Raw genomic sequence first — 67,666 nt, forward strand, 5'->3', positions numbered from 1 at the left:
TTGAGCCGAAGGCAGATGCCCAATGACTGAGCCACCCAGGCGCCCCCCATCATAAAGTTTTAAGTGAAAAGAGGTATGAATGATCAAACTTGTAGAGTACAGAGGAAGAACTAGAGAGGAAAGAGGAAAAGTAGAGAGGGTAGAAGGCTGTTAAAATAGTCCAGGAAAGAAGCACCTGGGGGGCTCAGTTTTTAAGCATCTGCCTTTGGCTCAGGTCATGATCCCAGGATCCTGGGATCGAGCCCTACATCGGGCTCGCTGCTCAGTGGGAAGCCTGCTTCTCCCTCTCCCTCTGCTTATGTTCCCTTTCTTGCTGTGTCTCTATCAAATGAATAAATAAAATCTTTTTAAAAAACAGTCCAGGAAAAATTATGAGGGAATAAATCAGAATACTGGGGTACAGATTTTTACTAAAAGAGATTCAGGAACTAATACTGTTAGAACTTGATGACTATGTGAAGGTAGGAGAAAAAGAAGGCACCAAAAATGGTGCTTAGCTGAGTACAGTGTGGTATCCTGGCCTATATTCCAGAACAGAAAAAGGATATTAGTGGGCAAACTGGTAAAATTTGAATAAAACCTGGAGTTTAGTTAATACTAACGTACCAACCAATTATGGTTTCTTAGTTTTGACAAATGCACAGTGACTATGTAATATGTTAACTTAGGGAAAACCATGTGAGAGGTATAGGGAAACTCTGTATTATCTTTGCAACTTTTCTGTAAAACCAAGTTTATTTTATTTTATACTCCATTTATTCATGAGAGAGAGAGAGAGAAGTAGTCTCCCCGTGGAGCAGGGAGCCCAATGCAGGACATGATCCCAGGACTCCTGGGATCATGACCAGAGCCAAAGGCAGATGCTTAACCAACTGAGCCATCCAGGCACCAATTAGATTACATTTATTAAAAATAAATGATGCCAGGGTATCTGTCTGGCTCAGTTAATACAGCATCTGATGCTTGATCTCAGGGTTATGAGTTCAAGCCCCACATTGTATACAGAGATTACTTAAAAAAAAAAAAAAAGATGCCTAGGTTTCTGGTTTGGGTACTTGGGAGCTAGGTGACCATAATTATCTAAGATGGAATGCTGCAGAGGTCTTCTGGATGGAGTAGATGGTAAAGCCCAGCTTTAGACATGATAGTTCCTATGGCAGGAGGGTAAGCTACTTAGGAATAAGTGGATCTGGAACAGGAAAGAGATCTGGATTGGAGAAAAGAGACTGGGAATCAGGGTGGGCTGGTGGGCTTACCTAGATTGTCCTGGGGACACTTAACATTCAGAGGCAGAGAACCATTTCATTCCTAGTGAGGCATGGATACAAAATTCCAAGTTTACCAACAATTATATCCTTACTGAGCACATACCACATGCCAGGCCCTGTTCAAAATGCCTTACATTAATTACCTCATGGAATCCTCCTAACTATCCCCCATGGAATAGATACAATTTTGACCATTTCACGGTTGGGAAAAAAACAGGAAGCAGGACCGCCTATATTTTAGTAGTGGTCCTCTACTGGGGCAAGTACCAGAATCAACTCTGGAGCTTTAAAAATAGATGCCCTAGGGACGCCTGGGTGACTCAGTTGGTTAAGCGGCTGCCTTCAGCTCAGGTCATGATCCCAGCGTCCTGGGATAGAGTCCCACATCAGGCTCCTTGCTCAGCGGGGAGCCTATTTCTCCCTCTGCCTCTGCTGCCACTCTGCCTGCCTGTGCTCGCTCTTTCTCTCTCTCTCTGGCAAATAAATAAATAAACAAAATCTTAAAAAAAAAAAAAAAAAGATGCCCTAGAAAAAGACTCAGAAATCCAGTCAAAAGCCCAAACCCATGCATATTCATAGTTGCACTAGCAGCTGAGCCAGCTGTGGCGATATGAACCATCTCTTTCCCCCACTTATCCAATGATTAACTTCCTTCTTAAGGTATAAAGCATTTACCAGTGGCTTATCAAAGTGTATGATATTCTAAGCTGATGTTAACACAATACTGTTAGTACAAATGCTCTGATCTGTAGAGAGATGGTATTTTATTTCAGATAAACAAAAAACCTATCTGTATTTGATATTAAGAGTAGCACAGAACGAGATAAAGTAGGTCTTATCTTAGTCTGAGATCAAATGGGGTTTGAAGTTTGGTTGCTGGACCAGCAGCGGCAGCTTCAACTGGAAATGTTAGAAATGCAAGATCTCAGGCCACACCCCAAACATGTAGAAGCTAGAGGGGTAGGACCTAGCAAGCTGTGTGTCAGTAAGCCCTCCAGGCTCAAGTTTGAGGGCCACTCTCTAAAGAAACTTCCACCCAGTGGTTCTCTATCATGGTTGAAAATAAAAATAAGTTGGGAAGCTTTAAAAAATATTCCTATGTCTAAGACCCAAACCTACTTAGAATCTGGGAGTGAGGGGTGCCTGGATGGCTCAGTCGGTTAAGCATCTACTTTCGGCTTAGGTCATGATCCTGGGGTCCTGCGATCGAGCCCCACGGCAAGTTCCCTACTCAGGGGGAGTCTGTTTCTCCCTCTCCCTCCCCACGCGCTCCCACCACTTATTTGTGTTCTCTCTCAAATAAAGGAATAAAATATTTTTTTAAAAAAAGAAGAAGAAGAATCTGAGCAGACAGCCTAATCATGTACCCCAGAAAAAGAAAACTCCCAGGCGATTCTGATACAAACATCCAGTTAGGAACCACTGTTTCAATGGCACTAGTCAAAAAACACCTACATTATTCATGTAATCACCCAAAAAGCTAGATTAGGAAGTAAAACAGGATCTGGTTAGCTACCTATAGTACATCAATTGAATAGAATATTACAAAACTGTCAACAAGAATATGTGTACACACACACACACACACACACGGAGAGATATAGAACAATCTCCAGTATAATGTTAAATGAAAAAAACAATATGCAGAACATCTAAAAATATTTTTCAGAGGGGATATGTGTGTGCATGCATGCATAAATGTGCATGCTTTTTATAGGAACAACTTAGATCTTAAAGGATAGATAAGAAATTAGTAGCTGAAGTTTCCTCTGGGAAGGGAAGCAGGTGATCAAATTATAGGAAAGGAGAAATATTTTTTATTATGTAATTACTTTGTAATTTCTTCTTTATAATTTCCTTACTATGTAACATTTTACTTTGTATCCTTTGCATTTTTTAATTAAGTGTATGCATCACCTATTCAAATTAATTAATTTTTAAAATGTTAAGCTTAGGGGCAAAAAGAACCACTGCTTTAGGGGAATGAGACATTGGCGAGCAAAATATATGGAGAGCCTGATGGGCAGTGAAACAGAACGTGAGGCTGTCTGCTACTAAAGGGCAATTAGAGCATTAATGAAGGGAAAGGGGCAGAGGGAGAAACAGTCCTGGCAAAAAGTCCAATACAGATAATCCTCTCTCCGTTTCTGTCTTGAGGTGATAACTAGGTAAACTGAGACTCAATCCAGAGAGCTCAATTTATCCAGATTTAGCTTTATTCTGAATTAACCATCTGTCAAGGATGCACGTCAAAAGAGTAGAAAAGATGAAAGAGCCCATCAAAAAAAAGTCCCTTGGCAAGTGGGAGGGACAGCATAAGGTTAGGAGCCTTGTTTAGGGAAGGAAATGTTGTCCAGGTCATGGATGCCATTTTTGTCAATGATTCGAACACTGAAGGTTGGCAGATTCAGGATGAAGCGTTTCTGGAGCTGCAGAGAGACATGAAGAAAATCAGTCAATGATCTTAGCACTACCTATAGGCCAGGTTCTCTTTGAGGCACTGGGCATACTGGCAGATAGAAATTCCTGCTTTTGTGGAGCTTATTTTCTACCGGGGGCAGTCAGTACTCAGACAGTGAAGAAAGCCCAAACTGCAGCTGGAGGCTGGGGGGCAGTGAGCAAGAACTGGGAGAGGCAGCTGGGCGCTCGTCTCTGGTCACTCAGCTGATACAAGAATAAGACAAGTCAAGGCTCTATTCCCCACAGTCAGCTACCAATCAGTCTGGCAAATGCAGATTTCTTTTTTAAAATTCTCAAGGTAGTAAGCCAACAAAGGAGTGACTGCCCTAGGAATAAGCTTTCGACCAAAGCAATGTACTCCTATGTCCCAAGAATTTGCTCCAGTCAACTCCCCCACCCCAACATTAGATAAGGCCCAGGTGTGTGCAGCTAGAGGAATGGGGGGGAGGAGGTTGGCAGAACTGCTCTTGGAACAACCCCTGCTTGACTCCTGCAATCCAAGCTGACCTGTGATTAAAGTAACATCTCTGCACTTTCTTAAGATTCTCTGCTTAAGAGACTGTTCCAAAGGAGCTGTAGTCTAGGTGCATGGAAGCACACAGCCCCCACTAACCTGGCTAGAGACACAGCTGAGGAACACAGCTGGTTCTGCAGCCACCCTTCCCAGATACCTCACTTAGTCTTCAGAGAGAAGGCAGAAAGCTCTCTACTTGCTCCCTTAGGAGCATATCCCAGAGATGCCCACCTCCCCAGGCCTAAACCCACCCTCCCATATTTCCCATCTCCTCTTACAACTGAGGACTAGGCATCGACAACAACCCATTCCATTTCCTGAGACCCCTCTAGCTGATGGCTCCTATGTCCAGAAACAAACTGCAAAATCAAGAAAAGGTGACAACAAGGAAATGTGGGTTTCTAAATGATCAACCTGAGAATCCATGGTGAATAAAGTCTCAAAGCACTCGATATGCCAGTGACTTCTCCCTATCGGCCCCTTCTAACACTTAGGACAGCTGGACTAATAACAGCCTCTTAGCTGAATGACTGAAGAAAGCACATGAGTTTATTCTCAGCTTCTGCTTTGGAAAGGGGATTCACAAACAAGAGGAAGAAGGGGGCACCGTGGACTGAAAATGACAGGGCCGTATAAGAGGCAAATCGACATCATGCCCAATGCTCCCACCTGGCTCTCACCCTCCTATTCTCTCACCAGACCACAAATTCAAGTTCATCCTTAGGCCACAGAAACAGAGAAAGAATTCAAATGCCTATGGGAGCTGCTTTCTCTTCCTCCTTATCCTCCATATGTACCCCAAAGACTCTTAGGAGTAGTACTGGAATGGGTGGTGTCCATGTGTCTGGCCTCATAAACTAAAGGCTTCCCTTCTCTTCTGCTTTAAGCGTCCTAGTTGCTTTCTGTGGCCTCCCGAATTCTCAGGGAAGGCTTTCTCTCAGGACCACTGCACTATGAGAGAGCAGACAGTATGGCAACTCCAGGTGGCACAAGAATAGAGCAGGTATAAAGTCTAGGGCAGTAGTAGTTCTTACAGTATGTTCCAGTTACCACCTGCAACAAAATCACTTGGCACTGCCAATTACTCAGGCTCCACACCAGGACAAATGAATCAGAATGGGGCGCCTGGGTGGCTCAGTAGGTTAAAAGCCTCTGCCTTCGACTCAGGTCATGATCCCAGGGTCTTGGAATCGAGCCCCACATCGGGCTCTATGTTCAGCGGGGAGCCTCTCTCTCTCTGCCTGCCTCTCTAACTACTTGTGATCTCTGTCTATCAAATAAATAAATAAAATTTTTAAAAGAAAAAAAAAGCGGGTGGAGGTGGAGGTCATGAATCTGCTTAAAAACAAAACGAAAAACAAACAAACAAACAAACAAAAAAACCCCACAGGTCCCTAGATTATACACACCCAAATCTAAGAGCCACTAGGCTGGATGAACCTGTCCATCCCCACTTAACAAGTATCTAAACTGTAAAACTGACATTGATGAGAGGAAACCCAGGAGAGGAAAAACTAAGCTTGTTACCCACCAAACTCTATACCTGGTAGGAACTTCACATCTGGTTAGTGGGTATGTATTACACCTTCTGGCAAAGATCAGAAAAAAATGCAACCAAGGAACGGAACAATATTGGCAAACAGAGATAAACATTCCTTTCAGGATCCTGTGGGAGCTACTCACCTCCTCTAGACATTTCCTAAGAAGCTCCACTGCCCTCTCACGAGAGATAGCTGAAAGAGAACACAAGAGACCATGCACTCAAGGTGATGCCATTAAGTCTATCTGCCACAACTTTTACCTTTCAAACTTCTTCAGGTCAGTATCCCAGACAAATGGAAATGGCAAAAAAAAAAAAAAAAAAAAAAAAAAAAGCCTAGCCTTCTAGTTTCCAATAAACTTATTCCATATGCAGTGGAAGGTGCCCCAGACCCAGTGCTCTGGCAGCCACAAGCCATTGCAAATTGATTTGCTACAGAGAAGGGTAAGCATGACGGAATTCTGCCTCCCATGGCCAGGGCCTGCCTCTAGAGAAGTCCAGCGGCTTGCCTCTTTTTTACAGCCCATCCCCCTCACCCCTACACGCACCCCAACCCCCCCTTTTAGACCAGGGCTTAAATCAGTTCCATCTGCCCTAGCCAGCTGCAAGTCAGGGAAAGGGAGGACAGGGCCCGAGTTTTAGCCTCACTTTCCCAGCTGGGTCTCCCTTTAACAATGGAAAGAGAATTCATGGGATAGGGCTGAGACTCTCATAAAATCAGAGCCAAAGGAACTGTCCAGAAGCATGGCAAACTGGGATGACATATTATGCAGTTTGGCTTCAGGGGTGGTTAGTGGTGATTTTGGTGGGCAAGTCAGCTGTATTACTGACAGATGCCAAATCAAGAAACAGTCACTAGGAGGCCAGGCTAATTCTTTTCAGGATGTGGCCTAGAGCTCTGGCATGGCTAAGGTTGAATGAGAGGGCAGCACCAAAAAAAGAGTGGAGGAGCCAGATTTTTCCTGTACTGACAGGGAAGAATGGAATTTAAGGAGAGAAGTGGCTATCTGTGCTGCATCTACAGCCTGTAAAAAGGGAAAAATCCCAAGTGCCTGTTGCTCATGGTGGTGAAAATCAAGGTTGGGATTGGAGTCAGAAGATAGAACTTAGCACAAAAGCATTCCTGTGCTGAAAGCTTGGCCAAGCTAACAGTTTATCGACAAGGAGAGAGCCAGCTCTTTCTTATAGGAGGGTCAGCCATCAGGTGATAAGAACCAAGGGAAGGGCCTAGACTTGTGGCCTTCAAAAGCTTTAACATTTAAGCAAAAATATCCTCAGTTGTCATGCTAGGGACCTGTTCAACCTCACAAGTTCAAAACAAACACACAAACCACTTGGTTTATTTGCTCATTCTTTATAGCTGAGATGCTAATAAGCATCCAGGCAGAGCAAAGTGAATTAAAAAACTGAAAAATTAGTCTTATTCACTACTCCCACACCCCTCAAAACAAAACAAAACCCAGCTCTGGACATAGGCAGTATCTCCTTTTGTCTGGCAGAAAGGGACTACTTTTATTAGCTCTTCAACAGCCTTGACCTGCAGGGAGAGCAGCTTCCACAAGGTACCTGGATGTGCTTCCCAGGCTCCATCCATCCTCTACTCAAGCCCTGACCACACAAGCCCAAGGGGTGGTGTACAAAATGGGGAAGCAGCTCAGGATGGGGCTCTGCTACTACTCCCTACCTAGTGCACTAGAACTTACTTGGTGTATAGTATCGGTCCAGGATACTGAGAGTCAGGAAGGCACCATAGCCATGGGCTGCAAAAGGGGCCTTGGCCAAGGCTGCCAGGTAGTCCATGTAGTAGAGCGCTGGACCCTCATGCTCATCATAGCCAGCCAGGAGGAGGTTGACATGATACGGGGTCTGCAAAAGAAAGACATGGTCAAAGCAGGAACACCAACATCTCTTCCCATGACAAATGGGAACACACCAAATTCAAAATTTTTTTAAAGATTTTATTTTTATTTATTTGACAGAGATCACAAGTAGGCAGAGAGGCAGTCAGAGGGGGGCGGGGGGAAGCAGGCTCCCCACTAAGCACAGAGCCCGAAGTGGGGCTCGATTCCAGGACCCTCAGATCACAACCTGAGCTGAAGGCAGAGGCTTAACCCACTGAGCCACCCAGGTGCCCTGAAACATTCCAATTCTTGATGAATAAGAAAATAGCACCAGCTAAGGAAATCATGATGAAAGTAAAAACTGAGAAAAATTTAAAGGTCCAAGAGTGTGGTAAGAGGTAAAGGGAGGTTGGCTTCTTTTCTCTGAACAGAAGAGCATTGGGACTCTTTAAGGTATTAAAACAAACAAACAAACAAACAAAACCTGCTTTCTTCTTAAAGACTATGGACAAGAACTTGTTACAAAAGCATTTCAAAGGCAGAGAAAGCATCAGTGCTCTTCTGTCTTTCCTAATCGCTGAAACCAACAAACACAGTTCTAAGAGTGTCATGCCACAGAATAAAGCAAGCAGCAGCCCCAACCACTTCCTCCAAAATAAATAGTTTCAGTTTGGGCACCGGGACCAAACTCTCAAGCGGTAGATCGTATGCCCCAGTATTAAAGAAACAACTCGTGGGCTACAGAAGGATAGCAGTCTCAAAAATTTAAGTCAAATCACTAAACTTTTTTTTTAATTCTTAATTTTAAGTAGGCTCCATGCCCAATGTGGGGCTCAAACTCACAACTCCTAGATCAAGAGTTGCATGTTCTCCTCAACTGAGCCAGCCAGGCACCCCTCAAAGCACTAAACTTTTAGTGCAGACAGTAATAATGGAAGTCCAAAAATATGCTAGAACTGTGGAAACATAGTAAATACTAGAAGAACTGTAGATTTAAGTGAAATGTTAATAATATTTTCCTTATATAACAAGGCTCTCCTAAGATAACTGAAAAATAATTTATATCAATGAGACAAATGTGAAGTAATTAACAGGTGTCTTTTCTTTGCATTACCAGCAAATCTAGACATGCAAGTTTCTTTTTTTAAAGATTTTATTTATATATTTGACAGAGAGTGCAAGAGAACAGGCACACAGCTGGGGAAGAGAGAGAGGGAAAGCAGGCTTCCTGCCAAGCAGGGAGCCTGATATGGGGCTCGATCCCAGGACCCTGGGATCATGACCCAAGCCGAAGATAGACCCTTAATGACTGAGCGACCCAGGTGCCCCTAAATATGCAAGTTTCTACAAAGAACCTTGACTAAGTCTGCCTTGCTCTTCGTCTCCAAAGGGATGCTTTTTTCTTTTACACCAGCTGGGCCATTTACCATGTCACATTCAGCCTGTCTATGCCCCTAGGCATCAGTGGTGAGACTCCCATTTTACATAGCTTCGTTTTTCACTGCAAAATGTGTTTTTCATCTTACATTTGCCTCTGTGGGTAGTGAGCAAGCTTTGCTCAAGATTATGTGCCCATCCTTAAAGTTACATATTCAATTAAATGCACGTTAAATGAAACTGAATATATTTACACACCCTTCTATAGAGCATCAAGTAGTAACAGCTAGTGGTCTTAAAACTGACATCTCACATTCTTGGAACAATGGTTAACATGGGCTCTTGGAAACTTGAAGAAACTCATGTTAGAAGAACACATGAAAATATTATATACTTAACTGGAACTCCAAGTCAGCTGTCCTAGTAACATTTTTCAAATACTACAGAGTAGCTCTAAACTGCAAACAAGGTTCTGCCTTAGGGATAAGATGGTGGATGGTCTGAGAGGAGTAGGAACTGACCAGCAGTAGTCAAGTCTTCTGAGAAAATAATTACCTGCCTGTCACATTTCCTGGTGGGCAGTATGCTATACTCTGCCAGGCTCCAGAACTCTCTGCCACATTCTGCAATTAAGTTCTTAGTAAGTCTGACTTTAGGCAAGACACTTAAGCCCTAGGAGCTTCTGTTTCCGTATAAACTGGGTTAGTTAATCCTTCCCCTTTCTATCTTCCAGGAAGTACAGTGAGAAAAAATAACAGAGGTGAGCATCCCAAACTCTGGAAGATGCTACTGAAATTTCTTAGTATATTAGCCATACCCCAGTCTCCTTTCAGTAGTTTACCACTTTAAACAACAAAGACAAAACTGTTTAAATTGGCTAGAGATAAAAATATATATCTAATAGAATTTTTTTCCAAGTGTGAAAACAGTACTGTAAAATCAGGCAGACACAGAATACCTTCAGGTTGTTATGGTTAAAAGTGAAATAGCAAAGAGGAAACAGAGAAGAACAAGGGGCAAAGGGAGAGAGACAGAGATGGCAGAGATGGGGATTCTAGGAGGTTTTCCTCCCCAAGAGATTTCATAATAAATTCTCTCGCCTATCACAAAAAAAGTTCATCTTTTCGCTAAGAGGTTAACTCTACTATTCTTTGTTCACAGGCCAAAACGCCCACCATCTGGTCAACTAGAACAATTTTATCAAGTTGTAATGGTAAGTTAAGGATCCACTCTGCTACCCCAAGAAGTCTAAGCAGCAGAACCCGGATTATGTTCTATCTCCAGGGATGATCTTGTCTACACTATGAGAGATTACGCTGTGTTTAAAACACGTGATTTTAAAAGCCACCACCAAAAGATTTTTACATGAAACTGTATCAACGAACTTCAAAAGCAAACTGTATTGCTTAACTGGTCTATATAACATCATTTATTTATGCTGAAGCATCTGATACATGTACTCGTCAAAGTCGGTATTCAGAAGCCACAATACGTGGTAGAGAAGATAACTCACAAATTATTGTGTGACTTTGAATTACCAACTTTTGCAAGTGTGAGATGCTTAAGCATAAATAAATGGTGTTATCTAGACTAATTAAATCAATACATCTGTGTAACAACTTGGCAGTTTCTGAAATTCTTCTGACAATGCTCCATCGAAGATCTCTGGCTCACACTAGTTTTTTAAAATTTCAAATAAAGTCTTGTATACTGTCACTCCTGCTCCTCTGAGAATCATGGTGTTCAAAGTGACAAAGCCATTGTTATGGGTTTCTTGACTGTTACAGCCCCTCATATTCTCGAATCCTTACCACTGTCCCGGAATGAGACAAATTCCAAGCCCTTCAATTTTGTGCTATTCTGACCACATACACATGTGTGACTGCTAGTGGTGTGTTTAAGGAAATACTTATGTGTAAGCTACAAATACAATATAATTTATATTGGATACAAATATTCAAATATTTATGCCAATTAAAAGCTCCATGAAGGCAGGATTATGTATGGTTTGTTCAATGATATATAAGCACATAGTATACACTCAATATAATATTTGCTGACTGAGTAATAATCATACCAGAAAGCATTACACGTTTTAACTTACATGTGGCTAATGCCTAGTATCCCAAGATGAGGAAAATCACTAAACAAATGTCAGAAAGTGATAGGTCCTACTTCCAAGAATTCACTCAAGTCTAAACAGACTGCCAGCATCTCTCTGAATGTCCACACACTGTTGCTTTTTGCTAGATTCCTAGGTCCTTCTCTTTCTACCTCCCTTCAGACATGGGTTGCTAAGTAAAGAAAAACTAAGGCTACAGGTCAGGCGTTTAGATGAACAAAAGGAAAATAATAGCCTAAGTTAAGTAACTTACAAAAAAATTGCTGGGTTACACTATATAGTTAGACTTGAGTTCAAAATCTGGCTCTCTTACCAATGTGTGGCCTTAGAAAGGCTTGTCACTTTAACTTCTCTGAACTTTAGTTTTCTCATTAAAAACATGGGCTAATACCTACACAAAAGAGCTACAGTGAAGATTCAAAGAGATAATGCATATAAACAGTAAACACAGTGCCTAAGACACAGTAAAGACTTGATAAATGCTAAAATTATCACTAGAGAAACACAATCATCTATGCAGTCACAGTGCCCATGAAATACACAGAACAAGAACTCAGGAGAAGTCCACCCACTCCTAGCATATGTGTCTTCATAAAGAGACATGGAGATATATTATGTGCCTAGCACACTGCCTGACACATGGGAGAAATGCAGTAAATGACAGTTTCCTCCTTTCCCCTTACCAGACTCTTTTCAGGGGCCTCATGGTCATTGTATTCACTGCCAAAGACATTCACAAGTATCTTAACTTAGAGCATACCCACTTCACAGTGAACCTACCCTAACCTATCTTGAGATTGATCACAGACCTGGAGATTTTCTGGAAGTCTGAAAAAATACAAATAAAAACAAACCTTACACGTAGACTTGGAGAATAAATAAAAGTACTTTATTTATTAAGTACTTTCATGCTGTTTCCGCTGCTATAGATATGTGCACCTGAGTGCCAGGCCTCACTTTCTAGCTACCTTTTTTTTTTTTTTTGGTAAGATGATACACACACACACACACACACACACACACACACATGTGTAAATATATATATATGGTACATATATATTCATTTATTTGAGAGATTGAGAGAGAGCACAAGTAGGCAGAGTGGCAGGCAGAGGGAGGGGAAGAAGCAGGCTCTCTGCTAAGCAGGAAGCCTGACATAGAGCTTGATCCTAGGACCGTGGAATCATGACCTGAGCTGAAGGCAGCTGCTTAACCGACTGAGCCACCCAGGTGCCCCTCCAGCTTTTTCATCAGTTCCATTCTACCTCATGATCAGCATTCCCTGTGAGAATCTGCAAATTATTCTAGCAAAATGGAATCCTTTACAAAGTAATCCTTGTTCTGTCATGATATAATCTAGTCTTTGGCTGTTACCATTATTCTAATTATTTAGATAGCAAGTCTAGGTAATGAAACAAAGTTACGAAGTCCCCAAGGCAAGAACTGTATCTTGTATGTCAAGGCACCCTTCACAATATAGGCTGGGACTGAATATTAAACACAATTTTGAACTTATCTAAACATCCAAATGACCAATAAGTGAATCCAAACATTTAGATGAGACACTCTCTGCCCAACAGCCTAGCAAACACCACAAACACCATATCTAATTGATAGACAAAGAAAAAATTTAAATGCACCATTCTGGTAACACGAAATGAATTTTAGCTTCTAAAATAAGGTACCACCAAAATTTTGCTTCTTTGGGGACTGGGCAATGCTAGACAAATGACAAATGTGCTATCTTTTCCTCCCTTTAAAAAAATACACAATGGAGTGCCTGGGTGGCTCGGTCAGCTAAGCATCTGACTTTTGATTTCAGCTCAGGTAATGATCCCAGGGTCTTGGTATCGAGCGCAGTGAGCCCAGTGTCGGGCTCCCTGCTCAGCGGGAAGTCTACTTGTTCTTCTCTCTCCGCCCCTCCCCCTGCATGTGCTCTCTCTCTTTCTCAAATAAATAAATAAAATATTTTTTAAAAATCTATGAGAGGAGCCTGGGTGGCTCAGATGGTTAAGTGTCTGACTCTTGATCTCAGCTCAGGTCATGATCTCAGGAGCCTACTTAAGATTCACTCTCCCTCTTCTGCTCCCCTTCCCCCTAATACATGACATAAGGTTATTTTAAAGTGGAAAGCTTTAAGTCATTTTGAGATTTCTTCATCTATACAACAGGGATAATAACAGTAAATGTAAAGTGTCCAATGTAAATGCCTGCTAGACAGTAAAAATACAGATTAGTTATTATAACCATAATCACCACTACGACTGGTACTTTTAGGATCTGACTGTATTATTAACAGTCAGACTAGATAAATAATATTGAGATGTCCCACTAAGAACCAATAAAATCACCCCCGTTTTTGGTTGCAAAAAGGGATAAAATTTAAGTCAGGGAAATTAGCCAATAAGCACATCTCCAGTGCACTTCTTCCTGGGATTGAAATGGACTTCCTAATACCTGTGCCCTGTAGAACTGAACTTGGTTCCGCTTTGTGTATTTGGGCATGAGATGGTACACACATACAAACTTTCCTCAAGTTAGGTAGAGCATTTCGCCCCTTCCAACTCTTATACACACTACTCCTTGTATATTCCCTCTCTCATGAAAAAGAAACACTGTAGTGATTAAGAGGAGTGTGAAATTCCATAAATTTTACAGCTAAAGAGAACAGTTGTGATAAATACACTGAAACAACAAAATCAGCGACGAGAGTCTGGGCGGTGACAAGCAGCGGTGTGACATCTGGCGGAAGCCAAAGTCACAGCAAGGGGGAGAGAGGTGGGCGTGAGGAAGCATCCTGCCGAGCGTGGACACAGAAAAAAAGAGGAATTGACAGTCTTCCTTTGGAGCCAGGCCAGCCTTTGCCACCTCTAATTGAATAGGACGATGTTGCTAGGAGTGAGGTGCTCTGGAGGTGCAGCTGCTTTTGCCTGTGCTGTACCTTGGAACATTAAGCAGTGCATGAAGCATACTCCCATTCCCGGGGTAATGGAAGGAGATGCAGAACCACTAATAGGACAAAGGAGTTTATCTAGCGATACAGTGTTTTAATAAACAGACTTCTAAATGCACTAAGCAGAGACGGGGCTTGGAAGGGCAGTGTGTGCTATTTCTTTCACCCCAGCTGACTGTCAAAGCTTCCTAAAATCTCACCTTTGGCACCAAGAGTATTTCACAAAAATGCAGTTTACAGAATTAGAAGAAAGCTCAACTAGTTTGTCCAACATCCCTTTTACAAATGTGGGGACTCAATCAAAGAAGGGACAATGATGTGCCCTAAGCCATGCAGCTAATTAGTGTCAGGACCAGAATTTAGGTTTCTGATTCTGAGTCTTGTGTGCTTTTCTAGGAAACCACGCTGCCTCCACAAAATGGAAATCAGTGTGAAAATATGATCCCGTATGTAAATGTCAGTTTCACACTCAAATATTTCAGGATATACTATTTTGCATACCAGTATCTATTGTTCTCTATTTCATGTATCACATCTTACATGACCAATAATATTTTAAGTTTTAAAAAGGCAGATTTAATGTCCGACCACATGACTCCCCCAAAGTGTCTAAAACTATATAAAACATGTAGTAAGTACTTAATAAATACCTGTGATGATGAGCAGATACCAATACCGTAACTGCTTTGCCAATGCCCAATTTTATAAATTCATTAATAAACAAAATGGATTAGTTATCATTTCCTTATACTGATACTCTGAACTCTGAATCAGGAGCTTGTTTCCAATAATCAATAGAATTCACTAGATACTAGATACCTGCTTTGCATGGGTTTGATGGCAAAACTTTAAAATTTCAATGTCAGGGCACTTGGGTGGCTCAGTTGGTTGAGTGTCTGACTTGATTTCAGCTCCAGTAATGATCTCAGAGTCCCTACGTCAGACTCTGTGCTCAATGGGGAGTCTGCTTGAGATTTCTTCTCTCTCCTTCTGTCCCCTATTCCCCACAGCACGCTTGTGCTCTCGCTCTCTAACAAATAAATAAATTTAAAATTTCAATGTCAATTTTGCCATTTTAATGAAAGGACTTTGTATCTATATTAGAATTGCAAGGTTCACTATATCAAACACTTAAAAAAATCTCAAGAGACTTCAGCAATTTCCAACTAAGCCACTGACTAAGCCAGCCAGGCGCCCCTTTATTTTAAATTCAACAGATGTTACTTAGCATTTACAGTGGGTGCTGGTGAATATGGGAACATGTATAGCTAGTGAATTAGGTGATTTTGTCAGGAAGCAGAGGAACTGGGATGATACTGTCATTGACTTCCTAAAGAAAATGAACTTCACTATGTAAACCGAAGAGGAGCCAGTGAAAACCACTCCTATTCCCCTGCTGAGCCAAGCCTTTTCCACGTCATAGGATACTACAGAAGCAGTAGGGATGGAAGGGGAGAAATGGAATATGAGATCTATTTGGAACGTAGAATTGACAGGAATTAATAACTAGTAGAATAGAAGATGAGAAAGAAAGAGGAATTAAGGCTCTCAATAAGGGAAAAGATGGTAGAGCAAATGTAAAAAACTCAATTTGGATCCCATGAGCTGTCGAGAGGCAGCTGGAAAGAGAAAAGAGTTTACAACCCAAATTAGGAGTCTGAATGAAGAGCCAGCCAGTTAGGAGGTTTCATTTCTACAAATACTCATTCCTGTACATGTGGAAGATAGTGAAAAGTTCACATGTGTAAGAAAGATAGTGAACAATTACAAAAGGACACTGGCAGAGCTATCCCTAGGTTGCCATGAGACCACAAAGAAACCGAGGGTGACATGTGTGTGTGTTTGGGGGGGTGGGTGAAGTAATATAGAGAAAATTTCCCCGGAAAATGCTGAACTGAGTCTTAAATGGCAATTAAAAGTCAGCCAGTTGGGAGACGTCAAAGTACATTCAGGCATGAATGACTAGTAAAGTGGCCTGGTCAGCAAAAACAGAGAGACGAGAAAGAACACACAGCAGGCTGGGGAGTGCGAGTGACTGGGCAAGAAGTGGAGAAAGCCAGGGTGACAAGGGTGAGGCAGGTCAGCAGTGGAAGGTGAAAGATGAAAAACAGGATGATCGTGAAGACTGCACGGACTTCTAAGTTTAAGAGAGGCGTTCTGGGGAGCTGAGAAGAAACTGGACTTTCTTTATGATCACAAGCTAGGACCAGCTCTGTTACCCACTGTTTCCAATTACAGGGTAAAAAAAAGGAAGTATGAAGTTGGAAGTTGGAATGAGTTTCCTCCTAATCCTCTAACTGAAAAAAAATAAGAGTTAAACCAATCTGAGCTTCACAACAAAGAAGTTAGATTAAATGACTGCCTGATTTGCCTTTTCTCCTGTTTGGGATACATTCGTCTTTGTAGTGCTAAAAAAACAAACTGGCCCATATTTATAGATTCTCACACTAACTTGAGAAATAGAGAAACAAACAAACCTTTGATTTTTTAGAGGCCCAAGACAAAATAAAAGCATTACCCTGAAAATGAGAGTGTCTAGCCAAGTTTTTTCTTTCTCTTTTCTCCCCCATAGGTCCTTCTCTGAAAGTCTATTTGGTGTACCTGTTTGATGCTGGCAGATGTGAAATCATCATCATGTAAGAACTGTCCTCACTTTCCTTTATAATGATTAGCTCATGTCAAATGTTTTAACACACTGGTAACATTCTTACAATGGCTGAGTTCTCTAAGTTCAGCAATCTCTAAATTACTGCAATTACCACCATTTTAAAAATTAAAAGCAAACAACTTTTAAATTATTATTTGAATAAACTATGATTTTAAATGCTGTAAGTCAGAAGATAGGGATGTATTTTTGTGAAAAAAAGCAATGATGACCCAAGATCAACGGCAGCTTTGTCATTTGTTACTTGAGAGAGTCATTTGGCCCTGGAAGGGCAAGTGCCCCGTCTAAATATGGGGATGGTATTGCCTGTCTGCCAGCTGTGAGGAATAGAGTGCTGTTCTGTGTTAAAGTTTCTGAAAGAAGGCCTAGTAAGTAGTAGGTGCCCAATAAATGTCAACTGAATCTGAATTTTAGGAGCAAAAAACCTGAATATTGTGCATATTTCAATTTTTAGCAAAATTAAGTTTTAAAGTTCTCCTTCAATAATTCCAAAATTTCTGTAAATTTCACTTCTCTAAAGCCATCACTAACTTCAAGTTTGAAGAGTTCTCCCATTAAAGTTGTAATCTTATCGTAATTAGAAGTTTAGAAATTTAATGAGTTGAAATGCAGCATGGCACAGATGCCTTATTATACCAACTAGTTAACACGGTATTTGTTTTCTACATTAATTTTACTTGCTAATCAAAAATACTGCTTTCTCCCAAATAACATCAAAATAAAATTGCTGATCGTGCAATGGTAAAACCAACACCACCATTGTCTGCAACAAGGCCACTTGAATTTTTTTCATGAGCTAGCAGTTTCCAGGGAAATTCAAGATTCTATATACCTTTAAGTTAGTGCTCAAAAAGTTAAGTGCAGAAGCCATGCTTTGTACACTACAAGGCAAATATTAGGTTGTACATACTAAGCATGCCCATGAATATCAACGGATATTGAACATCAGAGCTGATTCACCTTCCCGAGTTATTAAATAAGTCTGCTGGGAAAGACTATTTAGGACCATATATGATTGTGTATGTTTCTGGACGGCCACAGCAACCACAAATGTTCAGGAGCCCTTCTATTAGAACATAGTGCTCCCCATTAACAGCCTAGGTTCAACACAATTTACTCTTACTTCTTCAACTGACATGGAAGCTTCTCATTGTTCTCCCTGCTTCTCTTTTCTTTCCCCAAACACTTCACCAAAAAAGGAGCCAATGGTCTAGCCAAATCTCATCTGATCATGCTATCCCCCTCCTAGTCAACAAGCTTCCAGAGAGCTCCACTGCTTTAGCATAAAGCTTTTTCATCAAAGTCTTCATAACATGGACTACCTCTCTAGTTTCAATCTCTTCCATTCCCCTAAAAATCTCAGCCATATTTAACAAACTATTTAGATTGTGGATTTTACATATGTAGGATACATAGTAAAAACTACATAGAGGTATGTATTTATATTTGTTTTTTCAATCAGTAGAGCCCTGGTTAACCCAACTGGTTAAAACAGCTAAAAAATTAGGAGTAGGAGGCTCAGAGAACTATCTGCCCCCACTCCAAACTCATTAGAAAACCCCTATGCCTGACTTAACACACTCTTACACACCTCTTTGGTCTGTGCTTCTGGTTTTCCTTTTGGCCTCACCTTTGCTTTAATGACAGTGGGTCCTTTAAGGCTCAGGTTAGGTTCTGTTCCCAGAGCACCCATCTATCTCTGTATGGCCAATGTGCCACTTGTCACTCTGCAGTGCAATTTCTCCATCTAAAGGCACTCACTGAGCTCTACACTTGTTTCTCCAGCCCCAAGGACAATGCAAGCTGTAGATTTACTGAATGAATGCTATCAGCACCTGCAGAACTTCTCACCTATAAAAAACTGCACACATTAGGAGGCATCAGAAAGGCAATGCAGAGTTTGGCAGGTTACTTCAATTTGCAAAGACTCAGAGATCATTATTTCCTCTCCCTGCCTTTTTTCTTTCCAAACTAATTAATGCTATTTGCTCTATGGTTTACACTCAAAAGCAATGGTAAATCTGACCTCATTTTCTTCAACTTATCAAAAAACATGTTATGCTTTCTTGCCCTTTTACCCTTTTTATTTGCTTAAACTTTTTTTGTGAAGTAACATACACATATAAAGCTGCATAAAATATACACACACAGGTTAATGAATAAAATGAGTATACACGTTAACTACTTTCTAGGTTAAAAAATACTACAGTGAACTCCTTCCCTCTTCAAAAGCTTCCCACTGTCCTGGGTGCCTGGGTAGCTCGGTCAGTTAAGTGTCTGCCTTTAAGATCCAGGTCATGATCTCAGGGTCCTAGGATTGAGACCCATGTGGGGCTCCCTGCTCAGCACTCTACCTCTATCCCTGCTCCTGCTCTCTCAAACAGATAAACAAAATCTTAAAGAACAAAGAAACAAAAACTTCCCATTGTCCTTTGCTTTAGGTAACTAGAGTACAGGAAAACCCCATGGAATTTTTGGGACCAGCCACTGAATTCATAGGCCTGCATGATCCTGGGTTAGGCCAAAAAAAAAAAAAAAAGAGAGAGACATCAAGTTGAATCACATATTGTATACCTGAAACGAATTTAATACTGTATGCTAACTATACTGGAATTAAAATTTAAGAAATAAAAATAAAGGCATTAGCAACTGCAGGTGGCTAGGGGGCATGGGAAGAGGCAGAGTATTTGCATATTTTTATCTGTGTGTATGTCTGAGAGTGCCCACACAGGCCAGGGTTAAAGCAATCCTAAAAGGCAGGGTAAACCTGTACTTCTGATGGTACACATTTTCAAAATAAAAGCATGTTTTTACTAAGCAGACACAGTACTCTGCTGCTCCAAGCTTTTTTAGTAGGAAACAGCATAATTTTCAGGACAGAAGTTTCAAAACAGTATGAATTTAGACCAATTACCTTCAACCCCATTGTGGGTAGGAAAGATTCTTTAAGTGAAAAGTTGGCATTATGGGGTTGCACAATCCCAGCTACCCAATAAGCTCATTCCATTCAACCAGAACAGGGGTTCTTTCTGCTCACAGCAGGCATCCAACAGGGTAGCACATATATGCTCTCTGAGTGAGAAAGCAACACCTTCTCACATACAACCCCCTGGAGAGAGATGGGGAAGGGGAGGGAGGAGGACTTTACACCTGCAAACTCCTAACTCTATCAGCACTAAGGCTGGGAAAAACAGCACATATTTTTAAAAAACCACAAAAAAAAAAAAAAAAAAAAGATTCCTGATAAAGCCAGTAACTTTCAAAGAAGGATCTTCTTAAGCCATTTTTTCCTTAGAAGATGAGTAAGTATAATGATTCAACATTCAAGTCTTTGTCTTCTTAATGGACTTAGTCAAGCCCTAATGACTATGTAAGGAAACTGTGTTAAAGGGCCACTGTCAGAATTCTTATTCTTCTTGGTGCTTACACTGTAAGCACCAAGTGTTATCGTGTTACCATATTCATTAAGGCATCTCAACTTGAAGGCATATCTGTGGCTGGGCCCTTGGATAATCAAAATGACCACTAAAAATAGAACAGCACTATCTCCAATGGGGCAGACATGAGCCACCCCAATCTTAAGAGACTCCTGTGAGATGCGACCTGAGATGCACATGTGTTTTGCAGTACCACCAAATATCCATCTAAATGTAATCATATGTTTTCAGTTTTTACTGTATGTCCTACTCAGGCTAGGAAACCAGATAATAAATGAATATACAACTCTTGGCCCATCTAGTTAGCTGACTAGTTGACTGAGGTCTGGTGGGAAAGAACTGTTCTCCAGGTCTAGAAGAGCTGCTGCTTGCACTGAAATTCCATGAGTTTCATGATGAACATCTTGATTTTTTTTTTCCAATTTCCTCATCACCAAAAGTAAGCCAGCTCTGTCTGTCGAGATGCCCAGGCTGTGTGGCAGTGGTGTCAAAGGCTGCCATTTGCTCGAAGGCGCTGCCATCTGTGGCAGCAAAACATTTTGTCTCCGGAAAATAAACACATCTGCCTTTGCCAGTGTCCTCCCACTGTGCCGCCCATCTGGAGCAGGTAAGCTGGAAGGCAAGCCTGGGCATGGGTGAGACGGGAGTGCGCAGGGGAGACAAGGCCTCAAGGGAGGTGGCACATGGAGGAAGAAGGTAGTGCTGTGTCATGTCACATCCTGCTAACCACATTCGCCAAAAAGCATGTGAAATTACCCTTGTTAGTGGTATTTTAATCATATGTAACAAACGGCTGGTCGTGTTTAGAGGACAAGACCTGCAAAGTCAAGGTTTCACCAGGGCCATCTGCTCACCATGTCACATGACCTCACTGATAACAACAAACAGATGATATCTTTGTGCCAGCCAAGAGGACAGTAACTCTATTGGTCAGATTAAAGGCTCAAAGCAACCAAGATTCTTCTAGGACAAGACCACATATCCACGCCTACTATAAGCCAGACGAAATACACTCAAAGTCAGGCCAGGGTGTTGGAATAAGTCATGGTCACTTCCAAAAATGACTAATACCTGAAATTCTTTCCAACACATTCTTTACCTTTCCCTGAAAAAAATAAATTCAAGTCTGGTCATGGTCTTGACATCAGATCTTTAACTTATACTATTTGAGGGCTAGAAGAAATCATAAAAAATATTCAAACAAATTCTCTCTTTCTCCCAGGGTTTTTTCAACTACCTCACAAGAAAGATGGGAAAACTTCCTAAAGCAGGGCCCTTTCAATTACACTACTGGTTTCCAAACTCTGGCAGAAAGGGGACCGTGAAGCTGCTTTTTTCAAATAAAATCCTACAGGGAACCCCAATAGATAAAATAGAATAGAAGCAGAGCTAAAGTTTCACCACAGTGGTCTTCCTTGGTGACTTTCCTGAGGCAGCTTCATGGAACAGAGTTTGAAAACCACCACACCAGTCTGGCTGATAATTTTTCCAACTCGTTATTTCCAATTTTTAGGTGCTAAGCAATAGCAAGTATAGTGCTATAAAAAGATAAATTACCAAAAGCTCACCAAGTGCTTGGCAGAAAAGGTTCTATGAGAACACTTTGGCCAGTGAGTGGCAGCAGTAAAGCCCTAAAGATTACATAACCATGGAGGGCAGCATTCTACTCTAAGCCTTGCCATGCCACAGTTCCTAAGGATATCAGATTTGGCTGGCTCATACCTTGGCCTCTGCATATGTGAAATGAAGATCTGGGTGGATAATAACAGATAATTTTAGGGCATCCAAATATGCCACCTAATTCATTTTAAGCAAGAAACAGCCCCATTACTTATCACTCTCTCTTCTATAGCCTATTAATCAAATCATAAGGAGACTTGAAATAAGCATCGTGCCAACTATGCCTATAAGCCATTACGAAATTTTCCAAAATAATCCTATTAAAAATCCAAATAGCATGTTCTTAATAATAAAGTCATTATTAAATACTTGCTGTTTTCAGGGATGTATCATTCACTCATCCAAATATATTTTATTAAGCCAATGGCTAATTCTTAGTTCTTGTAATTCGCCATTTTTGATCACTCCTTCCTTCATAACAGATGAAGAAAGTGAGGCTTAGCAAACATAAGTGATTTAGTGAAGATCACAGAAACTAGAACATATGAGAGAACAGATTAGAACTCTGATATATGTGACTCCAAAACCCATGCTCAAAGAAGCCTCATAAATAATCAAAAATGGGGAGACAAACCCATAGCAAAAAGCCTAATAAGCCTTTTCCTGCTCCCTAGGGTATAATAAGGGGGAGCTCAACTTAAATATACACATGCATTTAAGTAAAAACTAGAACGAAGCCTTTGATTTTTTTCTCCCATTCTGTGGTTTTTTTTCCATCTCTTCCTGCTGATTTCATCTTTAATTTCATAGTACATGGCAAAGCAACATCAATTAATTAAAAATATTTTAATAAGGGGTGCCTGGGTGGCTCAGTCAGTTAAGCACCTGACTTTGGCTCAGGTCATGATTCCCAGGGTCCTGGGACTGAGCCCTGCCATACTCCCAGCTCAGTGGGAAGTCTGCATCTCCCTTTCCTTCTGCCCTTCCCCCAGACTTGTGCTCTCTCACTCTAATAAATAAATAAAATCTTTTAAAAAATATTTTAATAAAATTCCCTTCCAATAAATGGGTGACATTTATTCAGCAAATACATATATATTTTTAAGATTGTACTGACTTATTTGAGAGAACAGTGAGAGGGAGAGCACAAGCAGTGGGAGCTGCAGAGAAAGAGGGGGAAGCAGGCTCCCCACTGAGCAGGGAGCCCGATGCGATGAGGGGCTTGATTCCAGGATCCTGAGATTAGGACCTGAGCGAAAGGCAGACGCTTACCTGACTGAGCCACGCAGGCGCCTCGATTCAGCAAATATTTACTGAACGCCTACAATGGGCACATATTTACATCTTATCTATATAATCCTACATGGAGATCTTTTAAAAGATTTTATTACTTGAGAGAGAGAGAACACATGTGCATGCATGCACTGGAGCTGGGGGAGGGGCAAAGGGAGAGATGAGAGAGAACCCCAAGTAGACCCCATGCTGAGCATGAAGCTGGACGCAGGCCTGGCCCTCACAACCCCAACATCAACAACCTGAGCCAAAATCAAGAGGCAGACACTCACCAGACTGAGCTACCCAGGTGCCCTCTTATTTGGAGATCTAAACACTTGAACAGAACTGGAAATTTTATACTTCCCCAAACGCACAAACATACTTGTATATTAGTCCAGTCACTAATTAAGGAGACAGTATGAAAGAGTATGGTATTGGAATTTAGAATTTTGCCTCAGACTTTTACGGGCTATACTCGTGTCTTTGGTATACTCAAGACATGAAACAGAAATATTTAACCTCTTTATTAGTAACCAATCTAAAGTAGGCTTGTAAGTAAAATGGGGATAACATTCATCTTATGATGTCATAGTAAGCATTAAATTAGGTCACATATATAACTATCTAGAACAGCACTGTCCAAGAGAACCTCCTATAATGATGAAGATATTCTGTAATGTCCAATATGGTAGCTATTAGCCACATGGGGCTACTGAGCACTCGGAAAGTGGATACTATGACTGAGGAACCAAATGTTCGTATAGAAACAAAAGTTTATTTTTCATTCAAAGTCCAAGAGACTCTCACCTAGGAACCAAATTTTAAATTCTATTTAATTTTAGTTATTTTAAATTTTAATTGCCACTTATGACTAGTGGTCATAAAAATGTATAAAGCCTTGCACATAATAAATGATCAATGTTGCTTTACTTCCATCTTCCCTATTCATATCAATACTTTTTTATATCCTCTTTACCAGCAAAAAAGTTCAACTAAACTTGCACAACAAAGAATCTCCATAAAAAACCAACCAATAGCTATTAAATTGCTTCTTCAACCAAGCAGCAATGGCAGCACAGAAACAAGTGACTGATTAGTCATATGTGCCCCACACTATGCTAACAGCTTTGTATGACCACTTCATTTAGTTTATATTAATTTTTTAAAGTAGGTGCTATTATCTTATAAATAGAGAAATTAAGCTTAGAATCTGTCCAAAGACACATAGCTAGTAAATTCGTGAGAAAAAGATTTAAACTCAGGCAGGCTAGGGGGCATGCAGGTGGCTCATTTAAGCATTCAATTCTTGGTTAAGCATCTCACTCCTGACTTGGGCTCAAGTCATGACCTCGGGAGTCATGAGACTGAGCCCCAATTCCACTTCATGCTCACCAAGGAATCTGCTGTCCTCCCTCCCCCTCCGCTCGTCCCCCTGCTTTCTCTCTCTCAAATAAATATCTTTAAAAAAAAAAACAACCTCAGGCAGTCTAATTCCAGAGACAGTGCTTAACCACAATGCTCAACGTGCTTGCATTTTAAAGAACGAATTTACAATAAATTTATTATATATTCTGCAATAAGTAAATGTCCTCCCAACCGAACACCACCCCCAATGACACACACATACATACACACACACATACCAAATTAGGTATCAGACAATTTGAGCTATAGACACAAAGTTATACATGGGAACTGGATGACCCGAAATAAGTCTCATGTGCCACCTGGTGTGACTGCATAAATGAACCAAATCTAGTGACTTCACACTTATTAGAAAGACTGAAAAAATATCATCACCTTTCTCCCCAGAATAAAATGACTAAAATATCAACTCATATTTTAGAGCTAACAATCTAAGTTGATAGAAGGGAGGGAGAGCAAAGGTTAGGCTGAGAACCATAGGCAGATGTAGTCAGTATTTACTAAAGCCCTATGTCACTGTCTACAAGGGGTATTTATTTGTTAAGACATCAAACATTTCTGCTAGATTAACCAGATCCACTGCATTTACATGAAGCACACTGCCTGCCACTCTTATTTCAATTCTAAAAGGAGCTTAACTTACTTCATGTCTGCTATATTTATGACAAAGTCTTTATTGTGCCCAAAGCTGGAATTCTTATTCCAGTTCTGCCTGACAAGTCAAAGGAAGATTTTACACAGCATACTCTTTACCAAACACCACAGGAATTTCTGAGAGGCAGGAAAAGGCCTTATCTGACCCATTTCCCTCTCTCAACAGAGCAGTGAACAAGAAAAGGCCACTGACCTTTTATCCAGATCAAAACAATATAGGTAAATCTATCTCCTTCTCACCAAAATATCTTTAGCTTCCCTTCAAACCTCATGATCCTTATATTGCACAAGCCCCTGGGTCAAAGGTAGCACTGAGAAAACGAGGTTCTATTTATTGAGACATTCTGATGTAACTTAAAAAAAAAAAAAAAAAAAAAAAAAAAAAACCCTCTACTTTAGATTTCTGTCATAGTTCAGCTTAAGCAAGTATAGATGAAACTAAAACCATAGTAAAAATATGAATAGCACTGATGTTCTAGAAACACTACCGAAAAATCAAGGAGCTGACATAAGGCAGAACAGTCAAGTAATTATGGCACCATTAGTGTAACTTTGTCTGACCTGCTGTGTGACCTGGAGCTAGTCCATCTCCCACTTTATGCCACTCATTCCGAATCAGTGATAGAGAGTTAACTACTATCTATCTCAGTGGAATACTGAGTAGATTAAATTATTAAGCAAAATGCTTTGGGCAAAAGTCATATGAATGTTAAATATTATGATTTACAAGCATTCATTTTCCTAGCACTCCTGCGGGGTTAGGAAGTTATCTCCATTTCATAGATGAGTAAACAGGCACAGGGGGTAAGGTCACATGGTAAGGCTCCATTCACTTAGTTCCCGTGGGAAGGGAATAATACACACCTTTAGCAATCATATGAACTTTCTTGGCACATCCTCCACAATCTTTAATACATGCAATCCTTAACTTAATGTTGCCATTTTTTAACATGCTGTCCACAGAACAAAAACAGCTCTAAGACAGCAACAAGGCCTAAGTAAGTGAAGATGAATAAATCTGTGTGCTTTGGCAAGAATAATCACAGAAAGACACATAATCTTAAAATGAAATTTGTGGGCGCCTGGGTGGCTCAGTCAGTTAAGCTTCTGCCTTTGGCACAGGTCATGGTTCTGCGGTTGTGTGATCAAGTCTCAAATCCAGCTCCCTGCTCAGCAGAGAGTCTGCTTCTCCCTCTACCCACCCACCCACTGCTTGTGATCTCTCTCTCTCAAATAAATAAGTAAAATCTTAAAAGAAAAAAAAAATAAAACTTGCATTGTTATTTTCTTTCTTTCTTTTTTTTTTTTTAAAGATTTTATTTTATTTATTTTGATAGAGATCACAAGTAGGCAGAGAGGCAGGCAAAGACAGAGGGGGAAGCAAGCTCCCCACTGAGCAGAGAGCCCAATGCGGGACTCGATCCCAGGACCCTGAGATCGTGACCTGAGCCGAAGGCAGAGGCTTAACCCACTGAGCCACCCAGGCGCTCCTTCATTGTTATTTTTAAAGTTTCGCCTCCACTACCACATAAGAACCTTCAGCCACTGGAATTAAGGAACATAGTTTGCTATGAAAACTTTAAAAAAATTTTAAACGCTTTCATAGGCCTTCATATTGGTGTGCCCCATCCAAATTCTCTGGGAGTGTATTTGTCCTTCGGGCTTTAATTAGCAACTATGCAGAAAAAGAAAACAAGTCCATAGAGACCGAAGAATGAAGAAGTACCAAGAACGGCTTAGGAAGTCCAAAAAAGGGCAAAAATGCTTCCCATGTATAGTAAGATACAGAAGCACAGAAGATTTTTCTTCTTTCATGTAAGGCTGCTTGATATATTGCTCACCCGACTCCGAAGACAATCTGCCAGGTTTCGGCGTGTGAAATTAGCTGCTGCTGTGGGAGACAATTCATAACCTGGTACAAGAGACAAACAATCATACTTAAAAGTGAAGCAGCAGGAATAACAGCACCCCAAATCATTCCACTACTCCTGTTTTCACATCCTTCCACTCTCTGTATGCCCGGAGTCAGACTGGTTTCCTCTACAGAAGGAAGGGGGTACAAATGTATAGGTATTGGGGAAAAAAGAAAGAGGTTTCGAGATGCTGATTTTTAAAGTTGATTTAAAAAGAATATTGGGAAAATAGAGGATTCATACTTTATAAAGTTTTCTTTAAAAAAATAAGTAAGTTTATTAAATATGATTTTCAAAAGTACAAGCAACAGAAAAAAAAATGTTTCCATCACTATCTGCAACATTTCTAAAAATGGGAGTATCAAAAGCATATAAATTTCTAAAAAAAAAAAAAGTTGTAATGACAACAAAACTACAGCCCAGAGGAATGCCATCAGGTGTGCGTTTAATAATGCACTCTCTCGGGGACTTAACCCCCACCCCCAGTAAAATGGGACTAAAGCCAAAAGCCAAGAAAGACCCGTAACTGAGCAGACCCATGCATAAACTGCAACTTTGGAAAGATAGACAGCACGTGTTAAGTTATCATCAAACACCAGTGCTACAGCAGGTAAGATTTGATAAAATGTGCTGCAGAAGCAAGCCCAGCAGGTAAGATTTAGATTAAAATTCTAACAATTACTTATTGAACAGCAGCTATGTTTCAGGGTCTGTGCCAGGTGCTTTCACAGTTTATTAAACTTCATCCTCACAACCAGTCTATTAGTGCATATTAAATTATAATGCAAGCAACTGTGAACAAGTAGGAATACTTTTCAATTCTCCACCTAATCCCCTAAACACCACTAAGGATTTGACAGTCATCTTAAAGGCAGAAAGGTCTGATGCCTATTTACATATAGCTTTTTCCCTCCTTTCCCTTATTTTAGCTCAGTTCTTGACCTTTAATATGCGTAAGAATTACTATATAGGGTTATATAAACAAAACTACACTTGACAGGTAATTTAAAAGATTTTATTTATTTATTTTTTTAAAAAGATTTCATTTATTTCTTTGACAGAGAAAGACACAATGAGAGAGGGAACACAAGCAGGGGAGAGGGACAGGGAGAAGCAGGCCTTTCACTGAGCAGGGAGCCTGACGTGGGGCTTGACCCCAGGACCCAGGGATCATGATCTGAGCTAAAGGCAGATGCTTAATGACTGAGCCACCCAGGCGTCCCCAATTTAAAAGATTTTAAAGGCAAATTTTAACCACACATAATTTTTGTTTTGTGCACTGACTTTCAACCCTAACACCTACGCAATAAGCAACCCTCTCAACTTGTTTACTCTCCCTCCCTCTCCCAGGACAGGACAGTGAAATATTGCTGTAGCTAATTGAGAAATATACTTGAGAAACAATACTGGCATCCCTTACCTGCCATAGGCATGAATTAGAGAGCCACTAAAAAATAACTCTTGAAATATTCTCAATTTGCTTAAACCTGAGTGCTACGTCCTTTAGGTGTTTTTCATCTTTGAATTCCCTATGGTAATAGCCAGAGTGCTTAAGATAGAGGAGGCCTTCAAAATTATTCATGGAACTAAATGTATGATGCTAAATTTGCTGCCTAAAATCTATATAAATGGGTCATATCTAGCCATTTTATACAATTATATTCAAATTAACTTCTTTCACAGTCCCACATTGTATCAGTGCTGTGCATAAGTGTATTAAACTATGAAGTAAGTAACTGAAGTAATGTCCCTTCTGCTAAGGTGTCACTATAAACTTCCCTGGATCATAAAGCTTGTGGCTAATATTATCTGTTAGTGAGGCTTTCTCTAATGAGGAAATCCTAGTGAGGAATCCTCTAATAAGGATGACAGCTTATTAGCCCCAGAGGGAACTCACAAAAATCCTAATTATCTTCCTAGACAAGAATCTACCAGAAAGGCAAGGCAGAACTCTTCTATTACATTAAATCTCCTCCACAACTACACAGAGCATTAAGTTTACAAACACTTTACATATTATTCATTAATATTATTATTATCCCATTTTAGATGTAAGGAAAATAAAGACTCAAAGAAGCTAAGTGACTTGTCACATTAAAAAAAAATAGTAAAACCAAGTTTAACTGAGGTCTTTTAGTTCTGAGGTTCAGATATACTTTAGTCAAGTAACATCCTCTGAAATATCTAACACTTTAAAAAGTCTGATACCACCATGTTCATCACCAAGGTGGACCTCAAGTATCAGTGTTATAATGGTTCTTTTCTCAGCTCTGGGATTTGTGCAGAAAATTTTTAGGATCAGGAGGGTCTTGATAATGTTTTAAAAGTAGGAAGATTCAAGTAAAAATATGACCACACTGGTCTGCTCATATGTAGAATTGCCAGTAGAGAGTAAACTTTTTTATTTCAGATTTAAAGACAAAACAAGTTATATTCCAAAAACATAGATACATTCCAAGTATTACCCACCATTTCGCATCTTATAAAGTTGCACATTTTTCTGAATATATTCTGCAAACTGTACAGTGTCTCCAGCCTCTCCAACACATAGGAGTAAGATTTTTTCACTCATCTTAAACATCTTGTCATGATCTGCTCAAAGAAAAAAAAAAATGTTAAAAATTACCTCATCAGAAATTTACCGCTATTACACAGGCAACCACAAACAAGTTTATCAATCACTATATTGAAAAATTTTGCCAATCACTGTTTTTAGAAGACTTTAATGGGCAACTGTATTAATTATTCCCTTTCACTGTCCATGTTAAACCCATTGGCCTATTTTATTAAGGTCAGTCTCAGCTGGAGAATATATTTGAAAGCTGAAAACTGAAAATACAGTTAAATACATTTGAAGGCCCCTGAAATGCAAAAACTGAACTTTCAAAGACTGAAGGAATCAAGCCAATGGCCATTATCTTTAGGTTCATGATTTCAAAGCCCTGAAATGTCTCTACATATACAAATGTTATTTATACACACACAAAAGCATACACGAAGGACCAGAGCTACACTGAAAATTAAGGAGTCATCTCGAGAAAGAAAAAAAAATCAACTGAGAATATAAATTACCTTAAAAAGTAAATCAACACCATTTCCAAAGCAGAGTAAATTATAATGCCAGAGCAAAAATTCTAAATGAATATTTTAACACTATGCTATTTAAAAATACCTCAAAAATCCCAATAGTCTAATCTTATCTAGTGGAACCAGACTCATTCAGATTACATAGATAAATAAATATTCAGATAGCAGTTAGTGCCTAAGGAAGAAAACCCCAAATGCAGTCTGTAGCTTCAGAAGAAGCCTAAATCTCCCTATCTCACTCTCACTTTCACTTTCCATTTTTCAAATAGTGCTGAATAATCTTCCCTGGGAGACATGTTTCCTGTCTGAAAGCTTCTGAAATGTCAAAATCCCTTAATAGGATTTAAAGAACAAAATGCCTCAGTCAAATATTCTACAAATGTTCGAAAGTTGTAGAATCACAATGTGGCTTCTTAGACTTGGGGTAAAAAAACACACAAATTGTACCTGCAGAGAGTATCAATCTGCCTTGCAAACACACTTTTATGTGTTGTAGGCTACAGATTTAAAGACTGTTAGTTTGCAAACATGGTCATAAAAGGAAAAAATTCAGGACGCCTGCGTGGCACAGTCAGTTAAGCAGCTGCCTTCGGTTCAGGTCATGATCCCAGGGTCCTGGGACAGAGTCCTGCATAGGCTCCACGCTCAGCAGGGAGTCTGCTTCTCCTTCTGCCCCCACATCCCAAAAGATTATAAAATAACCCTCATAAAAATAAAATCTTTTTAAAAAAAATTCACTTATGGATATATTATCTATGCAAAGAAAAAGGACCAGAAAAATATTAGATGCCACTGGCATCCAAGTTCTTGCCAGTGGCAAGAGTATGGGTGATTTTCATTTCTTTCATTTTATTAGCTTTCCTAAAATGCCCTGTATCATTTTTGTAAGAACATATTACTTAATAAGCTTGCATTCTTTTTTTTTCTTTTAAGGATTTTATTTATTTATATGACAGATAGAGAGAAGAACACAAGTAGGCAGAACAACAGGCAGAGCGAGAGGGAGAAGCAGGCTCTCCACTGAGCAGGGAGCCCAACATGGGGCTCAATCCCAGGACCCTGGGATCATGGCCTGGGCCGAAGGCAGCTGCCTAATCGACTGAGCCACCCAGGTGCCCCTATTATTTTCATAATGAGAAAAAAAATCTGGGTTTTTTTTTCTGTTTGTTTTTTTTTTTTTTTTTTAAAGATTTTATTGATTTGAGAGAAAGGAAAAGCACAGACGGAGAGGAAGAGGGAGAAGCAAACTCCCCGCTGAGCAAAGAGCCCAACTCGGGGCTTGATCCCAGGACCCTGAGATCACATCCTGAGCCACAGGCAGACACTTAACCAATTGAGCCACCCAGGCGCCCCCCAAAAAGCTGTTTTTATTTTGGAAAGAAAAAGCTTGTTTATAAAGAATTAATGTCACATTAAGAAAAAATGCTAAAATTCTAGGCAGTAAACTGTTCAATTTTGTAATGAATTCAATACAAGGCCAAAAGTGTGTTTTAAACATTTATTGTGTGTCCAGTGAGTAGTAAAAGGGAGGTGTTATAAATGCTAATGGCTCTCTGAGGAAACAGCCTGCATAACACTAGGGAATTTCTGATCCTTGACAAAGAACTTTAAAAATCCACACAGATGAAACAAACAGAAAACAATTTGAACATCACCATACAATACTGTGAAAGGCCAACTATACTAGAACCCATCAGACGTTAGTTATTTTTATTTTTTTAAAGTAGGCTCTGCAACGAAGGTGAGGCTTGAACTCACAACCCCAAGATCAAGAGTTGCATGCTCTAATAACTGATCCAGATGCCCCTTTAGACCTATATTATAATCTGGACTCAGCACTCTGAACTTGGGCTCTAATTTCCAAGTGTATAAAATAGTTCTACTATCACTTATCCTACCTGGTACAGAGGGAAAACTATACATGAACAGTATCACATATTCAGTATTAGTCAGTGTAACTCAGGTTACGCATGCTATATGAATTCAGAAAAAAAAAGCATTCTGTGTGGGTTTAAGTGCTCTGAGTAATTTATAATTTTCAATGACATTACTTTTATTTAGTTGAGAGCAACAGAGAAAGAGTACAAGCATGAGGAGGGGCAGAGGGTGGGAGAAGCAGACTCCCTGCTAAATAGGGAGCCTGACGTGGGACTCAATCCCAGGACCCCAGGATCATGACCTGAGCTGAGGGTAGATGCTTAATTCGCTGAGCCACCCAGGTGCCTTACTCTGAGAAATGTAAAAGCAATTCTGTACAGACCAAGAGACAAGAGACATGAATTGTAGCATATAATCAAACTGAAGATGTGGGGCACTTTCATAAGCAAGCAATCTCTGGGAAATATCTTCTCTATATCAAAATATCTTACAAAACTGACAAACCAAAAAAAAATTATTGCAATTATCATTCTTATTTTATACTTGGAGAAAATAAATCCCAAAAGGTTATCCATTTTCAGCATTCTGCTTACCCTACCTAAGTTCCTTCATGAAATGAAAGGTGGAAAAGTCCTCACAGAATTTCAAAGTTCCTATCATAAAACGCTTTATACCAGAAAAGACTACAGGGAAAATTAGATTTGAGTGCAATTATTTCCAACCCATTTTTCAAGAATTAACTCAAATTCATCTTTCTTCCATACAACAGTGATCTTTCTTTTCTCTGAATACCCTTAGGCTTTTCTCCTGAAATCATTATTTTAAAAACTAATACTGACTAGTGATAGTTCTTTCATCATACAAAATCATCTTACAGTAGTTATTTCCTTGTTTTCTTAATGTCTTATAGCCCTGTGTTGGTTATACAGAATATCTGTAAAGGTACTGACTTGGTTATTGTTCTACCCAGACACTACTTCATCCTAAAATCACCTGTATATCAAAGGTCTTAGTATTCAAAATAATGGACAGATTTGCCCTCAAAACAAACTGACTGCTTTGGAAAGCATGATTTACAAATAAAACTTCTAGGGGCACCTAGGTGGCTCAGATGACTGTGTCTGCTTTCTGCTCAGGTCATGATCCCAGGGTGCTGGAAGCGAGCCCCATATCGGGCTCCCTTCTTAGCAGGGGGCGTGCTTCTCCCTCTCCCTCTGCTCCCCTGCTCCTACACTCACTCGCTGTATCTCAAATAAAAAAATAAAAATAAATAAAAAAAAGAAGAATGAAAGAACAGAACTCAAGCAGAGTCCCTCAGGGCTCTTTCCATCTCCCCAAGTGATGACAGCCTGACAATCAGATGCCTGTTGCTTATAAAAGCAGTGATAGACACATACTTCAGAAAATTCCAGATTTAGTTTTCCTTTCCTTAAACCAAAGATGAACTATACCTGCCTTCTCAAAGCCTTCCCTAATCTCTACAACTAGAAAGAATCTCTTCTTCCTCTACATTACCCGAGAAGTTTTTTTTTTCCATACGTAGCATAATTTTCAAGCTTGTACTGTAATTATTTGTACACATATCTGAGTCCGTTATTAAACTGTAACTTCCTTTCAGATACAGGCCACATCTTATTCTTCTTGCATCCCTTGAGAATCTAGCACTGGCAGTGAGCAACACAGGTGTCAAAACACAATATCTGTCAAATAAACATAAAGTCATCTGAGCCAAAGCACAATACTTTTTCAACAGGAGCATGTCTGTGATCAATCACAAAAACACACTCTTAGATTCCACAGATCAAAAATCTTAAAAAAAATTATTAAGTACTGACTATGGGGAGACAGTACAGTATAGCAGTTCTGGGCAAAGGATCTGAGTCAAATTGCATAGGTCTGAACCTGGGTTCTGCCTCCTGTGGTCTTAGGCAAGTTTCTTAACCCTAGGCCTCAGAACTAACATCTGTAAAATGGCAATATGATAGTGATCTTAAAAGCTTAAATGAAATAATGTAAATCACTTCAAATAGCATCTGCTTAAGTCCTTAGTATCATTACTACTATTTGTCACTGCATTAAAGCATTTGCACTAAACTGTTTCACTCCATACTCACAACAAGCTTGTGAGGTTGGTATTAATAACCTGACTTAATAGATGAGCCAATCTGGCCACCGTGAAAAAACTTGTACAAAGTCACAAAGAAAGTAAGTCATAAGACTCCAGTCTGCGAATTCCACTAACTACCTACATACAAGGAAAACTCGGCAGCCAGTGCCCCGGAAAACTGGAAAAGGAGGATAAGAGCTGAGAAAGGGGAAGATACAGGTAACGGAAGGGAAATGCCAAGTTTCTAGTCCCACAGTCCCAGTCTTACACCGCCAGCAAATTTACCTCATTAGCAGGGACAACAGAAACCCTTAAAAGATTCGGGGATCTAGGGAGCTTGGTGCCCGGCAGGCGCTTAAACACTTAAAAACTGAATTCCCACAAGCACCTTGCGCCCAGCAAGCATTTAGCGAAGGCCGGAGCAGGGCACTACCTCGGAGACCTAGGAGGAGCGAATGCCAAGGCCCTAAGCTAGTCTGCCCGTCTCCTCCTTCTATAAAACATGCAAGGACAGAGCAAGACACGCGGGGTTCCTAGACTTCCCTGGTGCTCACCGAACTCCCCCACCCCACCCCCCATCCCGAACTCCCTCCGACTCCCCTTACACCCAGGCCCCGCCGGACCTCCCCTGCTTCCTCTCACCGTCCTTCATCTGGACAATACTGCTAGCGGCCACCTGGTCGGAGGCGACAAGGACATAATCGGGGCCCTGGATGCCGATGAGGTACTCCATAGCGTCGGGAAGCCGAGAGGACAGTGTGGGACTCTCCGGCTTCTCGGCCTCCCCGGTGAGACAGCACGGCCGAACGAAGATTTCGTGCGACACAGGCCGCGCGACCGCCCGGGCCACCGGCGCTTTCGGATGACGCACAATTGTCGCGAGAGGTTGGAAAAGGGGGCGAGGCTTTGGGCGTCAGGATTCTTAACGCTCGCTTTTCGGTCTGTCGGCTTTCTTGTAAATCCGCTCTGCGGGCTGCTTGTCTTAGATAACGCCCGGTTTCTTTACTTACGAGTTGAGTTCAAAACTCGCGTGGGGGTAAAATCACACACTGCAAATAAAGTGCCGAGCACGTGTGGGTGCCAAAAAGGCGGGCGGACGTTCCTAAATGGTTGTTTCCCTTCGCTCGGTAAAATAAATCCAGAAACTCCCTTGAAAGCCAGATTACAGAAAAATAAACTTGACGGGAGCCCTCGTTACATGCTTCACAAAAATAAAACATGGTTGCGTTAAAGATCTAAACATGAAGACATTATAACAGATCTTTACAGATGTCCTAATTTCAAATTATATGCAGTTACTTCTGGTAACAGCGACTTGGAAGGGAGGACTCTCACTTACTTTATACACATCTGTATTGTTTGAATGTTCTACAATGCTCATGTATTACTCATTTCTTATAAATAGGAACACACTTGGCCATCTCTATATCTTGCAGCCATTCTGGGAAAATCTGAAATATTCCATGATTAGTTCCTGACATTCACAATTTGGTCTTCATGCCAGCCTTACTAGCTTCCTGAGAAATGGCAAAACAGTTGCAATTCTATTTCCAACACAACTCTGCAATTCATTTGCTCCTGCAGAAATCTGTAGTCCTCACTCCCTTCAGAATGTTTCTAACAGCTCTGTGCCTGTGAAGGAATATAGAGCCTGAAGAGTTAGGGGCAGCCCATCTATCATAGGATGGATGCCAGGGGCAAGTGAGGTCATTAAGTCAACCACACCACTAAGAACACAGACGCATCCATCATCCTAGAAAGATTCTTTTCTTAAACTCCACGGTGGGGGAAGTCTCTTGAGTCTCTCTCCCACCTCCCTTTCTCTTTGTGTGTGTTTGTACATTAATTGCAAAAAGTACACAGTTGTACCCTAACCACAAATCATGCAGAAGAAATAGAAATACCTCTCCTCTTCCCACCAGAGGTAACTACCCACCAGATATCTGTATCCTTCCAGATTTTTTTCCTTTGTACATACCAATATTCATTCACTCTCTCTCTCTGTCAAAATAAATAAATAAATCTTTAAAAAATATTTTATTTTCAAGTAATCTCTACACCCATCATGGGGCTCAAACTTACAACCCAGAGACTAAGGAACACATACTCTACCAACTGAGCTAGCCAGGCACCCCACCCATTTTAAATTTAAATACACACAAAGACTTGCACATGAATGTTCATAACAGCTTTAAAAAGAACTGTTGTTACATACAACAACATAGAAAAACCTCAAAAGAATAATGCTGAGTGGGAAAAAAAACAGACAAAATGAATACACATTGTATGATTTCATTTATATAAAATTCTAGAAACAAATTCTAGAAACAAAAACTGATTTGTAATGATAGAAAAGCTATATGTGGTTGCCTTAGATGGAGAGGGTGGCGAGGGACAAGATGAAAGTGTGCAATGGGCATGAGGAGGTTTTAGAGGGTTACGGACATGTTAATTATCTTGATTGTGGTTATGTAGACATACAGCAGAGATATTGAGAGTTCGGATCTAGACCACTGTAGTAAAGCGAAAATCACAATAAAGCAAGCCAAATGAATTGTTTGGTTTCCCAGTGCACATGAAAGTTATGTTTATCCTATACTATAGTCTATTAAAGGAGCAATACCATCATGTCTAAAATCGATGTACACACTTCTTGAAAGATTTTATTTATTTATTTTTCAGAGAGCGAGAGAGCACAAGCAGGAGGAGCAGCAGGGGGTACGGGGAGCAGCAGGCAGTGGGAGAAGCAGGCTCCCTGCTGAGCAAGGAGCCCCACATGGGACTCAATCCCAGGAACACAGGATCATGACCTGAGCTGAAGGCAGATGATTAACCAACTGAGCCATCCCAATGTACATGCTTTAATTTAAAAATACTTCGTTGCTGGAGCGCCTCAGTGGCTCAGTTGGTTAAGCATCTGACTCTTGGTTTTGGCTCAGGTCATGATACCGGGGTTGTGGAATAGAGCCCAATACCTGGCTCAGGGCTCAGGATGGAGTCTCCTTGACCTTCTCCCTCTGCTCCTCACTGCCCTCCCGCCCCACTCCCTCCCTCTCTCTCTCAAACAAATAAATAAAATAATAAAATCTTTAAAAAAAATACTTTATTGCTAAGGGGCGCCTGGATGGTACAGTCTGTTAAGCCATGGACTCTTGGTCTTAGCTCAGGTCCTGATCTCAAGGTCCTGAGATCGAGTCCTGCAACAGGCTCTGCATTCGGCAGGGAGTCTGCTTGAGATTATCTCTCTGCCTCTCCCACTCCCACACTCTCTCCCCCACACTCTTTCAAAAATAAATACATAAATCTTTTTTTAAAAAATACATCATTGCTTTAAAAAGCTATCATCTAAGCTTTAATGTGAATTGTAATCATTGATCACAGATCACCATAACCAATACAATAATAATGAAATGTTTGAAATATTGTAAGAATTAGCAGAATGTGACAGAGAGACCTGAAGTGAGCAAATACTGTTAGAAAATAGCACTGAAAGGGGCGTTTGGGTGGCTCAATCAGTTGAGCATCTGCCTTCAGCTCTGATCGTGGTCCTAGGGTCCTGGGATCAAGCCCCACAGGGAGCCCTGAGGCGGGATCCCTGCTCGGTGAGGGTCTGCTTCTCCCTCTTCCTCTATCCCTCCCATCCCTTGTGCTCTCTCCCTATCAAATAAATACATCAAATATTAAAGAAAAAAATGGTGCTGATAGACTTGCCTGACACAGGGCTGCTACCAACCACCCTTTAGTTTGTAAAAAATTGAAATGATCTGCATAGCACAATCAAGCAAAGCACAATAAAATGTGGTACAGCTATAGTTTCACAGGTGTGTGCATGTGTCAAAACTCATTAGATTGTATGTGTCTTTTATTTTATTTTTTCTTTTTTTAAAGATTTTATTTTTAAGCAATCTCTACACCCAATATGGGGCTCAAACCCACAACCCGAATATCAGGAGCCACACACTCCATCGAACAAGCCAGCCAGAACCCCTATATGTGCATTTTAATATACATTAATTATATCTTGAGAAAGCTATTTTAAAACATTATTATGTGTGGCAGAAATTGGTGTGATACTCAAATACTTCTCTTCTTTTTTACGATTATTTATTTATTTATTTATTTGAGAGAAAGAGAGAGAGAAAAAACACAATTGGGGGGAAGGGCAGAGGGAGAGGGAGAAGCAGACTCTGTGCTGAGCAGAGGAGCCCCCCATGCAGCTCAATCCAGGACCTTGAGACCACGGCCTGAACCAAAGGCAGATGCTATAACTAACTGAGCCACTCAGGCACCCCAAGTGTGACCCTCAAATACTTCAATGATGTTGTGGTGGTCATCTCATCATAACTCCATTTTTTAAAAGACTTTTTAAATTTATCTGACAGAAAGAGACACAGCGAGGGAGGGAACACAAGCAGGGGAGCAGCAGAGGGAGAGGGAGAAGCAGGCTTCCTGCCGAGCAAAGAGCCTGATGTGGAGATCGATCCCAGGACCCTGGGATCATGACCTGAGACAAAGGCAGACTCTTAATGACCAAGTCACCCAGGTGCCCCCTTAACTCCATTTAATTCACCAATCTGTCACTTGCAAAGATTGGAAGGGCTACAACAGATGACAATGGATCACTGCATGCTTAACCAAGTAATAGCTTTCATTGTTTCTGCTGTGTTGGACTCTGGAATAACATCAGACTACATCAGGCCATTTGACCCAGCTGATTGCATGTTACTGAGGTGCCTTTGGTTAAGGAATATGCCATATGGATCTTCTGGTAATCCACAATGGAAGAGTTGCAAGACACAAACCTCTAGAAATCTAGAACAGGGGGTTACCAACTTGGTAGAAACCAAGTGTCTGACTATAGAGTACCAAATGACTATGTAGCTTGAACTTCCCATTATGAGCTAGGTTCTGTCAAACCCATCAGTTTATAAGGTCTTGTGGGCTCAGCAGTAACATATCATAAAATAGAAGTGGTACAAAATTGGGGTGCCTGGGTGACTCAGTCAGTTAAGCGTCTGCCTTCAGCTCAGGTCATGATCCTGAAGTCTCAGGATCTAGCCCCACATGAGGCTCCTGCTCAGCAGGGGAGTCTGCTTCTCCCTCCCCATCTCACTCTGCTCCTCCCCCTGCTTGTACTCTTTCTCTCTCTCTCTCTCTCTCTTTCTCTCTCATATAAATAAAAGGAAGTCCAGAGAATATAAGTAAGCTGCACAATCTGTCAGAGGTAATTAATTCTAATCATTATGAGGACCTAGAACTGCTGCTACCTAACAAAAGCATAAAGAAATGTTTTTGGCATTCATGTGATCCACTGGGGGCATCTCTTGATCCACTTGTGCTCAGTTGAGTTATAAATGTGCAATTATTGCCACCATAGCCTGAAAAGTGTGGTGACCAGGCCTTACTCCCTAGAAATAAGAGTGGGGCATCTAGGTGGCTCAGTTGGTTAAGGAGCTAAATGCTGATCTCAGCTCAAGTTATGATATCAGGGTCCTGAGATTGAGCCCCATATTGGGCTCTGCATTGGGTGGAGTCTGCTTGAGGGTTTTTTTCTCCTCTCTGCTCCTCCCCTGCCCAGTAATGTGCATATGCACATGCATTCTCTCTCTCTCTAAAAAAGTAATAAAATAAAATGTGTTTAAAAAGAAAGGGGGTAGGATTATGGACATTGGGGAGGGTATGTGCTTTGGTGAGTGCTGTGAAGTATGTAAACCTGGTGATTCACAGACCTGTAACCCTGGGGATAAAAATATATGTTTATAAAAAATAAAAAATTTAAAAAAAGAAATGAGTGTAAATATATATGTCAAATCATCACATTGTACACACTAAACTTGCAAGATGTTATATGTCAGTTATATCTCAATAAAGCTTGGGAGGAAAGAAATGACAGTATGCATCAACTCACCAGGCAAGCCAAAGGAGAAGGAGATCTAAAATGGGTAGTAATGGAAGGAGGTGATGAGCATCAGTTACAACTCATGAGCCAAATGCCAAAGTTCATTCTATTAACCCTTCTCTTGAAAGTTTTTACAAAAATCAGGGCCAGTCAGGTTCCTGGAGCAGCCATACCTAGACGGAGTCAATTTAATGTAAGAAGCAATTGGAGATAACTGGTACAAGACGTGGACTGCTGAAAATCTACTGGTGTGCCCACACCCCAACTACACTGACAGTTAACAACTCACACCTGCTGTATTAGTCATCTTGGGCTACCACAGCAAAATACCACAGACGGGGTGGCTGAAACAACAGAAATTTATTTTCGCACAATTCTGGGGGCTAGAAAGTCCAAGATCAAGGTACCAGCAAGATTCAGTTTCTGGTAAAGCTTTCTGCCAGGCTTCCAGATGGCTGACTTCTCACCATGTCCTCACATGGCCTTTCCTCAGTGCATGCACACTGAGAGAGAAACAGGAGAGAGAGTGCTTTTCCTTTCTTCCTTTTTAAAAAACTGAGATATAACTGACATGTTATACCTAAAGCTATGCAAAGCCTTGCATAGCTTTAGGTAGACAACATAATGGTTGGATATATGTATATACTGTGAAATTATTGCTATGATAAGTTTCTTCAACACCCATCACCACATGTAAGTTACAAATTTTTTCTTGTCGTGAGAACTTTTAAGATCTACTCTCTTAGTAACTTTTAAATATACAATATGGCATTATTTACAATAGCTGCCATGCTGTACATTACAGTATCCCAGGACTTTATTTTGTATTTCTTCCTATTCATATAAGCCACTCATCCCATCGTGAGGTCCAAACCCTCACAACCTAATCCAACCTTAATTACCTTTCCCAAAGGTAATTACCTAATTACCCCATCTCAAAATGGCATCATATTTGGGCAGTTAGGGCTTCAACATATGAATTTTGGGGGACACAAATATTCATCCCATCAAAGCTACCCTCTCTTACGGAGAACTGTCAATTCCCTCAAGTGGGAGGCTGTATTCGACCTGGGCAATAAAAAACTGACAAGGGGATATGAAAGACTGGCTCTTTTGCTTCAATAAGGATCTGATTCTGAGATCCAATTCATGTTCCAGAGCTTTCTTGCAGATTCAGCTGAGAGAATCAGAATCACATCCTTGCCAGCTTTTTACTCCCTGTCTCATTCTGCTTCTCTCAGGCTTCCTCCAGAAATGACTCCCCCAATAAATCACTTGAACAAGAATCACTGTCTCAGACTGCCTCTAGGCAAACCAACCCAGAGGATGCTGGTCAGAATTTTTATGTAACCTTATGGAGAAGTAGAGTTCCCCCAAACATTTCTGAAATAGAATTTCTTGTTAACCAGAGTGAGTGAGGGCTTAAATAGTATTTATCTAATGTACAAAATATACCACCCCTTACATGTGAGTTTTGTAAAATTCACATCCATTATGGGTGAATATCTTGTTGTCATATGGTTTACACCGTACTTCTTCCAGTAAGTGGCTTTATTTTGAAAAAGGTGTCTCTTCCATTGCCAGATGCAAGTCAGCACTTTTTAAAAGCATTCTTTACCTCACTTTTTGTTAAATTCTAGAATAGTTAACATATAGGGTTATATTGGTTTCAAATGTACAATATAGTGTTTCAGCAATTCCGTCCATCACCCCGTGCTCACCATGACAAGTACACCCCTCAATCCCTATCTTCTATTTCCCCCATCACCCCACCCCCACCCACCTCTCTTCTTGTAACCATAGATTTGTTCTTTATACTTAAGAATCTGTTTCTTGGTTTGTCTCTTTCTCTCACTTTTTTTTCCTTTGCTCATTTGCTTTGTTTCTTAAATTCCACATGTGAGTGAAATCATATTTGTCCTTCTCTGACTGACTTATTTTGCTTAGCATGACACTCTCAGAACAGTCCACAACTTGAGAGGAAGCAGTCTCATGCTCGCAAGGCACCAACTGCAGAACCACGGTTAACTGAATGACCATTTCCTGACTCAGGCTTCTGGGTTCCCTGTTTCATTTGTGTCTGCCAGTTGTAGCCTTTTACTTGGTACATTCTGACTGAAACTTAAGTAATGACAGCTTCACCTTTGGTCCTACCTTTGCCTCATAGACTAGTCATGATGGCAACCACTGACGTTCATCAGTTGACCTTGGCTTCATCTCTCAATGCTACCTTTGCCTCCTTGACTGCATCTGACATATGCTAGTTGCCCGCCTGGAACAGGCCCTGATACTCCTGAGGTTTTGGTCTTCATAGACCCTTTTTGTATAAAACATCCTCTTCTATATTCAAGTCAGGTGTCCCACTCTACTCACCCTTGTTGGTACCTCTGAGGCTGTCCACCCCTGGCTGGGTAAATACTTTAAGTTAATTTTTTTATCATTCCTATTTTGTTGGTGATTAGACACCTGAAGTCATAAGCAGCATTTCTAAATCCTACTTATAGGTATTTTTGTGTTCGTATTACCAGCCTCCTCCTTTTCTACAAAGGACCTTTCTATATCACATCTTTGACCTTCGTGGTATCTATTTTTACTTTAGTCTGGATGTTCATCTTTCCTCATCACACTTATATCTAGCACTTGCTGCATTGTGTCAGGAAGATTTCTTCCAGACATACATTTCTTAAATACCTATGAACCTGTCTCTAGGGGCACCTGGGTGGCTCAGGGGATTAAGCCTCTGCCTTCAGCTCAGGTCATGATCTCAGTGTCCTGGGATCGAGCCCCGCATCAGGCTCCCTGCTTGGCGGGAAGCCTGCTTCCCCCTCTCTCTCTGCCTGCCTCTCTGCTTACTTGTGATCTCTTTCTGTCAAATAAATAAAATCTTTTAAAAATAAATAAAACAGTCTCTATACTAACCAGTGATGCTTGTCATGTTCTGAGAAACTCAAGTCCTCCAACCTGGATAGGCAGCACAATGTGGTGTTCAACAGCTTGTATTTTGGGGGCACCTGGGTGGCTCGGTTGGTTAAGTGTCCAACTCTTGATCTCAGTTCATGTCTTGATCTCAGGGTCATGAGTTCAAGCCCTACACTGGGCTTCAAACTAGGTGTGGAGCCTACTTAAAAGAAAGAAAAGAAAAAAGAAAAGCTTATATTTTGAAATAAAACAAGCCTGAGTTCGAATCCTGGCTCTACTACTGACAAGCTAGGAGACCTTGACCAAGATGCTCAACTTCTTTTAGTCTGTTTCATTTTTTATAACACAGACAATGAACATACTAGTAATTACCTCATAAAATTGTCATGAGGGTGAAATGAGATCAAGCAGTGTTTAGCCCAGAGCCTAATACACAGTATACATGTCATAAATGATATTATTATTATTTATTCACCATCTTCAAAGGCAGCTATTCAAGCCCAGAATTATGCAGCACTTATGCAAAGGGCCAAGCAATACCTAGTAAGAACTGTCCATCAGAGCCCTCACCACTGTGGGAGGTAGATGAACCAAGGCTGCACCAGAAGTTCATTACAGAAGAGGTTGCGCCAGAGAGCAGTCAGGCCAGATGGAACACAAGCACCAAGCCAAAGACTGGAAGGGGGGAAGGCAGCCCATCAAAGCCTCAACTAGAGAGGCAGGGCCGAGGAGAAGACCAGGGATAGATAAGTGTGTGTTTGGGGTGACCAGTGAAAGGTTAAAATATAAATGGGTGAACTGTACAGATTTGGAACAAATACCCCAAAAAACAATATCCTTCCAGACCCAAGGTAACCTAAGTTGATAGAAGCAGAGCCTTAGAAGAAAAGAGCCAGGACAGATCAGAACCTGAATGGGTAGTAATGGAAGGAGATTGATCTTTGAGAAATTCCAGTGTCCTTGTCCCGGCCAGATCATGCGTAGAGGCTTGGGGAAGGTTCCAAAGGGGGCTCATTGTGATCTACCATTGACACCAGATTCCATGTACTGATTATGGGGGGGTGGGAATCACGGGGAGAGGGGAATCCTGCTTCCCCACTTCTGACCTGGGAACAAGAAGTTTGGCTTTCAGTTAGAAGACTTTGGAATGAAGCCAGTCTTGAGGAGGAGGCTAAATTTAAAATCAGGGACCTAGAGATTGAACAAACTTTGTGACTGGATCTCACTCACCAGGCCTTAGTTTCTGTGCCTGGGAAAGAAAACTTCTGCCTGGAAAATGGCCTGGTTTCCCCCCATCATCCCTGGGGTGTGATTTGCCTAAACTGCCAACACCAAAGCTGACTGATGTTTTCAGCATCAGGCCCCAGAATCTGAGAGGTTGTCAGACAAATGACACCTTCCTGACCCTCTCATCAGCCCCAGGGACCAGGATGGTCATATCTGCTTGTGGCCCCAAATACCACTTTTCTGGTAGTTCTCACAGAAGCTGATGCAGCCCCCATAGAATTAAAGTGGTCCGTGATCAGACACCTGCTGCTCCCTTGTACTGTCTGAATCTGATGACACCATGCAGATCATTGGTAAGCAATTATTATTTGCCACCTATAATTATTTCAAACTCTTGCCCAGGGGCAGGGGAAGGGGGTCTAATGGCGTTTAGAGAATCCTAGTGGCCCAATAAGTCTGAAACAATCAATACAGTGATTTTGGGAAACTTCAAGAAAAGTCATAGAGGATTTCCAAAGATTCTGCCCAAACATCATTTGTGCCCTCAAATTTCTGGTCCCCAAGGAGATTTTACAGAACCAGGAAGCCCAGTGAGCCTCTCCCCAGGTCTTGGAACTATAAAGGAACTAGAACCATGGTAAGCTCTGCCTTACCTCTCCCTTGCCCCGATTCTCACCCCAAATCAACCTTCATGGACAGCCCACCCTTAATTACCCACTCATGATGCAATGAAAGTTGATTAGTCATCTCGCTTAGGGCCCTTTAATCTGGAGGTTTCTGCTCCATAGCACATGTCCAAATAGATCTAGAGCTTAGGACTATGGAGACAGGAGAAAGATGAAAATGAGCCCTGATGTCAACCACCCAGAGCTGATGTTTGGATTGCTGAGACTCTGGGCTGAAAGCCTATCCTGAGCCCGGTCCTCCTTGCTGCTTCTCCTCTGAGAGACTTTGCTTCCCTGATGCTTCCCTTGCCATGAGGAAGTATGGCAAGTTTGCTGCTGGCACCTGCCACACTGCAGCATAACACCAACACTAATGGCAGAAATAATCATGGTGACAACAACGGCTTAGTATACATGCAGAAGGTACTTGTCATCTCCCCAGGAGCCTCCTGGCCTGAGGCTCAATTGTGACAATGTACCTGGCCCCTGGCCCACACTGTGGCAGTTGCACACCAGATTTCTCTGAATGGTTGACATTATCATTACTGTCATCACCATTCTTGATAACTATTAATTTATTCCTATAAAACGCATTTACCGAAGATAAACTATGAACTGCGTGCCAGGTACCATGCAAGACGTTAAAGGAGTTATAAAGATTAACATCTTCAGGAAGTCCACAGGGAACAAGAGAGCTCAAAAAGAATTCCAATGTAGGATTATAGAGATTATTGTATATGAATATATTTCCAATGCATAGAAGAATATTAGACCATAGTAAATACTCAGTAAATATGTTTCAATGAATATTGAAAGAATGAGTGCATGGAGCAATGAATGAACATTTAAGAACTATTGGATCTTAGAGTGGGAAAAAAAGTAACTTTGCTGGAAAGAAGTCAAGGAAGGATTCAGAAGAATTGGCATTTGAGCTGAACCCTGAAAGCTGAAAAGGTAGCACAGTGTACTGGCTAAGAGCATGGAGTCTGGATCCAAAATGCCTGGATTGGAACACCAATTCCATGTGGTTTGGATCATATTACATAACTTTTTTGTGTCTCACTTTCTCCATCTATAAAATGGGTTCACTTAAAATTATTTTATTTGGGGTACCTGGGTGGCTCAGTTGGTTAAAGCATCTGCCTTCAGCTCAGGTCCTGTTCCCAGGATCCTGGGATTAAGCCCCACCCCTTCTCAGAGAGCCTGTGCTTCTACCTCTGCCTCTGTTGCTCCCCCTGCTTGTTTCTCTCTCTCTCTCTCTCTCTCCAGCTCTTTCTCTCTCAAATAAGTAAATAAAATTTTAAAAATATTTTATTTATCCCTGAGAGAGGGAGAGAGAGAGAATGAGTGGGGGGAGGGGTAAAGGGAGACAGAGAGAAGCAGACTCCCCACTGAGCAGGGAGCCTTATTCGGATCTTGATACCAGGACCCTGGGATCATGACCTGAGCTGAAGGAAGATAACCAACTGAGCCACCCAACTACCCATATAAAATGGGTTCATAATAGTACCTCCCTTATGGGGTTGTTGCAATGATTATATGGGTTGATATTTGTAAAATGCTTAGAACCTGAGTATAAGTAGCACATAACACTATACAAGTGTTTGGAAAATAAACACAAACTGGCTAGGAATTCATCAGGCTGACAGGGTGGAAATTTAAGGGTGTGAAGAAGAACATTCTAGATAATGTAATGGTATTTAGGTTTCCAACAGAATGTCATCCTTAAGAAATGGTGGTAAAGCCATGGGGGGCAGGGCTTTGCTAGGGGATCCTGAATATCAGGATAAGTGCTGTGGTGAGCCATGACTTATTTATTTGTTTGTTTGTTTGTTTGTTTGTTTAATTTATTTTTGGAGAGGGAAGAGCAGAGAGGGAGAGAGAGAGAGAATCTCAAGCAGGGCCCACACCCTGTGCAAAGCCCAATGTGGGGTTTGATCTCACAATCCTGAGATCAGGACCTGAGCTGAAATCAAGAGTCAGATGCTTAACTTACTGAGGCACGCAGGCACCCCAAGCCATGATTTTTTTCAAAAACATTTTTGTTTTGGAATAATTTTTAATTTACAGAAAAGTTGCAAAGTAGTGCTGAGAATTTCAAGATATCTTTTACTTGGTTTCCTCTAATGGTTTCCGCAAGGGAGCCATTGCTGCTAAAGCAAGAGTATAATATAGCCAGGCACATGTTTTAGAAAAGCTGGTGTAGCAGTTGTGAGGAAGAGTTGGAGGGAGAGAGACTAGGGGTCAGCAGACCAATGAGGATGCTGTTAGCACCATCCAGTAGACAGTCATACAGTCAGGACTGATGCTGTTAAGAAGAGCTGATGTGACTTGTCCAAGGTCACACAGTTAGAGTTGGCCTGAGACTGAAACCTAGACCTATTGGACTCCCAGCCCAGAATTCCACTCTATTGTTCTACCTGGCAATGGTTTGGGGAGTGAGATTGTAATATGGGGAAAATATACAGAAGACTAAATCTTTCAGGAGACCAGAGGTGCAGAGTTAACCAGCTTCTCAACCCCTCAAGGACAAATGGCCTGATGAGGCTGGTTGAGGACTATAGAGAATGAGGAATCGATCTGCCATCCCATGTGAAAATGGATTGTAGCCCCAGCTTCTGTGTGTCAATGGACCTGATTAGCACTTGCGTGAGTTTCTAGCCATCGATTGGCAGGTGAGAATCATTCCAGGAGCAGCGGGGAGCCAGTCCTCTCCCACCTCCATCCCCACCAGCTTCCTCCCTCCACAGAAGTTTGCTCCCCCCTCCCTGCTACCTGAAGTCTCCAATTCCTCTCCAATTCCCAGGCCTAATGGGTGCTCAGAGGAGGGCATGGCTACTACCCATCCAGCCAGCCATGCTAGGTACAGCTGGCAGGAGGATAGATGGCCTTTTCAAAAGGCACTACCTGCTTGGAGGGATTGGTGAGTGAGCAGGTACAGGGTTTAGTTTGTAGCTTATAACAAGCTATGGAAAAAGCAAGGGTTGTGCCACATATTGACAATGTGACCATAGGCATGTCATTTGCTCCTCTGCACCCCAGTTCTCCATGTGAATGCATGATGGTTAATTTTACATGTCAAATAACTGGGCTAAGAAATGCCCAGATAGCTGGTAAAACATTGTTTCTTAGTGTGTCTGTAAAGGTGTTTCTGGAAAAGATTAGAATTTGAATCGGTAAACTGAGTAAAGAAGATCTGTCCTCACCAATGCAGGCAGACACCATCAAATCTGTCGGTGGACCCAAATACAATAAAAAGGCTGAGGAAGAACCAGTTCTCTTTTTCTCTTCTTGAGCTGAGATATCCATGTTCCATGCCTGCAGACATCAGAGCTCCTGGTTCTCAGGCCTTTGGACTTGGACTGAATTATACCACCTGCTTTTTTGGTTCTCCAGCTTGTAGATGGTGTATCGTGGGACTTCACAGCCTCCATAACCATGTGAGCCAATTCCTATAATAAATCTCCATATATATATGTCTAAATATATTCTATTGGTTCTGTTTCTCTGGAGAACCCTGAATAATACAGTATGGGATTAAAAATAACTTTTCTCACTGGATTGTTTGGATTAAATAAGGAAGTGTATATAAAAGTACTCTGCAGTCCCTGGCACATAGTAGTTAGTTGGAATTGATTCTCCATTCTCCTCAAGAGACACCCACTCTGGGAAACCTTCTGTAGTTAATCCTCATTCTATATCTCTTTTCATCACTTGAGTGTCATGTTCAAGTGACAGCAAGAACCTCAGTGTTTGCTATGACCTGGAGAAGCTTGTCCTCCAAGGAACCTCAACCTGTAGTATTGGGTTGCCTTTGGAGGAGTGTCAAATTCCAGTAAAGGGACCAGATAGGCTCAGATTCATGAGACCCTCCCCCAAGATTCATCTGGATTTAGAGGTTCTAGCCCAAGCTTGTTATATGGTATCTAGGGGGTGCCCTTAGCATTCTTGTGCATGTCAGGCTGTGCCCTCTCCCATTATACTCAATTGTGCCTACTCTATATGACAAGCTTTTTAGTTTTCTTCCCTGTCTCTCTAAGGCTGGAGCTCTCTCCATTTAGTAGTAGCCTTGATTTCCTGCCTTGAACTTGCCCCAGGGGTATGGACTTATATACTTGTAATGGCTGGTCTTCTTTTACAAGAGCTTGGCCTCCCAGTTGCCTTAGTTGGCCACTGTGGGACCACTGAAGTTTTCTGAGGCTACAGCCAAATGGGAGCATCTTCTTGAATCCCCAAATTTGGAGAACGTGACTTAGTTATAAACTCATATCAAATCTCAGGCTATAGTGGCAAATGATGGGATTGTGGTCAGAACCATGGATAGAAGCAAGAGGGTTTGGGGTGCTTGGTGTGAGAATGTGTTCAGTAGCCCTGACTCCCTGCTGCTGCAGTGACTAGGGGCATAGAGTCAGCACCATGGACAGATGCCATCGGCTGCTGTTACACTGAAAGTGCGGTCTTTTAAAATCATGGACTTGGATGCCTGGGTGGCTCAGTTGTTTGGACGACTGCCTTCGGCTCAGATCATGATCCTGGAGTCCCAGGATCGAATCCCACATCAGGCTCCCAGCTCCATGGGGAGTCTGCTTCTCCCTCTGACCTTCTCCTCGCTCATGCTCTCTCTCACTGTCTCTCTCTCTCAAATAAATAAATAAAATCTTTAAAAAAAAAAAAATCATGGACTAGTCAAGAAATGGAAACCTACTTTAAACTAGCCTAAGTTAGACTTTGGTTGAGCTGGATGAGTGAGGTGGGGCCTATGCTGACACTGAATGCCCAGTCTTCTTGCAATGAGCTGTGGGAAATTACAGGCACATCCCCCTTTACCTTAAAGTATGATGTGATTTCTCTAACAGCCGTAGGGTTATTCCAGTTGTCTATTTCTTCTTGAGTAATTTGAGGAAATTATATTTTTATCCAATTTATTGGTATAAAGTTGTTCATAGTATCCTCTTATTACTTATGAACCTTTAAATTTTTGTAAGATCTTCAGTAATAAATAAACCCTTTCTGGTTCCTGATGTTGATATTGGCAATTTACATCTTATTTCCATTTTTCCTGATTAGTCTTACTCGAGATTTATAAATTTCATTGATTTTTCTTTTTTAAAAAAGATTTTATTTACCTATTTGAGAGAGAGAGAGAGAGAGTGTGTGTGAACATGAAAGGGGGGAGGGGCAAAGGGAGAGGGAAAATCAGACTCCCTGATGAGCAGGGAGCCTGACTAGGGGCTCCCACCACAGGACCCTGGGATCATAACCTAGAACACAACCTGAGCTGAAGGCAGAGGCTTAACCGACTGAGCCACTCAGATGCCCCTCACTGACTTTTCATTATTCCTTCCACTACCTCCACTATGGCAATTTGGGACATTATCATTTTATTGTGGTGGCCTCCTAAGAGGCTTTTATGACCTTCTCCTCCGTTCCAGTACACTCTGTCTTCTGCTGCCAAATGATGCTCCCGCAAAGGTTTCTTTCATCTGGGACTCTCACTGAAGCTACTTTGCTTTTGAATAATTTCCAGACCCCTTTGCTTGATGCTCAAGGCCGTCCACCACCATCTGACAAACATTTACGTCCCCAGTCATCACCCATTCCTCCCCTGCATGAATCCTCCTCTTTTCTGGCCAAACAGGCACGTCTTTCCTTCCCACTAAATCTAGGTAATTTCTCGGCAATGTGCTTCTAAAACTCTTCAGCTGTGGCTGCTGAGGAAAAAAACCGCCAGATTTGGAGTCTGAAGGCCAAGACTGGAAATGAGAATTATCCCATTTATGGGTTATATGGCCCATTTTCTTCATCTGAAATATAGGGTAATAATGCTTACCTTGTGGAGTTATTCTTAATTCATACAGCAAGTGCTTGTTGAAGAAATATGCCTTGCGACCTACCTGCATACCTGTGTGCATGTATGTACACGTGTGTACTTGCATGAGAAGCAACGCCCTCATGAAAGTATGTGCACTGAAGACAAATATGAAGAAAAATGATAGGAAGCATTTATTGTTTGCTCGCTGTACAGTTAACCCTTGAACAACAGAGCATTAGAGATGCTGACCTCCTGCACAACCAAAAACCCACACATAAATTTTGACTCCCCCCAAAATTTAACTACTGATAGCCTACTGCTGACCCGAAGCCTTACCGGTAGCATGAACAGGTGATTAACACCTATTTTATATGTTATATGCATTATCTACTGTGTTCTTACAAAAAAGTAAAGAAACGACCAAGAAAAGCATAAAGAAGAGAAAATACAATTACAATACTGTATTATATTTTTAAAAATCCATGTAGGTGGACCTGTACGGTCCAAAGCTGTGTTGTTCAGTAGTCAAATGTATTTGTTTATTGAGTGCTTACTGTACTAGGCTCCAGGGCTCACAAAACTCCATGCCCTTTTGGAGTTTACATTTAATCTTTACATTCTAATCCTACATTTAATCTTCTGGAAATCTGAATTGAAGGCTGTAGTCTTTTCTTTTTCAATTAAAATTTTTTAATTGTGGTAAAATGCACATCACATAAAATTTACCATTTTAACCTTTATAAGTATTGGTATTAAGTACACTCACATTCACATGATCACCAACCATCTCTAGAACTCTTTTCATCTTGCAACAATATAACTCCATACCCACCAAACATGACCCCCATCGCTCAGCCCCTGCCAAACACCATTTTAGTTTCTATCTCCGAATTTGAATAATCTAGGTACTTCATATAAATGGAATCATACAGTTTTTGTAACTGGCTTATTTCTTTTAAATAGGCCTCATGCCCAGTGTGGAGTCCAATGTGGGATTTGAACTCATGACCCCGAGGTCAAAACCTGAACTGAGATCAAGAGTCAGACACTTAACTGACTAAGCCACCCAGGTGTCCATAACTGGTTTATTTCACTTAACATAATGTCCTCAAGGTTCACCCATGTTGTAGCATATGTCAGACTTTTCTTCCTTATTAAGGAAGAATGATATTCCAATGTACATTTTCTTGAGACAGAGAGAGTGTGTATGGGGGGCAGGGTAGGGAAGAGGAAGAGGGAGAGAGAGAATTTCAAGCAGGTTCCACGCCTAGCACAGAGCCCAGCTCTGGGCTCAATCTCACAACCCTGAGATCATGACTTGAGCTGAAACCAAGGGTCAAAAACATAAGCAACTGGGTCACTTGGGCACTACATATATTTATTTTTTTAAAGAGTTTGTTACTTATTTTAGAGAGAATGAGAGTGAGAGAGCATGCATGCGAATGGGGGGAGGGGCAGAGGGAGAGAATCTCAAGCAGATCTGCACTGAGTGTGGAATCCCACATGGGGCTCAATCTCATGACCCTGAGACCATGACCTGAGCCAAAACCAAGAGTCAGATGTTTAACTGACTGAGCCACCTAGGCACCCCCACTTTTTTTAAAAAAGCAAATCAATATATGTACATGGTTTAGTTGTTGTTTTTAAGATTTTATTTATTTATTTGACAGAGAGAGAGAGAGAGAGAGAGAGATCACAAGTAGGCAGAAAGGCAGGAAGAGAGAGAGGGGGAAGCAGGCTCCCTGCCGAGCTGCAAGCCCTATGTGGGACTCGACTCCAGGATCCTGAGATCATGACCCAAGCCTAAGGCAGAGGCTTAACCCACTGAGCCACCCAGGCGCCCCGTATATATAGTTTTTAAAAGTCAGCTAGTAATACAAGTATAACCACAAAAAACAACAGTTCATACCCCACTCCCTAGTCTCACTCTCCAAGGCAGTCACTTAAAATAATGAGTTGATTCTACCAGTATTTAACTCTCAATATCTAAATAATATGCCTTTGTGCTAGTTTTTAATCTATTAGGAAAGATAATTAAATCTTATAGCACCCTACCCCTATACCCTACCTCTCCCTCTTGCATCCTTCTAATATAATTATATCACAATTTTTGGTTACATCAATATTCAGGATTTGCCTTATTGATTTTGCACACATCATGCATTGCTGACACTAATACTGCATGACCTTTCCTGTACAGTTTTTCTTAATCTTCCCTTGTGTTAACAGCCTTGTTTTATTTCCTTTCTCGCATTTTCTTGGTTTTGTACTTGCTTACCATTCATTCTTTCCAGATTCTTCAACAGAATGTTAAAGCCTTCTAAATGCTAATTTCCACATAGCAAAACACATCAGATGATCTATTAATTCTACTTTTATTTTCTTCTTAGGGTATCCCTGCTGGAACCTTCCACCTACCTGCTCAATGGGTATTGACTCTTTGGGCCACAGTTGGTCATGGAATCTCCTTTGCAATTTTTCTGGGCTGAATCTTCTTTCCTGGATCCCACATCTTTTTCTTTCTTGGTTAGTCCTTCATTTAGATGGACATCCATTAGTAGCTTCCTTAGAAAGAATAGAAGAGAAGTAGAATTTCCAAGACCTTGAATTTCAGAAAATTTTTTATTCTACTTATTCTACTTTCACAGGTGATTTATAGTTGGCTGGTATAGGAATTCTTTAGAATTTTGAAGTCATTCTTCCAACATGGCTATTGAGAAGTCCATTGCCATGGCTGCTTCCACTGTTGTCCTTTATGTGTATATTGTCCTTCCCATATGGAAACTTTTAAGATTTTATCTGTGCCCTCGCCCATCTAAAAGTTCATGAGACTTGATAGGGGCCTATTGTAATTTATTTTACTTGTCACATCTTTGGTAAGCCTTTCACTTGGAAATTCATGTCTTTTATTTATTTTTAAAAGATTTTATTTATTTATTTGAGAAAGGGAGAGTACATGAGCAGGGGGGAGGGACAGAGGGAGAAGGATAAGCAGGCACCCTACTAGGTAGGGAGTCCAACTCAGGGCTTGATCCCAGGACCCCAGGATCATGACTTGAGCCAAAGGCAGACACTTGACGGACTGAGCCACCTGGCACCCTGAAAATTCATGTCTTTCAGCCCTGAGGAATTTCTTCTATTATTTCTGTGAGCCTCTTTTCTCCCTCTTTCAACATCTAAAGATCCTTTCTCTGCTCAGTTTCTCCAGCGAAGAACCCACCAGTCCACCTGAGCAGATATGCCCCTGACCACAAGCATTTTAGAAGCCATGTCTCGTGAGCCCTAGAGTCTCACTCTTCAGACTCTCAGTTAATGTTCCTCTTTTCATTGGGACAATTCTTCTCTGATTACCATAGTTCTGACTGTTCCTAGACTAGAGCCTTTCTGGTTTGCTTTTGAAACAGAATAAAACCTCCAGTCCCTGCCAGGTTAGGGGAGGTGTGGTCAGGTATCTGTGTGTAATAAGGAAGGGGTCTGTTTCTGATGCTCCTTTGTTCCCAATTCCTTGTTCTTAGCCCTATGCCTTACTCCAGCTTCTGCTGTAACTGTTGCCTCCAATATCTTTTCTTGGGTCTGGGTCTCCAACTGGATGACTCCTCTTTGGTATCTTTTTGTTGAGGCACCTGATATGCAGCTATCCCAGCTCTGTCAACTTTTCCATCCCACTTGCTAATCTTCCAAAGATGTGCTGACATCTGTGGTCCACCATTGCCTCTTTTATATTCCTGTACTTTTATTTTAGTGAGGCTTGTTGAGGGCGCAGATATAAATGCATGTATTCCATCTGCCACACTTAACCAGAAATCCAAAGACTGCACTCTTAATTACCATGCTATATTGCCTCTCAAATGAGACAGTGCTTCTGGGATCCCACAGCCCAGTGAGAATGAAATGAGGTTACATGTGTGAACATACTTCGTAAGCGCCAAAGAGCCCTTTGAATGAGAGAGTCTTTGTTAAATTCCCCTACCCAAGTTCCCTCCTTCCTGCTCTCTGCTCTCTGATTCCTCCTCATCTCCAAGGGGCCTTCCCTCATCAACCCAGCTAACAGGATGGCCCTGAGCCCTGGGCCCTGAGCCACCACAGGATTCTCTGTGCACCACCCTTGGCCCTAAGCAATGCTACTTTATTCCATGGTGGGCACAGAGCTACTGGCCAAGATGCATAGTAAAATGTGGATCTTCCACTGTATAACAAAAGAGATTTCCTCCTTCCTACAGTCAAGAGACACAAGCCTGACTAAGCAAGGATGAGGTTTGGAGGCAAGGCAAGGAGAGCTTTGTTTCTTTGGTGATGAGTTTAGAAGTTAAGGTAGCTTCCGTGTCCTTGCAGACTGAGGTCTACCTTCTCCCTCTTGCATCCTCTCCTCTCTCCAGAAGTCTCCTCCAGGCAGACGGAGCAGTAGCAGTGGCTGCACCAACAAGTCTGTGCCATTGGTTCGAGGCTGCATATCACTCCTTCCCTCTTACCAGACCTTTGATGTTGATTCAGAGAGCTTCCGTTCATATCCACAGAGAGCTTAGGCCAGGGCGGTGGTGGAAAAGGGGACTGGTCTCTAGCCAAAAGAGCTGACCTCAATCTCACAAAGATTCTGATTAGCAGCACTGCTCTCAATAACTAAAATGTGACCAGTAAACTATGGTGTATACCCAAATAGTATTCAGCCTTAAAAGAAAGGAAATTCTGACATGCTTCCACCTGGATGAATCTTGAAGACATGATGTTAAGGGAGGTAAGCCAGCCACAGAAAGACAGATACTATCTCATTGCACTTACATGAAGTACCTACATTAGTCACATTCAGAGACAGAAAGTGGATTGGTGGTTGGCAGGAGCTGCAGGGGGAAGAGGGGAATAAGGAGTTATTGTTTAGTGGAAACAGTTTCAGCTTTCCAAGATGAAAAAGTTATGGGGTGGGCAGTAGTAATGGTTGTACAGCAACGTGAATGTACTCAACACGACTGAACTGTACACTTAAAATGGTTCAAACAGTAAATTTTATGTTATGTGCATTTTATCACAATTGAAAAATGTGGGAAAAGAAGTGATCCTGATTATTTTCCAAGAGACAAGAGTCCATCTGAGTCTTTACAGAACATTCTACTGCAGTAAAATGTGCCATCTCAGGTCCCCTGACTGGTGTTGATTAGAATGAAGGAAACTGAGTTTTGCCTGAGGACTGCAGCTGCAGGGAGCTGTCCCAAGGTCAGAACTCCTGTCCAGGTGCACACACAGACACACATGCATGCACTCCCATCCCCAGACTGTTTCCCACCCACAACTCTGGGTACAGCAGCAGCATTTCCTACCCCACGTGTGTGCGCTGGGGGAGAAATCTAGTCCCTCTTCATTCTCCCCAGTCCTTTCCAGACCCTTCGTCTTGGAGACCCTTGAAACAGGGATTGATTTGGCTAGAAATATCCTGCAGGAGCAGCGAGGTGGGAGAATGGCCAAGAAGAGAAAAGACCGTGAGGAGATCCAAACACTCTGGCCAGCCTCCAACCTGCCACAGACTTTCCCTGGCTTAGGATCCCAATTCCCCCACTTCTTTTCTGTCTAGAACTTGTCATTCAAAATGGGAGCCACTAGCCATGCGTGGCTGTTGAGCACCTGAAATGTGGCTAATCTAAATTGAGTTGAGCTGTAAGGGTAGCGTATATACCAGAATTGAAAGACTGAAAAAAAAAATTAAGAATGTAAAATATCTCGTGGGGAAAAAATGTTTTTATATGAATTATATGCTGATATGATAGCCTTTTAAATATACTATTGGGTAAATAAAATATATTACTATCATGAATTCCATCTGTTTCTTTTTACTTTATATAATGACATCTGTGGCTTGCATCATATTTGTGTTGGAAAGCACTAGCCTGCAATCCGTCCTGATCCCAGACCACTTGGCTAGGCCCTGATCCACTGCTTGGATCTTGTCATTCCTTTCCACAGAAATGGGACCCTTGTCACCATGGGAGTCCCTTGCTGAATGGAGTAACAAATGCATTAATGCCAAACCCGCCTGGCGTGGACATCACCACCTGCCTGGACTCCTTCCCACTGTCCAGAGTTTTGTTTCGTTTTGTTTTTTTTTTTTTCCTGGCCAGAGCATGCCCTCTCCTCCTCCCCACTACCCATTCTGCTTGTAGTCCAAACACATGCTGGGTCTCTGGCCCAGACACAGGCCCAGAACTCTCCAGGAAGCCCCTGACAGGCTGGACCCACACCATCTGCTAAATGTAAAAAAGTAAGAGGCCACAAACACCATGTCTTTCTCTTATTTTTTTCCTCCTTCCTTCTTATCCACTCTCTCCTCCCCCCACTGGTGCTTCTCTTTTTTAAAAGTCTAATTCCGAGCAGCAGGCTCTGTTCAGCCTGACTGGTTTGTTATGGCTTATAATCTGCGCCAGGATTAATTAGCTAATTACTGACAAACGTCCGCTGGCAAGATTCTGTTCCAGCTTGTCAGCTTGAAGTGTTTAATTATTTTAATCATTTACTTTCATCTTCAAAATTTATGCTGCCAAGAGAGTTGCAGGGCATCTTTTAATTATGATTTGGGGTTTCTGCTGGGCTATGTTCTGTTCCTGGGAATAGGGGATATTATTTTTTACTAGTCTTCCACCAAGACCTGAACCCCCTTCTACTCCCAGGGCCCAGCATCATTCTCCATGGATTGGAGGTGAGGCGAGAGCTTTGTCTCCAGAACATGATATGCACAGGAACGTGATATGAGTGTGCATTTTGTGAGTACCTGCTGTATGCTGGGCATCGTGCTACATATTATCGATATCATTTCTCATTTGTGAGTGTCTGTAGACACAGAGCACAGAAACAGCTTGAGAACTGAACAGAATGGCCTAGAGTGTTCAGTGGTGAGAAAAAACATAAAGAATGAGCTTTGATTATTCGCCTATGGCATAATTTACCAACAATCAAGTGAGGTTGTCTAAAATATAAAGCTCTGTGGTGTCACATATGTGTACACCACCACCCAGATCAATGTAGCCTAGAGACTCCTTTATGGCCCCCTCCCAATCAATACCTCCCAAAGGTAACACCTGCTGACCTCTATCACCATAGATTTGTTTCCTCTCGTCTTCACTGTCATATAAACGAAATCATGTGGCATGTCCTCTTTTATGTGTGACTTCTTTCACTCAACATTTTGTCTGTGAGAGGAAAGGCTCTTTAATATAAATCATAGTCCCTGGCCAAGGCTTTGGTTTGGGTCCAACTGAGAGATTCAACCCAAGTCTTTAGAGACTTGGCCATGGCTTTCTTGCTCATTAACATCACCCTAAAAGCAAGTCTGGAGGTAATTTTTCTCCATCTCCTCACTTCTCTACTTCCACATATCTCCTATCCTACTGCCCTTCTCCCTTATCTTCCCCCATGGCCACAGACAGATTTATCACCATGCCCTATTAGGAAGTTATTTTTGAGCTTCAGTACACACCATTCCTGGTGCAAAGGTTAGGTGTTTCCTAATGACACATGGTGTCCGGAGGGAGATTGTGAAGGGCAAAAGATTGTGTCCCTGTGATTGATTGGATTCTATTCTCCAAGAAAGATATGTTGGAGTCCCAGCCCAAAATGCAACCTTATAATGCAACCTTATCCCCCACCTCAGAATGCAACCTTATCTGAAGATAGGGTCTTTGAGGAGAAATCCAGTTAGAATGAGGTCATTAGAAATCCAGTTAGAATGAGCTCATCTGATAGGACTAGTGTCCTCAAGAAAAGGGGAAATTCAAACTCAGACACACACATCAATATCTCCACATGAAGACAGAGATGAGGTGATACTTGTACAAGTCAAGAAGTGCCGAAGATGGTCATCAACCCACCAGAAACTGGGAGGAAGGCCTGAAACAGAGTCTCTCTCATAGCCCTCAGGAGGAATCAACCCTGTGGACAACTTGATCTCATAATTCTAGCCTCTAGGACTGTGTGACCACAAATTCTGTTATTGAAGCCACTTAGTTTGTCATTCTTTGTTATGGCAGCCCCAGCAAACTAATCTACCGCCAAAGGGGGGCTTTCTGAATATGTGTCATAAAACCAACAGCAACTTCTGCAGGATCTTATTTTTTCCTTTTTCTTTTTTTTTCCTTTTATTTATTTATTTTCTGTGTGTGAGAGAAAGGTGAGGGCAGGAGAGGGAAGAAGAGTCTCAAGCAGGCGCCTTACTGAACGTGGAGCCAGACTTGGGGATTGATCTCATGACTCTGAGATCACAGTCTGAGCTGAAACTAAGAGTTGTATTCTTGACCAACTGTGCCACCCAATGCCCCAACTGCAGGATCCTCTATGCTGGAGCCACCAAGGGTTAATGCAGTCCCAGGCTGGGATTGTCTGAGGTGACAGCTCAGAGCTGAGAGACTAAGGAGAAGAGAAAGATCAATTTAATGAGCTTAGTAATGCCATTAATGAGGCACCAGGCAATATCCGTGGGGCTTCTGTGATGGCCTCCACTAGGGTAAGACACACTGAAGGATGCCAGCTTCTGATGTGATGTGATCTGTCTTCTTTATGCCCAGGATGAGGGTGGGAGTGGACACAGAGAGAATCCCTGTCCAGTGGCCAAGATGGCATGGGACTTGGGAGTGACCCCTCCCCCTCCCCCTCTCTGGACTTGGGTGTGACCCAGCACATGGCATCATACTTTCTAGCACACAGTGCATACCTGAGTGGACCCTCACATGCGCTCGCCCCTAGCAGCAAGCTTCAGCAAAGGCGCTCCTCTCTCTGTGTTTCCCTCCTCCTGCTCCCACCCACCCTTAAAGTTCCATCTGGAACAATTTGCATCCTAGGAATGCAATTGTGTATCTTGCTAGCCTGTCTGGCAAATGCATAGAGAAACTTCTGCCCAAATTCTACAAAACCCTTTCCCCCTGCTATTTCATGAGAGAAATCTCCCCACCTCTCATCCCTCCTCCTTCCAAGGATCCCATCCTTAAGGTCAGAGCCAGGTCTTACTGCTTGCTACCAGAGCCAAAGATTGCCTAACAAGCCTACTCCCCACCCCATCACCAAGGGCTCTCCCATTCTGTCCTTGGAGGCTTACATGGGGTCTGGTCCCTATCTCAGTCTGTGTCTCCTATAACTGAGTCTAGTTTATGATGATTTGCATGCTGAGAGAACAGGGGCCAATCTCCCACCATGAGCTATCTGATAATCTCAATCATAAGTGAATCTCAGTCACAGATGATCATGAGGCCTGTGCCTGGGGGCCTTATAATGAAGTGAGGAGTGAAGAGAGAAACAGGATGGGACCTGGGTTCTAGCCCTGGCTCCACCTTCAGCACAGTCGCAAGCTACCTTCCTTCTAAGTGTGTTCCCTCACCTGAAAAATGGGGACAATGATCTCTATTGCATAGAACTATGCAGAATATGTAAGGGTATAAGCTGTAAACTACATGTAGTATATTCACACAATGGAATATTATTCAGCCTTAAAAAGGTAGGATACTCTGACACATGTTACCACATGAGTGAACCTTGACAACATGATGGTCCATGAAATAAACCAGTCACAAAAGGATGGATACGGCATGATTCTACTTATATGAAGTCCTAGAATAGCCAAATCCTTAGAGAGACAATGTAGAATGGTGGCTGCCAGAACCTGAGAGGGGAGGGGACTGGGGAGCTATTATGTAACAGACACAGAGGGTCTGCTCGCACCGCAAAGAGTTCTGGACCACGAAGAGTTCTGGAGCTGAATTGTTCCCACACAACAATGGGAAAGAGCTTACCGCAGCAAGGTGAGTGTGAGGAGGGTAGGAGCATTGGGTGTCGGCATGGAATAGGAACAGGAAAGAGTCTGGATTCCAAGTGAGACATCAGCGCTGGAGAAAGAGACCAGGGAGTTGGAAGATCATGACTTGGGCATAGATGAGATTTATAGGTAAGAGAAGCAGATTGGAGTCCACCCCAGCCTTTAAAGGGTGGGTGGAGGGGCACCTGGCTGGCTCAGTTGGTAAAGCATGTAGGTCTCTGTCTCTGAGTTGTGAGTTCAAGCCCCACTTTGGGCATGGAGCCTACTTAAAAATAAGTAAATAGGGGTGCCTGGGTGGCTCAGTGGGTTAAGTCTCTGCCTTCGGCTCAGGGCATGATCTAAGGGTCCTGGGATGGAATCCCACATCGGCCTCTCTGCTCAGCAGGGAGCCTGATTCCTCCCACCCCTCGCTGCCTGCCTCTCTGTCTACTTGTGATCTCTGTCTGTCAAATAAATAAATAAATAACATTTTTAAAATAAGGAGAGCCTCAGTGGCTCAGTGGGTTAAAGCCTCTACCTTCAGCTTGGGTCAGGATCCCAGGGTTCTGGGATTGAGCCCCACATGGGGCTCTCTGCTCAGCAGGGAGCCTGCTTCTTCCTCTCCCTCTGTCTCTCTGCCTGCTTGTGATCTCTGTATGTCAAATAAATAAATAAACTCTTTTATAAAATAAGTAAATAAATAAAGTAAAATTAACAAAGGGTGAGTAAAGAAAGAGGAGCGCAGGACCAGGAATGAGGTATTGCAAAGGACAAAGAGGATGAACATAGAGTGCTGTCAAAAAACTAAGGGAGGAGAGGCTCTCAGGAGAAAGACAAGGGTCCACAAGTGTCAAATGTTTCAGACAGGCTGTGAGAAAGGCCACTGGGATTGGCTTTCAGATTTATTAGTAGCTCTATCGAGAGTGGTGGGACAGAAAAGCCAGACTGCAGTGTTTCAAAAAGAGATTGGAAGGGAGGGAAGTGTAGCCCCTGATCACAACTATTTTTCCAGAATTGCACTAGTGAAGGGAAGGGAGGGATTAGAATGATGGTTTGAGGTAAGCTCATTTTGGAATGGAGACAATGTAAGCAAGTTTATAGGCAAAAGAAGGAGCCAGTAGATCGGGAGAAAATGAAGATGCAGGTTGAAGATGCAGAAGAGTGAAGGGCTGTCCAAGAGCTAGTTATGTGCAGGCTCCCTCCAAGCATCCCCTGCCACTGCTTCATGTGCATTCAGAGAGCCCAGACCTCCACAGGCTCCACCTGTGCTGACAAGAGGGGACCCCTTCACCCTTTCACATGGGCAGATGGGGGTGTCCCAAAACTGAGATTAACCACACATATTCTCATTCCCACTCCCAGACTCTTCTTCACAAGTTTGTGAGAAGTATGATGAAATGAAAAGCATGTCTAAATGCCTTGTAAAATACAAATATTAGTATTTTATCATTATTATTGGCAAACAGGCTCACATAGATACACAGACACATTAACCCATAAACACATGCAGAAAAAAAATAAAAATAAAATTAAAAAAAATAATAATAATTTATTTATCCTAGAGAGAAAGTCAGAGATAGCAAGAGAGAGCATGAGCAGGGAGGGGAGGGAGAAGCAGGCTCCGTGCTGAGACAGAGCCCAACACGGGGCTTGATCCCAGCACCCAGCAGAAGGCAGATACTTAACCAGCTGAGCCATGCACGTGCCCCTAAACTGAAAACCTTTCTGCCTAGAGAGGGTTGAGTTGACTGGACATCCACAGGACAGGGAAGACATCTTGGTTAGCAAATGATTTTGCCAACCTGTAACTTTGTGTCAAGACATTCATATCCTCAGAGATGCAATCTGTCTGGGGCCAAGTCAGGTAAGCAGAGAGTCTGAGAGAGAGAGAGAGAGAGAGAAGGAGAGAGAGAAGGTTTAGAAGAACTGAACTGTTTCCTCGCTCTCCTTGTCTGCCTCTCTCTAGATGCCTAGGGGTCTTCGTTCTCACACCTCCGAGCAGAAGTTGCAGATCCTCTGAGCCACAGTTCTTGTCCTTGGAGAGCCCTCATCCCCCAGGCCAATGCCACAGTCATCAGATATATCCCATAGGATGTCTGCACAAACTTAGCTGCCCCCAGTCTCTCCTCTCCTGATTTCACTGCTGCATCCCCAGCAAGCAGGTGAGCCGTGGGCAGATGGGTCTCCACTTGGGTGATGAAAAACTCTGAGTGAGAGAAAGGAAGAGCTCTATCCTGGGAGCGGCACATGTTTGTCTCACGGGGGCCTCAACCTGGCACAGAGGCCTTTTCCCAAACCCCCAACCAGTTCCCAGCCTTTCCTTCAACAGCTGCTTCAACCTCTCTTCTGAAACCCTCATCTCCACCAACTCCTGACTTCATTCTCAGCATATAATCTCACTTCTTTCTTTACAGAGAATATACATTTTTTTTAAGATTTTATTTATTTATTTGACAGACAGAGATCACAAGTAGGCAGAGAGGCGGGCAGAGAGAGAGGAGGAAGCTGGCTTCCGGCTGAGCAGAGAGCCCAATGTGGGGCTCAATCCCAGGACCCTGAGATCACAACCTGAGCTGAAGGCAGAGGCTTTAACCCACTGAGCCACCCAGGCGCCCCGAGAAAATACATGGTTTGAGGACCAACTGAAGCAGACCCTCTCAGCTTCCTGAACACCCCCCAATAGAATCGTCCTCAAATTTGGTTTCATCCTAATGTCCTCCCATCTCAGAGGTATCCGCAACTAATTGCTCACTGACGCTCTGCTTCCCATCCCCATCTATCTTTCCTAGAACCTTTCTCCAGCCACTATCCTGCTCTCCACAAAGTCCTTCTTGCATTTAAATATGCTCATATGCTCATATCCTCCCAGCTTAAAAAATAAGCTGTTCTTCTATACAACACTTTTCCGATCTGCCATTCTGTCTGTTTCTTTCCATTCATTGCCAATTTTCTCAGAAGAGTTGTGTCTGCTCACTCTATCCTCTTCTCACCACCCTGCATTTCCCCAGTCACTACAATGTCTTTGTACTCCACCCACCCCCACCCCACCCTCACACAGCTGCCCACCCAGGGCACCAGCCATGTCTTTTGAGCTGACCCAGTGTCCACTGTCCAGTGCTCACTGTTGGAAGCTCTTGGCAACGTTGGACATTACTGACCAGTCAGTCCCTCCTTGGGACTGCCTCCCCTGGTTGTCTTCTCTCTTGGCAAATTTTGACTCTCTTGTCTTCCTCCCACTTCTCTAGCCACTTCTTATTGGCTTCTTCTTCTGTCCTATTCCTTGACTTTCCATGTCCAATCAATATTAATTCTGTAGCTTCTGCCTCCTAAAGATCTGCAAAGGAAAAGAAGTCTAGGGGCACCTGGGTGGCTCAGTGGGTTAAAGCCTCTGCCTTTGGCTCAGGTCATGATCCCAGGGTCCTGGGATCGAGTCCCCAATCGGGCTCTCTGCTCAGCAGGGAGCCTGCTTCCTCCTCTCTCTCTCTGCCTGCCTTTCTGCCACTTGTGATCTCTGTCAAACAAATAAATAAAATCTTTAAAAAAAAAAAAAAAAAGAAAAGAAGTCTACCTCTCTTTTTGTCAAATGAGACTATCAGCTTTAATCTTAATTTGAACAACACCTCCCTAACTAAATTTCCTGGATCCACTCTTGCCTTTTCTAACTTACTATCTATACTTCATCTGAGTTATCCTTTTAAAATATAAATCTGACTTTGTCCTTCTGCTGCATAAAATCTCTCCTTGGCCTCTCTTTGCCTCTATGATAAAATCTAAATTCTGAAAGGTGGCTTACCAAAGCCTGTGTTCACATTCTACCCTCTCTTGTGACCTCACCTCTCACACCTAACCCCCTTGCCTTTTATAAGCCTTTTCAATTTAGCTAAACTCATTTCAACTTTTGAAATACAGGATGCTCTCTCTTTCCTTTAGTCATCTGAACGTCCTATTATCTCTGCCTAGAACACTTCCCTACCCTTGTCCCTACCTTCACCTAAACAACTTATCTTTTAGGGCCCAACTCAACCATTGGTTCCTTAAAACCCTCCCCATCCCACCCATCCTTTTATTCATTTGTTCATTTATTCGGTGAGAGTAGCTGCATGTAAACGGTAAGGCTCTCTAAGAGAATGACCATCCCACCCAGGGACCTGCTAGGGGAATAGAAAGAGAAGAAAGAGGACTATAGGGTCCTAATTACTTGATGGGAGGCAAAACTACTGAGAAAGAGAGTTTACTGAGCATAGAACAATGCATAGAAAAATAGTGAGAACTATGAGATTTCTCCCATGTATGTTTTAGTTAAAAGTTTCAAGGGCGGGGTGCCTGGGTGGCTCAGTGGGTTAAGCCTCTGCCTTTGGCTCAGGTCCTGGTCTCAGGGTCCTGGGATCGAGTCCCGCATCGGGTTCTCTGCTGGACAGGGAGCCTGCTTCCTTCTCCCACTCTCTCTCTCTCTCTATCTCTCTCTCTGCTTGCCTCTCTGCCTACTTGTGATCTCTCTGTCAAATAAATAAAATCTTAAAAAAAAAAAAAGTTTCAAGGGCCCGATAGGGAACTCCATACTGACCAGGAAAACCAATTTCATAACAAATCATATTTAATGGGCACTACAGGCACTAGAGGAGACATGTCATATGTTTCATCTGCCACAATCCCCGTGACGAGGTAAGTATGATTCCCATTTTGCAGATGAGGAAAATAAGATCCAGAAGAGTTAAGTTATTTGTCCAAAGTCTCACAGCAGATTTGTGGCAAACACAAAGTCAGACCTGTCTGTCTGAACCCAAAGCCAGTTCTTGATCTTGGCATTCTTCTGCCCATTATTACCACAGGGGTAGGTTTAGAGGGAAGTTCAAATACACCAAGGAGATGGAGAGCCCATCAGTAGTTTCCACACTTAATGTCCCCATGGCACCCATCCTGTGTGTGCTGACAGTTTGACAACTTACACAGCAGCTGGTTTGCTCGGAGGAGATCTCTGTTAATTAAAATAGCACAAAGGGAGAGCAGCGCACAAACCATGTCAGTGGGTAATTAATTCAAAGGAGGGCCCAAGTGTGCAGAAACACTCAGCCTCTACCTGCCAGAGCCCAGCTTCACTCATTGCCCCCAGCTCAAAGTTGCTGTTTTGTTCCTGTAGGCATGAGCTGCTACCTGCCTCCTACCTCCATTGATGGGGGAGGGAGGACCTATCCTCTGGGGCCAGAACCTGGGCTACTAATCTCACTGGGTTCTGGCCCTCTCAACCTCCACCGAACTGTTCATCTCTCCCAGAGATACACAAAAACGGGATGAGCCAGAGATAAGCCACCCAGGACCTAGGGCTTTGGGACATCATCTTTAAGGAAGAGTTAGTCATTGCCTGCCCCTTCTCCATCAAGTAGACCACTGTCTTATCTCTCAGGACAGGGTCTTGAATTATCCTCCGTTGGTATCAAGGGAGGTATCAATGATAATTATCATCCTTGCACTGGGATGAACTGAACCCAGTGCCACCATTGCTTCTGCCTAGGTTAGTTTCCCTGCTAGACTCGTGCCTGGTCCTGAATCTCATGGTTCCGCTGGATCCAGACCTCCTTCCTGTCCTTTCGCTCATTTCATTGTCATCATGTTTCCAGCAGGTACACTGCAAAAGGATATTTCTCCATTGCACAGGTGAACAAATTGATGTTCAAAGCAGCAAGGTAGCTTGCCCAAGGACAACAGAGGCTTTCCTTTCTATTTCTAGAGGCTGTGCTCTTCTAGGATTCTAGCCGTGGATTTAGTGACACATTGCTTTTCTGTTTTTAATAAACTTTTTATTTTTAGCTTTAGATTTACAGAAAAGCTACAAAGATACTACAGAGAGTTTCTATATACCCCTTACTCAACTTCCGCATTGTTAACTGTTATATTGTCATGATACATTTGTCAAAACTAGAAACTGCCATTGTATACTTAGCTTTGAATCCGTTTTTTTTTCCCTTGAGAAAGGAGTCATAAACTTCTGTTTTATCCATCTAGAGGTCCACTGAAGAGTGTAGATGCTCACAATGTGACCCCTTCAGTGCCAGCATAGCCCCCATGCATCCCTACCGTGCTCCCCCCAAATAAAGCCTAAAGGACCATCAAGAAGGAACAGCTATAGGACAAGAGTCTAAAACTCCCAGACAGTGTGCTTCAGGTCCCCCACACATCAAGTTCCTCTTTCCATTAGCCCCCAGATTTACCATTTGCCCACAAATACCCCCTCCCCCCGCTTGGTAGTCTCTTCACTAACTCTGCCATTAGTCCTTATGGGCAACTATCAGTGTCAGCTTCATCCTCAAAGCTCTCAATCAGATTCAATTCAGCAAATATCTATGGATTACACAGAAACAAATCGAATCCAGTCCCTGACCCTGGGGCAGCTGCTGGTAGCTGTTATAGAGGTGATAGACACCTCTATCCATGATTAAAATATTATATATTAAGTACACAGTGGTTAAAAGCTTGAGGTCTTCTATCACAAAGCTATGTGACTTTGGGTAAGAGACATTAGTTTTCATGGATATCAGCTGTCTGAACTCTAAAATAAGAATAAGAGTAGAACCTATATCATAAAGTATTTATGATCAACTAACTTAAAAAAATAAATACCTGGGGGCACCTGGGTGGCTCAGTGGGTTAAAGCCTCTGCCTTTGGCTCAGGTCATGATCCCAGGGTCCTGGGATAGAGCCCCGCATCGGGTTCTCTGCTCAGCAGGGAGCCTGTTTCCTCCTCTCTCTCTCTGCCTGCCTCTCTGCCTACTTGTGATCTCTGTCTGTCAAATAAATAAATAAAATCTTTAAAAATAAATAAATAAATACCTGTCACTTATTACGTAGTCGCTGTCTGATAGACATTGTGCCAGTCGTTTTGCCTTAAGTCAAGGGTTACAAGTAAAAGTTTCCTTGCCTTTACAGTCAAAGCTAGGGATGATGGTGGCCTGAAAATGGATTCAAGAAACATTTTAGAAGTCAGTAAATGATTGGATTTGGGGAGACTGAGTTGACCATGATGTATAGGCATGTAGCTTGGGCCACTGAGAAGGTACCAGTGACATTTATTGTGACAGGGAAACTGGAGGAGGAACAAGTTTGAAAACGGTGATGAATTTAGTTTGAGCATGATGCATTGAAGCAGTCTTTGGGATATTTAAATAGAGATGCCCTTCATACAGTTGCATATATCGGCTCAAATTCAAGAACAGAGATAGAATGTTCTAAAGCTTCTCTTTACTGATGATATTT

At 42.0% G+C, this 67,666-nt stretch overlaps 1 protein-coding gene across 1 annotated transcript; it reads right to left on the minus strand.

Annotated features, from left to right (window-relative positions):
* Window positions 1–3,462: 3,462 nt before the first annotated feature.
* Window positions 3,463–34,975, minus strand: PSMB2 (proteasome 20S subunit beta 2). The gene is made up of 6 exons (XM_004740811.3): window positions 34,779–34,975; window positions 29,534–29,656; window positions 26,993–27,063; window positions 7,486–7,648; window positions 5,926–5,975; window positions 3,463–3,697 (listed from the first exon to the last, which is right to left on the minus strand). Exons 1-6 carry the CDS (start codon window positions 34,867–34,869, stop codon window positions 3,590–3,592), a joined length of 606 nt encoding a protein of 201 aa, XP_004740868.1. The 5' UTR covers window positions 34,870–34,975; the 3' UTR covers window positions 3,463–3,589.
* Between the last annotated feature and the right edge of the window lie 32,691 nt (window positions 34,976–67,666).

The sequence above is a fragment of the Mustela putorius genome, unplaced genomic scaffold (assembly GCF_011764305.1).
Source record: "Mustela putorius furo isolate JIRA1106 unplaced genomic scaffold, ASM1176430v1.1 tig00003853_pilon_pilon_pilon, whole genome shotgun sequence".
Taxonomy (NCBI): Eukaryota; Metazoa; Chordata; class Mammalia; order Carnivora; family Mustelidae; genus Mustela; species Mustela putorius.

Coding starts and splice junctions, on each gene's coding strand:
- PSMB2 (XM_004740811.3), bottom strand. CDS start 34,869: ATGGAGTACCTCATCGGCATCCAGGGCCCCGATTATGTCCTTGTCGCC. Junction 7,649..26,992: donor CAGATTGTCTTCGGAGTCGG/GTGAGCAATATA, acceptor TTTCTTTTGCAG/ACCCCGTATCATGTCAACCT. Junction 3,698..5,925: donor TTAGGAAATGTCTAGAGGAG/GTGAGTAGCTCC, acceptor GTCTCTCTGCAG/CTCCAGAAACGCTTCATCCT.